Source organism: Budorcas taxicolor, chromosome X, assembly GCF_023091745.1.
Source record: "Budorcas taxicolor isolate Tak-1 chromosome X, Takin1.1, whole genome shotgun sequence".
In the NCBI taxonomy this organism is placed as follows: domain Eukaryota; kingdom Metazoa; phylum Chordata; class Mammalia; order Artiodactyla; family Bovidae; genus Budorcas; species Budorcas taxicolor.
Window position 1 is genome coordinate 139,258,420 of NC_068935.1, and position 70,277 is coordinate 139,328,696.

The 70,277-nt window shown below is 55.8% G+C and overlaps 1 protein-coding gene across 1 annotated transcript; it reads left to right on the forward strand.

The window, feature by feature from the left end:
* The first annotated feature begins 22,937 nt into the window (after positions 1-22,937).
* On the forward strand, positions 22,938-35,565 carry SHOX (short stature homeobox). The gene is made up of 5 exons (XM_052663623.1): positions 22,938-23,223; positions 27,041-27,249; positions 31,298-31,355; positions 31,583-31,671; positions 35,320-35,565. The coding sequence occupies exons 1-5, from the start codon at positions 22,938-22,940 to the stop codon at positions 35,563-35,565; spliced, it is 888 nt and encodes a 295-aa protein (XP_052519583.1).
* The last annotated feature ends 34,712 nt before the right edge of the window (positions 35,566-70,277 follow it).

Here is a 70,277-nt window from a genome sequence, read left to right on the forward strand (position 1 = left end):
AGGTGTGTGGAATGACTTAAACTCCCTCAGCCGCCCAAAGGCACACTCTCAGCAGATGTATCCAGAATCTGAAAGGTCCAAAGTATACACGCACCTTTTTCCTCTCCTGTTTTCCGGGAAAAAAAAAAAAAAGCAGCTGGTGGCTCAAACGATAAAGAATCCGCCTGCAATACAGGAAACCTGGGTTCGATCCCTGGGTCAGCAAGATCCCCTGGAGAAGGAAACAGCAACCCACTCCAGTATTCTTGCGTGGAGAATCCCATGGACTGAGGAGCCTGGCAGGGCTACAGTCCATGGGGTTGCAAGAGTCAGACATGACTGTTGTTGTTTTAACTCTTGCTTTTTTCAGATAAAATGAAAAGGGAAATTTTTGATTGAGTGGGGAAATCCGTGGAGTCTAAGAAAAGAGTAGCTTTTCCTGACATGAGTGCCCTTTGGCATGTGTGAATTTTTTTTTGATGTATTTATTATTTTGGTTGAGCGGTGTGGGGTGCGGGGTCCTAGTTCCCTGACCAGGGATTGAACCTGTGTCCTGTTGCCCTGGAAACAGAGTCCCAACCACTGGACCGTGAGGGAAGGCCTCCCTCTGATACTTGTAATGATTTTGTGGCTTATGGGCAAAACTGGGCACACACAGTCCACATGGGAAGTTGTCAGAGGCTGCATACGGATGTCATCAACAGGTTCTGTATTATCCGGGCTTTTTAAAAAATGCGGTTTTGCGTGTCAAGACTCTTGAGAGTCCCTTGCACAGGCGGAGCTGCAACCAGCCCATCCTAAAGGAAATCAGTCCTGAATATTCGCTGGAAGGACCGATGCTGAAGCTCCAATGCTTTGGCCACCTGATGTGAAGACCTGACTCATCGGAAAAGACCCTGATGCTGGGAAAGAGTGAGGGTGGGAGGAGAAGGGGACGACAGAGGATGAGATGGCTGGATGGCATCACCGACTCAATGGACATGGGTTTGAGTGAGCTCTGGGAGATGGTGATGGACAGGGAGGCCTGGCGTGCTGCAGTCCACGGGGTCATGAAGAGTCGGACAGGACTGAGTGCCTGAACAACAACAACAGGCTTCATCAAGCCATTGATGTAAAGACACACCCTCCTCCAGAGCAGAGACAGTCTTTCTGCAACCTCCTGTCTGGGCGTTTGCCCAGAACTTGTCCTCCGGACCCCACTGCTCCGTCTCTCCGGGTGGCAGGAAGCCCTTGACCGCCAGGGTCCTTCAAAGCTCTCTCAGAATGGTCAGCCTGGCGGCATCGTCTTGTTGACAACCAGGCAACAGAGAAGCTCGTCGGAAGCGGGGTTCCTGGGTTTGCCCGGTGGTCCAGGGGTGAGGAATCCGCCTGCCAGTGCAGAGGACACGGGTTCGATCCCTGGTCGGGGGGAGATTCCAGCACCACGGGGCGACCAAGCCTGTGGGCCACAATGGAGCCCGAGGGATACACCCGCGGAAGCTGGGGCACCTGGAGCCCATGGTCCCAAACAGAAGCCACCGTGGTGAGAAGCCCGCTGGTTGCAAGGGGGCAAGCCCGCATGCAGTTAGGAAGACCCAGCCCAGCCAAAAATAAGTCAAAAATAAATAAATAAAAGAGAGACGACTTACTTGTTAGCACAGGAGGCTCCCCATCCTTTTGTCTTGCTGAGTCCTCGCGAGAAATTCACAGGACACTTCAGGACCGGAGGGGCTGGGGGTGTCAGCCCAACAGGCCCCCGCACCCAGCCCATGAGACACCCACCGTTCAGAGGACCGCCCCCCTCCACCCTGCCCTGCCTTGGTTCAAACTGTGTCCTCCCAGCTGAGACTGCAGCCGGCTTTCCAGCCTTGGTTCATCATCCACAGCCCGCCTGAGTCTGCGTTCCCTTTCATTTGGGTCGATGGTGTTGGCTGAGGGTCAGCACACCTTCTCCCGGTTATTGGAAGAACGTGTTTCGCGCGATCACCCCGTGATCCTTCGTTACACTCTTTGACGGTCAAGGGGAATGGCTTGAACGCCTATGAATGGCAACCAGGTGGAATCAAGACCCTGCCCATACTCTTTCCTTCCCCCACCCGTCACCCCTGAAATGTTTGGAGGTGTCGTGTAGGGTAGCCTGTGAGCTCAGCTTCACACAAATGGATTTTAAATGTTTCAGATGTTCCTGGCGCTGGAAGGAGCCGGGGCCTGGAGCCGAGGGAAAAAAAAAAAAAAAGACAAATTAACAATCTGTTCTATTTTTGTCTCGTTTAGACTACTTTCCCCCAAAAGATTGTAGGCCGGTTAAATTGAAGTCTGTTTGTTTTTGTTTTAAAGCAGCTGTGTCTAGAGGCTTTGCCATAAAACTCCTCTAGGTGTCTTCTTGAGGCCGGGTGTGTGCATGTCTGGGGAGGAGGACTTGGGGTGAACAATGGGCCTGCAATGCAGGAGACCTGGGTTCAGTCCCTGGGTGGGGAAGATCCCCTGGAGGAGGGCATGGCAACCCACTCCAGTGTTCTTGCCTGGAGACTCCCACAGACAGCAAAGCCTGGTGGGCTACAGTTCAGGGGGTCGCAGAGAGTGAGACAGGACTGAGCCACTTAAACTTTCACCTTCCCCTCCACAGGGGGGGAGAGTGCCCCGCAAACAGCTGACCACATGCACCCACCTTCCCCTCCACGGGGGGGGGAGAGTGCCCCGCAAACAGCTGACCACATGCACCCACCTTCCCCTCCACAGGGGGAGTGCTCTACCCCTCCACGGGGGGGAGTGCTCTGCAAACAGCTGACCACGTGCACCCACCTTCCCCTCCACGGGGGCGGGGGCGGGTAGTGCTCTTCCCCTCCACAGGGGGGAGTGCTCTGCAAACAGCTGACCACGTGCACCCACCTTCCCCTCCACAGGGGGGAGTGCTCTGCAAACAGCTGACCACATGCACCCACCTTCCCCTCCACGGGGGCGGGGGCGGGTAGTGCTCTTCCCCTCCACAGGGGGAGTGCTCTACAAACAGCTGACCACGTGCACCCACCTTCCCCTCCACGGGGGCGGGGGCGGGTAGTGCTCTTCCCCTCCACAGGGGGGAGTGCTCTGCAAACAGCTGACCACATGCACCCTCCTTCCCCTCCACAGGGCGGAGTGCTCTGCAAACAGCTGACCACATGCACCCACCTTCCCCTCCACAGGGGGGAGTGCTCTGCAAACAGCTGACCACATGCACCCACCTTCCCCTCCACGGGGGGTGCAGGGGGGGAGTGCTCTTCCCCTCCACAGGGGGGAGTGCTCTGCAAACAGCTGACCACATGCACCCACCTTCCCCTCCACGGGGGGTGCAGGGGGGGAGTGCTCTTCCCCTCCACAGGGGGGAGTGCTCTGCAAACAGCTGACCACATGCACCCACCTTCCCCTCCACGGGGGGTGCAGGGGGGGGATTGCTCTTCCCCTCCACAGGGGGGAGTGCTCTGCAAACAGCTGACCACATGCACCCACCTTCCCCTCCACGGGGGGTGCAGGGGGGGAGTGCTCTTCCCCTCCAGGGGGGAGTGCTCTTCCCCTCCACAGGGGGAGTGCTCTGCAAACAGCTGACCACATGCACCCACCTTCCCCTCCACGGGGGGTGCAGGGGGGGAGTGCTCTTCCCCTCCAGGGGGGAGTGCTCTTCCCCTCCACAGGGGGGAGTGCTCTGCAAACAGCTGACCACATGCACCCACCTTCCCCTCCACGGGGGGTGCAGGGGGGGAGTGCTCTTCCCCTCCACAGGGGGGAGTGCTCTGCAAACAGCTGACCACATGCACCCACCTTCCCCTCCACGGGGGGTGCAGGGGGGGAGTGCTCTTCCCCTCCAGGGGGGAGTGCTCTTCCCCTCCACAGGGGGGAGTGCTCTGCAAACAGCTGACCACATGCACCCACCTTCCCCTCCACGGGGGGTGCAGGGGGGGAGTGCTCTTCCCCTCCATGGGGGGAGAGTGCCCCGCAAACAGCTGATCACATGCACCCACCTTCCCCTCCATGGGGGGGAGTGCTCTGCAAACAGCTGACCACATGCACCCACCTTCCCCTCCACAGGGGCGGGGGCGGGTAGTGCTCTTCCCCTCCACAGGGGGGAGTGCTCTGCAAACAGCTGACCACATGCACCCACCTTCCCCTCCACAGGGGCGGGGGCGGGTAGTGCTCTTCCCCTCCAAGGGGGGGAGTGCTCTGCAAACAGCTGACCACATGCACCCACCTTTCCCTCCACGGGGGGTGCAGGGGGGGAGTGCTCTTCCCCTCCAGGGGGGGAGAGTGCCCCGCAAACAGCTGATCACATGCACCCACCTTCCCCTCCATGGGGGGGAGTGCTCTGGAAACAGCTGACCACATGCACCCACCTGCAGGGGCGGCTAGGGCCAGGTTAGGTTGGCCAGGACGGGGATCCTTCTTAATGCACCAAACAGCCTGTTCCTAGACATGCCCCCTGACACCCAGGACCCAAAAGCACGTTCACAGAAAACCGTGCATCTCACAGACCCTGGTTTGGGTGCTTATCTGCAGGCAGATACAGAAATCCATAAACAGGGTCTGCTTCTGAAATAGTCACACACATTTTTAATCCACCCATGTTTAAAAATCAGGCGAGCAAGCGTGCTTTAAAAGCGAGCGCGTCACATTGAGCAGACGGGCTGCCGGGATGGGAGGGGAGTCGGGAAGAATGGATCCATGTGTGTGGATGGCCGAGCCCCTTCGCTGTCCCTCTGAAACCATCACAACATTGTTAGTCAGTGATAGTCTGGTAGATACTAAAGTTTTTTTTTTTAAAGGATGTAATTGACCCATATACATTATTGATATTATGTGTAAAATAGATAATAAAGAGAACCTGCTGGGCAGCACCGGGAACTCTGCTCAGTCCTCTGTAATAGCCTTATGGTCACCAGGGGGAAGGATGGGGGAAGGGACAGTCAGGGAGTCTGGGATGGACATGGACACACTGCTGTGTTTAACACGGAGAACCAGCAAGGACCTGCTGTCCAGCACTGGGAACTCTGCTCAGTGTCACGTGGCAGCCTGGATGGGAAGGGAGTTTAGGGGAGAATGGATCCATGTACATGTAAGGCTGAGTCCCCTCTCTGTCTATCTGACACTATCCCAACATAGTTAATCAGCTATACCCGAATACAAAATAAAGTTAAAAAAAAATGGGCACACGGGTATAGATATTCCATGCTCACACACCTCACTCTCATGAAAATCTCTCTGCTTTGAGATTGCATCGGCTATGGACAACCCTCAAGATCAGCCCAACATTCATTTTCTGTCTATATCGGTGGTTTTTCCGGGAGACACACAACTGCTGTTGCTCTGTGTGAATGAAGTGTAAACCCCTCGGTGTTTGTAAACTCTGGGGCTGCTACCCGCTTCCCCGGGGAGGCAAGAATATGTCCTTTTGAAAATAACTTTCACGACGATGCGTTATGAGCTCACTTGTTATGAATTCTGCTATTTCTCTCTTAAAGGGAAAGGTGTGGAAGGTTCCAGGGTGTGGCGTGCATAAAATATTCGTGTCATTCCTTGAACCACCAAAGAGAGGGCCAGGACCCCAGCAATGCCCAGGTGAAGTACGTTTAGAGACACGTCTGTGGGCAGGACGCCCTAAGAGCTTTCTCCTCTGGGCTGGAATGTATTAGGCACTGTGCTTGTGATTCTGGAGAAGGGAATGGCAACCCACTCCAGGATTCTTGCTGGAGAACCCCACGGACAGAGGAGCCTGGCGGGCTATAGTCCACGGGGTCACAAAGGGTCAGACACGACTGAGCAACTGAACACTTCACGCTTCTAACATCTCCTGGACAGCTGAGCTGACTGTGCCGCTTTGGGTAAACACCTCAGTAATTTCTTTCGCATCAGGGGGCCAACATATCAGAGCTTCAGCTTCAGCACCGGTCCTTTATAAATATTCAGGACTGACTTCCTTTAGGGTTGACTTGTTGGATGTCCTTGCAGTGTGAAGAGCTGACTCATTGGAAAAGACCCTGATGCTGGGAAAGATCGAAGGCAGGAGGAGAAGGGGACGGCAGAGCATGAGATGGCTGGATGGCATCACCGACTCAAAGGACATGAGTTTGGGTGGACTCCGGGAGTTGGTGATGGACGGGGAGGCCTGGCGGGCTGCAGTCCATGGGGTCCCAAAGGGTCGGACACGACTGAGTGACTGAACTGACTGAGTTTCTTTCAGGCGATTCTTTTTCCAGTGATTTCCACCCCCTTGTCAGGCGTCAGAGGGGCCAAGACGATGCTGGCGATGTCGGTGACTGACTGACAGCCGAGAGTAGCGGTCCCCAGGCCAGGAGGGACCAGGAGTCCGTCACGGACGGAGAGCGGGGAGGCACGGGGCAGGGAACGCTGATGCCGCGTGAAGGCGCCGAGGCTTCCTTCATCCGGAGCTGTCACTGCGGGCGCTGCCGCCGCGCCTGGCACTCAGGTCGGTCGGAAGCACGCCTGCCACAGGGCCCCGAAATGAAGAGGGAGAAATTAGAGCAATTACCCGTCTTAACGAGCCCCGCGTCTCTTGTGTTGTCATTCATGAGGCACAAAATATGCAGCCGGGATTTTCTGCCTGTGGCGTTTCCTTAAACAGGGTTTCACAGGCAAATAAAAATAGGTCCCCACGCAAAGGCTTGTTTGGGGGAAGCTTTCGGTTGTGGGAGGCAGGGCAGAGAAGGCGTTCAGACAGAGTGGGCAGAGACAGGGAGGGTGGGCACGGGTTCGACTCTGAGCCCCCACCCCGGTGTGTTTTCCAGGCACCGGCAGAAGCGGCTTATCTGCGTCCAGTCTCTGCGTTTCGCAGGGGGGCGGCCGGGGCTGCCACGCGTCTTCTCGGCCACGTGTGGTCAGCACACAGCTTCTGCCTGGCTCTTCCTCAGCTGTCTCTTTGTCCAGCCGCCAGTGGGTCACAGAGACAGCTGGCACCACACTTGTCATTTCGTCCAGCTCTGAGATTGTCAACCGTGACTCAGGACATGGTGGGGTTATTGTTGGTGTTGTTGTTAAACTTTTTATTTTGTATTGGGGTGTAGGCAATTAACAACCTTATGACGGCCTCAGGTGGATAACAAAGGGACTCAGTCATCCATACACACATACGCACTCTCCCCCAAACTCCCCTCCCATCCAGGCTGCCACGTGACACTGAGCAGAGTTCCCTGTGCTGGACAGCAGGTCCTTGCTGGTTCTCCATGTTAAATACAGCAGAGTGCCCATGTCCATCCCAAACTCCCTGACTATTCCTTCCCCCGTCCTTCCCCCTGGGAACCATAAGTTTATTACAGAGTATTGAGCAGAGTTCCCTGTGCTGGACAGCAGGTCCTTGCTGGTTCTCTATCTTAAATGCAGCAGTGTGTCCATGTCCGTCCCAGACTCCCTGACTATCCCTTTCCCCATCCTTCCCCCTGGTGACCATCGGTTATTACAGTGTATTGAGCAGAGTTCCCTGTGCTGGACAGCAGGTCCTTGCTGGTTCTCCCTGTTAAATCCAGCAGAGTGCCCATGTCCATCCCAGGCTCCCTGACTGTCCCTTCCCCCCCCTCCCCCCACCTCTGCCACCGTAGGTCCCTTCTCTGGGTCTGCGAGTCTCTTTCTGTTTTGTACCCAAGTTCACTGGTATCGTTTCTTTTCCGACTCCACATGCGAGGGACCTCATGCGATATTTCTTGTCCGTCTTGACTTCACTCAGTAGATCGTGGCAAAACTGGATGAGGGGGAGATGGCTGTGTGGGCAACATGTAGGAAGAGTTTATTACAGCTCAGAAGCTCTCAGATGAACAAGCCTGACAGAAGCGTGTGGGCCCCTCAGCTGCTCCGGCCGCTCTGCTGTTGCTGCTGCTCAGGCGTGCGCGACTCCCTGCGGCCCCGGGGACGGCAGCACGCCTGCGTGACAGGCCTCGCTGTCCATCACCACCTCCCAGAGCTTATTCAAACTCACGTCCATCGAGTCGGCGACGCCATCCAGCCATCGCACCCTCCGTCGTCCCCTTCTCCTCCCGCCCTCAGTCTTTCCCAGCATCAGGGTCTTTCCCAGTGCGTGAGCTCTTCCCATCAGGTGGACAGAGTACGGGAGCTTCAGCTTCAGCCCTTCCACTGCTCACCACAGACTGGTGACCTTCAGGGTGACTTCCTGGTGGGCTTAAAAATAGGAAGGGGCTCAGAATCCATCCCCGGCCTGCAAAGCACCTGTTGCTAGTAGCACGAGCTGCTTTTGACTCGATGATGTCATCAGTCAGGGGCCAAATCGCAGGATGGCTGAGCCAAACGACGATCAGGACCCTTTCGTGAACAAAGAGTTAGGATTCGCAAAGTGCAGTTTTGAGAATTGCTTTAAACTGTCCCAAGAAGGCGCCGATTCTTGCCTCTTGCCTGTCAGCTTGGCCACCCCTGCCCCAAGCCCTGCATTCATCTCCATCTCTTCCTATAACCTCAGATTCTCCTGAGTCACCGAGCTTGCCCCGAGGGGAACACTGACTCTCCGCTCCCCTGTCTGCAGTTGGGGCTTTGTGCTAACCACCAGCCTCCCTCAAGACAGCGCCCCCCCCCCCCCCCCAAGGTCACATCTGGCCTCAGGGCCAGTCTTCCCGTTCTCCAATGAGAAAAACAAAAGAAAAGTCCTTCCTGTCTTTCTTGCCTAAAATGTATGCAATTAGCACACGTTCCACTTGCAGAAATTTGCCATTTCTTTTGCTTGGAGAGAGAATGTTTTTGAGAGGAGGGGTGTCTGCCTGCCTCTGGGGTGGATGAGTTTGCAGCTGGTGCCTGAAGGCTCTGTGCTAAAGACTCTCCCTGGTGGTGCGGTGGTTAGGGTTCTGTGCTCCGCCTGCTGACGGCCCAAGTTCAAACCCTCGTCAGGGAACTAAGATCCCGCAGGCTGCAAGGGCAAAAATAAGTGACATAAAGTTAAATGAAATGAAATAAAATCGTCTTCTTGTTGTAGCCACGCGTTCCGGAAACAGACTCACTCAGAAGTGCGATGCAGATGGTGGAGTGCAGCTGACTGCACCGGCGGGCCCCAGGCAGAGGCTCCTCTCAGCCAAGGACCCCGACCAGCGCTTGTGGAAACCTATACCCTAAGTGTGCGCGCCCAAACCCACCTCCCCAAACTCCCAGAAACCAGTCTGAACCAAGGAAAAAGAAAGACACAAAGGTAACCCGTGATCTTATGCCTTAAGCCTAGGTAGTTAACAGTGGACAATTACCAATAGGCCTGTAGTCATGCCCCAATAAGCATAATACAATGTATGATACTATTCACTTACACAGACAATTAGGGTATTCTTTTAGGCGATGGAGAGCCCTGGGGCTCTTCCATGGGGTGGGGTGGGAGGGCTGGTTTTCCAGTCGGTAGGTCGTTTCCATAGACACTGGGCACAGAACGCAAAGTCCACAGTCTGGCCCAAGACGGAGTTCTGCTTTCAAGACGGAGCGTGTTCTGTCTGTTTCCTCCTTCATTCTGGGACACATCTGGGACACGTGAAAAGATAATACCGAACTGGGAGCAAGAGTTGGACCATAAGGAAAGCTGAGCGCTGAAGAACTGATGCTTTGAACTGTGTGTTGGAGGAGACTCTTGAGAGTCCCTTGGACTGGAAGGAGATCCAAGCAGTCCATCCTAAAGGACATCAGTCCTGAATATTCATTGGAAGGACTGATGCTGAAGCTGAAACTCCAATACTTTGTCCACCTGAGGCAAAGAGCTGACTCATTGGAAAAGACCCTGATGCTGGGGAAGATTGAGGGCTGGAGGAGAAGGGGACGACAGAGGATGAGATGGTTGGATGGCATCACCGACTCGATGGACATGAGTTTGAGCAAGCTCTGGGGGTTGGTCATGGACAGGGAGGCCCGGTGTGCTGCAGTCCACGGGGTCGCAAAGAGTCAGACACAACTGAGCGACTGGACTGGACTGAACCAAGCTGGTAAAAGGTCTTCAAAGTGTTGAGTATGTGAGGGAGAAAAAGAATTGGAAAAATGTGTGGCTAAAACCATCTCTCCCATATTCTTGTATGAGCTTCTCTGAAGCCCGCAAAAGCAGCTCTTGGAATGTGGGAAGGACTGGATCCGTTTTTCCGACATCTGGTTAGAAATTCACAGTCTTCCCTCCTTTTTTTTTTTTTTTTTTCTTCTTCTTCTTCTATTAACATGTGGCATGCCTTGGTTAACTGTCAAATATTAACCCAACCTTGCCTTTCTGGGATAAACCGCTTTTGGCCATGGCGTGTCATCCTTTTAATGCATACACTTTTGAATTAGACTTGCTGGTATATTTTGTTAAGGATTTCTGTATGATTCTGTGTATTGGTCTGTAATTATGGTGTTGTGTTTTTTTTTTGGTAACATCTTTGTCTGATTTTGTATTCAGAGTGATTCAAGCCTCACGGAACAAGTGAGGAATTGTCCCATCTGCGTTATCACTGAGTGTGTGCAGGTCATTTTTCTTCCCTGTGGTAGACTTTGCAAGGCAGTGTGGGCCTGGAGGTTCCTTTATGGCCACGCTATTAATTATGACGCCAATGTCTTCACGATGTCTGTCTATTCATATATAACTATCCACGTTTTCGAGTTTCCCTTCTGTTAGCTTCGGTAACTTACATCTTTCAAGGATGTATTTCACCTCAGTGATTGAGTTCATTAGGAAAAACGTTGATGCTGTTCCCTTGCGGTCCTTTTTTGTAAAAAAGAGTTTTTATTGGCTTATAGTTAATTTAAAATGTTGCGTTAGTTTCTGCTGTACAGCAAATGAATGAGATGTATATACAGACATATATGAACTCTTTTTGAGGTTCTCTTCCCATATAGATCATTACAGAGTAGGGGCTAGAGTTTCCTGTGCTATAGAGCAGGTCCTTACTCAGCTCAGTTCAGTAGCCCAGTCGTGCCCCTCCCTTTCTGAACCCACGGACTGCAGCAAGCAAGGCTTCCCTGTCCATCAGCAACTCCCAAAGCTTGCTCAAACTCATGTCCATTGAGTTGGTGATGCCATCCAATCATCTCACCCTCTGTCATCCCCATCTCCTCCTGCCCCCAATCTTTCCCAAAATCAGAGTTTTCAAATGAGTCAGTTCTTCGCATCAGGTGAGCAGAGTATTGGAGCTTCAATTTCAGCATCAGTCCTTCCAATGAATATTCAGGACTGATCCCCTTCAGTATGGACTGGTTGGATATCCTTGCTGTCCAAGGAACTCTCAAGAGTCTCCTCCAGCACCACAGTCCAAAAGCATTAATTCTTCAGCGCCCAGCTTTCTTTACAGTCCACCTCTCACGTCCATATATGACCACTGGAAAAACCATGGCTTTTGACTAGACGGACCTTTGTCAGCAAAGTAACATCTCTGCTTTTTAATATGCTGTCTAGGTTGGTCATAACTTTCCTTCCAAGGAGCAAGCGTCTTAATTTCATGGCTGCAGTCACCATCTGCAGTGATTTTGGAGCCCCCCAAAAATAAAGTCTGACACTGTTTCCACTGTTTCCCCATCTATTTGCCATGACGTGATAGGACCGGATGCCATGATCTTCGTTTTCTGAACATTGAGCTTTAAGCCAGCTTGTTCACTCTCCTCCTTCACTTCCATCAAGTGGGCCTTAGAGCCGTCTCTTTTATACCCAGCAGTGTGCATGTCAATCCCAACCTAAAGAGTGTATCGCTCCCCGTCTCTCATGCCTGGTGACTGCAGCTTTTTTTCCTGCGTCTGTGACTCTGCTCCTGTTGTGTAACCAAGTTCACTGGTGCCACTTTTTAGGTTCGACATGGAAGTGACATCATGTGACATGTGTCTCTGTCTGTCTGACTTACTTCACTTCGGAGGGCAGTGTCTAGGTCCATCCATGTAATATTTCATTCTTTTTCCTGGCTGCATAGTATTCCATTGTACATGTGTACATCTTTACACAACTCAAAGAATACACACACACGCACACATACAAACACACACATACATACACACATACACACATACATAGACACACACACACATCTGCACACAAACACACACATATACACACACACACACAGACATACACACATACATAGACACACACACACACACCTGCACACACACACATATACACATGCAGACACACACACATGCACACACACACACATACACACAGACACACACACACACCTGCACACACAAACACACACATATACACATACAGACACACAAAAGCACCCACATACACACACACAAATACACACACACCACATATATGCATACGCATACACACACCCCACACACAAACACACATACACACACAGAGACACACAGACACACACACACATGCACACATTTACACACATATATACATATACAGAGACATATACACACAGAGACACATACAAAGACACACACACCACACACACACACAGGCACACACACACACCACAAACAAATACACCCACATTCACAACCACACACACACACATACACATACACACACAAACACACACACACAGACACACACACCACACACACAAGCACACACAGACACACACACCACACACACAAACACACACACAGAGCATCTTCTCATCAAAGTCTGGGTCAAGCGTGCAGCCCTGCACTTTCTCCAGAGGGAGGAGACGACCCTGGCCTCTGAGGCCCCTCCTGTCTTTCACCAGCTGTTCCTGCAGCCTTGAAAGTGAAACCCACTCAGTCTTGTCTGACCCTCTGTCCATGGGATCGTCCAGGCAAGAGTCCTGGAGTGGGTAGCCTTCCCCTCCTCCAGGGGGCCTTCCCGACCCAGGGATGGAACCCGGGTCTTCTGCACTGCCGGCGGGCTCTTCGCCAGCTGAGCGCCTTGGGGGTGCTCTACCTCTCTCGCCCCCGTTCCCTGGCCTGGACGCCGACAGAACAAAGCCCGGTGTCAGAAAGACAGAGTCCAGGCTCTGCTCCCAACAGGACGAGCTGGCAGGATCCTATCCAGCCAGTTGTGCCCTGAAGCCACAGGGACGCAAACTGCCCCCCTTCTGCTCTGCCCCGGGGCATCCCTCTTCACTTGCACCCCCAAAAGCTGCCTTTCTGATCCTCACACAAGCCCCAGGAGTCTGGGAAATAAAGGGCAATTTAGAATTGGAGGGGGTGGTGAAGGTGGGGGGGCGGTGCTCTTCCCTGTCCACATTCCTCTAGCCACGCCCCCGGTCTCCTTCCCTCTCACGTCAGAGTGACACCGGTGAGGAGGGGGAGCAGACCCAGGGGCCACAAGCCAGCTCCAGGGCCACGCCAGCGGCGCAGGGCTGTGCCTTTCAAGCCAAGACCCCGGCACAGATGGGGTAACGGAGTGTTCACTGCTCAGTCGTGCCCGACTCCTTGTGACCCATGAACTGCAGCCCAGCAGGCGCCTCTGTCCATGGGACTCTCCAGGCAAGGATACTGCAGTGGGCTGCCATGCCCAAGAATGAATGAGTGACTGAGTGAATAAGTGAATGAGTGAGTGCATAAATGAGGGAGTGAATGAATGAATGAGTGAACGGATGAACAAATAAGTGCAGGAATGAATGAGTGAGAGGATGAGTGAATAAGTGAATGAATGAGTGCATAAATGAGCAAATGAATGAATGAGTGAACGGATGAATAAATAAGTGCAGGAATGAATGAGTGAGTGAGTGGGTGAATGAATGCATAAGTGAATGAATGAGTGAGTGAGTGAATGAGTGAATAAATGAATGAGTGAGTGCATAAATGAGTGAGTGAATGAGTGAACAGATGAACAAATAAGGGCAGGGATGAATGAATGAGTGAGTGAGTGAATGAATGAGTGAATGAATGAGGGAACGGATGAACAAAGAAGTGCAGGAATGAGTGAGTGAGTGAAATGAATGAATGAATAAATTAATGAGTGAATAAGTGAATGAATGAGTGAATGAATGAATGAGTGAGTGAATGAATGAGTGAGTGAATGGATGAACAAATAAGTGCAGGAATGAATGAGTGAGTGAGTGGGTGAATGAATGCATAAGTGAATGAATGAGTGAGTGAGTGAATGAATACATAGGTGAATGAATGCATAAGTGAATGAATGAGTGAATAAATGAATGAGTGAGTGCATAAATGAGTGAGTGAATGAGTGAACGGATGAACAAATAAGGGCAGGGATGAATGAATGAATGAGTGAGTGAATGAATGAGTGAATAAGTGAATGAATGAATGAATGAATGAGTGAGTGAATGAATGAATGAGGGAACGGATGAAGAAATAAGGGCAGGGATGAATGAGTGAGTGAGTGAATGAATGAATGAGTGAGTGAATGAATGAGTGAGTGAATGAATGAGGGAACGGATGAACAAAGAAGTGCAGGAATGAGTGAGTGAGTGAAATGAATGAATGAATAAATGAATGAGTAAATAAGTGAATGAATGAGTGAGTGAATGAATGAGTGAGTGAGTGAGTGAATGAATGAGGGAACGGATGAACAAGTAAGTGCAGGAATGAGTGAGTGAGTGAAATGAATGAATGAATAAATGAATGAGTGAATGAATGAGTGAGTGAATGAACGAATGAGGGAACGGATGAACAAATAAGGGCAGGGATGAATGAATGAGTGAGTGAATGAATCAGTGAGTGAATGAATGAGTGAGTGAATGAATGAATGAGGGAACGGATGAACAAATAAGTGCAGGAATGAGTGAGTGAGTGAAATGAATGAATGAAGAAATGAATGAGTGAATAAGTGAATGAATGAGTGAGTGAATGAATGAATGAGTGAACGGATGAACAAATAAGTGCAGGAATGAATGAGTGAGTGAGTGGGTGAATGAATGCATAAGTGAATGAATGAGTGAGTGAGTGAATGAGTGAATAAATGAATGAGTGAGTGCATAAATGAGTGAGTGAATGAGTGAATGGATGAACTAGTAAGGGCAGGGATGAATGAATGAGTGAGTGAATGAATGAGTGAGTGCATAAATGAGTGAGGGAACGGATGAACAAGTAAGGGCAGGGATGAATGAATGAGTGAGTGGATGAATGAATGAGTGAGTGAGTGAATGAATGAGTGAATGAATGAGGGAACGGATGAACAAAGTGCAGGAATGAGTGAGTGAGTGAAATGAATGAATGAATAAATGAATGAGTGAATAAGTGAATGAATGAGTGAGTGAATGAATGAGTGAGTGAGTGAATGAATGAGTGAATGAATGAGTGAATGAATGAGTGAGTGAGTGAATGAATGAGTGAGTGAATGAATGAATGAGGGAACAGATGAACAAATAAGGGCAGGGATGAATGAATGAGTGAGTGAATGAATGAATGAGTGAATGAATGAGGGAACGGATGAACAAGTAAGTGCAGGAATGAGTGAGTGAGTGAACGAAAGAAATGAATGAGTGAACGAGGGAGGAACGAGGCAGCCCAGGGCAGGCCTTTGCCTGCAACAGGGGGAAAGCCCAGCTCCACATACACCCTTCCGGGCTGGGAAGCGCCGGTGGTGGGGAGGGGGCGGTTAGGGACCCGGGTGCAGGCCCACCCAGGACCCCCAGCTGACCGGCTGGTGCCCTGGCCTGCAACGTGGCGTTTTCAGCCCAGTGGGCCAGCCTGCGGGTACTCTGATCGCGGACACAATGGCCACCCTCCCTCTCTAGACCCCTCCTTCCCCCTGACTGCGTCTCCACCCGGCCAGCCCGCGGCCCCGGCACCTCCCCAACCCCTTGGCCCCTCCCCCGCGGCCAGCGCCGGAGTGGAGGGGGCCCCTGCCCAGGTGGGCTCCGGGCTGGCGTCCAGCGGGCGCTCAGGCCTCTAGCCCCGGGCTTCGCCGCAGGCCAGGAGGCTGAGCTGCGCTGGAGACGCGCGCGGCCCACGGGCAGTCTCTCTTCCCTCCCGTCCGGGGGCCGCCCGCCGCCCCTCCGTGTCTGCCCCGGCCTGTGACTCTGCTCCGCAATTAGCAAGGCCCCCCCCCCCCCAAAATCTCCGACCCTGCCGCTCCTGGCTTGTCCCTTCCCCGCTGGCCCCCAACCTGCTCCCCCCACCCCCGCGATGGCCGACAGGTTCCCTGGACCCTGCACAGGAAACTCTGGGCGCTCAGCACAAGCTTCTCATTAGTGGGGTGTGGGGGTCGCCTGCACAGGCCGCCCAAAGCCAGTCCTCACTAAGGCCCTGGTGAGGGATGAGACGCACTCCCACAGGGCGGGCGAACCTGGGGCTGGGAGAAGCCAGTCCAGATCCTGTCCAGACTCAGTCCTGTCCCACTCTCTGCGACCCCATGGACTGTAGCCCGCCGGGCTCCTCTGTGCATGGGGTTCTCCAGGCCAGAATACTGCAGTGGGTAGCCTTTCCCTCCTCCGGGGTATCTTCCCTACCCAGGAATCGAACCCAGGTCTCCAGCGCTGCAGGCGGGTTCTTCCCGTCTGAGCCGCCAGGGTGAGCTGGATCATTTTTCTAGAGACAGAATCGTCTGTGAGTCGATGGCCGCCAGGAAGAAGTCTGTTAGGGCACAGCCGCCGCCCACCCCACCCCCGCCACGGCCTCCCCGGGTTTGGGCCACTGCAGGGCCACTCTTGGTTTTCCTCCTGGGCGCGTGTGAATCGCACTTTGCTGATCCCCTTTGCAAACTTTGTGGAGGTTGTCTGGAAGTCCGGGGAGCGCTCCAAGGCCTTTTCTGCCGGCACTGACAGTACCGACCGGTGTGTCACGTTCGCGGGCACCTTGGGGACGCCGCCGGCCGCGGAGCCGGGCTCCGGGCAGGCAGGGCCCGCGGGGACATCGCCCGCTGCACACTCCGCCTGCGCCCCGGGAAGGGCTGGACCGGCCATCGCCGCCTCACCCGGCGGTTGCGAGACTTTTTTTTCCTTCCAGCCTTCGGGCCGAAGCGGAGATCTCGCAGGCGGTGGGTGTGGGACTGCGGTCCTTCTGCATTTTGAGGATGGAGAGAAAAGACCGGAGTTTTCTGAGCCGGTGTTTGGAGCGAGATGTTTGCAAAGCCCTCGGCGACCCGGAGAAGCCAGCCCGGGTGAGGGCGTGCCGGCAGGAAGGAGGCAGGGGCTTGCGTGGCCCGCGCCGAGGCCCTGGGCCACAATTCAGAACGAAACCCGAAATCCAGCACCCCGCCCGGAGGTGGCTTCTTGCAACATTAATTACCGCAGAAACGCTTGCCTGGGACCGCCTAATGTATTCATCGCGACGGAGAGCCGCTCATTGTTTGTTTAGCGGTGGTCTCTTGGAAGGAAAAAAAAAAAAAGGCCCTCTTTAGACGCCCTCCCTAGTACACTGCTTTGCTCCCCGAAAAAATAATGTTTTTCTTCAATAAAACGTAGAGGACCGGGCCTGTGATTAAATCTGAAAGGAAAGAGTTTTAATGTCCACCATATGCTTGCAAAGTACAAGGCGAGGAAAAGAGAGAGAATTCCACTGAAAAGCAAACAGCATTTCCTTCTACAAAATGTTGTTAAAATTGCCTTTTTTTTTTTTTTTTTGCACTGAGGGTTATTTTAAAACATGTCCTGGCCCCAAGGTGGGATTTATAGCAAACATGAGATGGAAAAAAAATATATGTGTATACATACATTTTGGGGGATGTGTATCTTTGGCAGCTTAGAGACAGCCCACACTCCAAATAGGAGCTGGAAACCCACCCTGCTCCCTCTTGCCCTTTATTAATATTATAGATGTCGAATTTGTCGACAGGATCAATCTTATCCATTCAGGAGCTGGATTAACAGAGCCCCGTTGTAATGAAAATCTATTAGCCTCCTGTTTGAAACACGGATGTTTGCGTCAATCAATAAACAGCCTACTGGAGAATACAAAACCAGGTTTCTAAATTTGAAAGGGGTGGGGGGAGGAAGGAGAGGCAGCTAAGAAAAGTGTGAAGACCTCTGTAAAATCAAGCCTCTCTGATCGATACTTATAAATAGTTAATGTGTAGGGAGGGGTCGCCTGTTGTTAAAAAAAGGAAAAAAGAAAAAAAACCTCACTCTTAGGTGAAAACCATCAACACCTCCACTCTTATTATTTTTGATAGAAATTGTCTTTTGAATTAGGGGCTGAGAAATTGGGCCAAACGGAAGGGGCATTCCTTGAAAATTCCTGTTTTGTGAGCAGCGAAGATGACCCCCGGGGTGGCCGATGAGTCTGAAAGTTGCTGGGCCTTGGGGAGACCAAACTGAGTGGGTGACTCCCACCGCCCCTCCCCGGGGGGCGTCGAAGCCACCCACCCCCAGACGGCGGCTCCTTGTACTCCGCTCTTAAGCTCACAGCATGAAATTTCATTTCAAGTCAACCGGTTTGGGTCACAGGAGCTTTGTGTCCCTGGGCTGAACGTGAACACTCGGAGCTCTGCCCTGGAAGCCTCAGATAAAGCAAATATGAAACGTCTGAATATTCATCACCTTCCCCCGCCCCGTTGGCCTCCCAAATACAGGGAAACCAGCAGCTGTAGTTCAGTAAGATCCACCTAATTCACATCGGGAAAGTCAGATTATTTTCCAAGATCGAACATGGCCAATGTCCAGCTCCTGCTGTCCGCAGTCTGTCCCTGGGTCCCTCGGACCACAGTGGTTGTGGGGGTGTTGGGGGGCGGTCAGCTGCGTCTACGGGCTCTTTCCCCAGATATCCCGGGGACTTGGGGCTGGGTGGAGGAGCCTGGACGTTCACGTTGAAGTTCAGATGAAGGCAGGGAAGTGCAGCTAAGAAGTCTGGGGGTCATTTCTTTTCTGCGGGTGATGGGAGAACAGAGAGGGGGCAGAAACCCCCCACCCCGGGCCACCCCCTGCCCGCCCGCACCTTGCCCGCTCTGCTCCAAGGGTTCCAGGACGCACACGGGAGGCTGAATCTAGCCGTTTCTGCCCCTGGGGACCAGGGTGTCTGAGCTTTGTAGCTCAGCCTGGGTTCAGAGGGGAAGCCTGGGCGGGCTGGCTAACTGGGGTAACTGGGGGTGAGTGATGGGGTACAGAGTCCCAGCTCCGCACCATGCCACTGTGGTCCCTGGCCTGCGCTGGGGGAAGGGTCCTCAAGAATTCAGGAAATCGGACCTGGAAGAACAGGGCCCACATATAATGGTTCAGGTTGGGGACGAGGAGGGTTCGTCCCAGCCAGCCCCCCATCCCCCCTTAGCTCCTACCAACTGTGGGGGGGGGGGACCCCGTGGCAGGCTGGCTGTGAACCTTTCTTGGGATGTTCACTTCCCCTGTCTACCCAGCAGGGGCCTGGGTCTGTGGGCACGCCTGGACCGACACAGACCTGGGGGCATCTCCAGGCTGCAGAAAGACCGGGGCCCTCTGACTAAAGGCAGAGGGGGCCCTGCCCCCCTCCGTGGCACAAGGTACCCCTGGCGTTGTTATTTCGTTCAATTGCATCTGTGTCTGCGTCTCTTCCCAGGGGGACGGAAGGCAGGGGTCGGGCCCTGGGACCTGTGTTTGTGCTGTGTGTACACAGCGGAGGAGGTGGGGGGATGGTTTCTGAGCAGCGGGTCTCGGATCCAGAACCCAGGAGAGCCCCGGGGTGTGCTCCCAGCTTCTGGTGGAATCCACGTTGGAACTTCCGTCTTCTCCCAGAAACCAGATCCCCGACCTCTCCCCAGCCCAACCCAACCCATGGCGTCTTTTTCTTTTCTTTTTCTTTTTTTTTTTTTTAAAGAAAGCAGCTATGGTTTCGTTTCTATCCACAAACTTTTCTGAAGCCTCTTTCAAAGCTGGCAGAATGCACTGGACACCTGGAAGCATCCCACAGCTTCCCAAGACAAGTTGAGATTTTTAAAAAGCTCTCTCTTTTCGGGCGCCTTCTTCTCTGGGGGAAGGTGGTGGGGGGGTGGAGAGTCTGCAGAAACTGGAAACAAGAGCCCCTTATGCCCGAGAGGGTCTGAGCTCCGGGCAAACCGCCCCCCTCCGCTCCCCGAACCTTGCCCCGGCGGAAATGTAAATGTAACATTTCATAAACCATACCCACCCTGCGGCCTTGGGCACCGACTTGAATTAGCAAAAATATGTGTTCGAAAAAGTCCTTGCCCAGGCTGAAATATGAAAAATAACTCTTGAGGGTGGGTTTGGCCACCTCTGGTTGCAAGGTGACAGGGTTAAGGAGCCATGTGTGTGTGTGTGTACACACGTGTGTGTAGACACATGTGTGTGTGCGTGCCCTTGGCTAGGGACAGATGGGGAGGGGGTTCAGGGGACATCTGGCTCCTCACTCCTGAAAATTGAGAGGGTTTGCTCATCAAGCGAAACTGATTTTGTGAAAATCTTATCACAGGCACAGCCTTGGGACTGACGGAAGAAGCCGGTTGGATGGCTTCCTTCCTCCCAGGACGGGTTATTTCAGAACCAGGTGTTGACTGGGAATCAAATATGGGAATCAAAATTGGGAAGGGGGTGACTTTAACTCTCTCTTGGGCTCGAGGTTTTGGATACCCAGGGTCGCCAGCTGGAGGAGACCCCTGGGAGCCGCCTGACCCTAACTCCCAGCGAGTTTCCTCTTGGGTGGGGTTCAAGGTCCCAGGGATGCGGGGGGCGGCCCTGTTTGGGGGCTTGGGACTTCTCACCCTCTGTTCCCTGCAAGTGAAACTCAGGCCCTGTAAGACCCAGCTCCTGTGTGCCCCCCAGGGGAGGCTGGGTCCCCGGGGGCCCGGAGGGTCAAGGAGGAGAGGCGCAGGCAGCAGGCCGGGTGCCCCTGGGGAACCTGCCTCCTCCCCTGAGGCCTGGAAGAGCCACTCTCCCCTCCGAAGCCTCCAGAAAGTGGCTCAAGCTTGGGGCACCGGCCGCTTTTACCCCGCTTTCGCCGCTGTCAGTCCACTGTTCTTGCAAATACCGAGTTCCCCGGTGGGCGGGCCGGGCCCCCTGACCGGGCAGACCTGGAAGACGCCCGCAGTGGACCAAGTGACCGCGGGGGGAGACCTGGGGCGCGCGACGTGCCTGTGGCCAGGATACGGAGCTCCTGGGGCCGCCCCGCACCCCCACCCCGCGCGCCCCCTCCAGCTCGGGCCGCGTTCGGCGTCTCCCCCAACCCAGCGCAGACCCGCGAGGCGGCTGCATGTTTAATACATGACGGGCTATTTGTACTTCTGTGTGATAGGCGCGCGCCTCCGCTTTGATTAGAGCTGCGGCGGTGACAAAGCCCTGTTTGTCAACTTGCGAGCGCCTCTTTGCCTTTTCGCTTTTGAAGTCCGCGGGGGAGCAGGCCACGGGGCCCCCGCCCGCCCAGACTCCCCGCAAGTCTTCCCCACCGCCCAGCTCCGTCCGCCGCACGCGGGGCCGAGCCCACCCGGGGCCGCGCGCAGCGACCCTGCAGGGTGGACCGAGGGCGCAGGGGACCGGACGGAAACCCGGGGGAGAGACTGAGGGCGCGAGGCAGGGCGGCGGGGAGGAAGGGCCTCGAAAGGACGGGACGAAAGAGAGAAGGAAGCTCTGCGTGTCTGCATCCCCCTCTTCCCTGCCTTCCTGGCGTCCCCCCCCCTCCCCCCCGCCTCGAACTCGACCTTGGCCCTGGGGCTTCACTTTCCCACCGAAGGAAACGCTGGGCCCCCAGGGCGCCCCGGATCCTGGGTTCTGGCTCACCGGCGCTTCGCAGGATGAGGAACTGACTCAGAAAAATTGCAAAGCGAGCTCCTCCAAAACCCGTACCACTCCCCCAACCCGCCTTCCACCCCCCGTAACCCCTCGTCCCAACTCCCTGGCGGAGGGGAAGGGCAGGTGGAAGGGGCCGCCAGGAGAGATGACAGAAAGCAAATAAAAATAATAATTTTTAAGCGGGTAGGGAGCAGAAAAGTCACTTTATTTGCGGACGGAATTTTGCATTTTGCAGAACGGATAGCTCCTGTCGCTGCCGTGGTTGCCAAGTGCATTTCGAATTGCAGCTGAGAAAAGGGGGATCCTTTTAAAGCACGTTACAGCGTTCCGAGAGAGGCGGGAGAGGTCAGCAGAACCAAGGCACAAGCAAAAAAAAAAAAAGAAAGAAAATAGATGTCTCCCCCCGCCCCCAATAAATCTCTCAGACACCAGGCTGACCGCACGGCTCGAACAAGAAGGCTGCGTCGGTCCGGCGCCCCCAAGGACCGCTGTGTACGAACCGTTACGAACCGGTTCTCCCAGAGAGGGAGCCGCCGGCTTCTCCGCGCCTAGACTCGCGCGTCCCAGGCAGCCGAGGGCCGCAGGGTCCGTGTCTCCGGCCCCTCCGAGGTCTCCGAGCCGCTCTGCCCAGCCGCTGCCGCCGCCGCGGAGACTCGGACACCCACGTTCGCCCTTCCTCGCGCTTTCGGGGTTCTCCAACTGTTCCCCCGATCAGGCCGCGCGCGCGCGCGCACACCCTCTCCGGGGGGTGCTCCGGCGGGTCCAGCCACGCCGTGCCCAACCGCATCGCCAAGTTGGGAGTCAATTCTGCCCCGTGGGATGGCGCATCAGCGCCGCCGCCCCGGGATCCCCTCGGTGGCGGCTCGGCGCGGCCACGCCCGGAAGCCGCATCCCGCGGCGAACAGATTCGAGGCGCGAGGCTGCGGCGCTCCTCCTGGTGCTGGGCCGCCGAGGACGTTCCTCACCACCCCAAAACTCCTCGAGTTTCCTTTCCGCCGGCCATTGAGAGAAGACGGATACCTGTTCGCGGCGCTGGCTCTTTGCGCCCCTGCGCGCGCGCGCTCTCTCTCTCCATATCCGTCTCTCTCTCTCTCTCCCCCTTCAAAAACTTGATCTTTACCGCTCCAGACCAAGGTGCCACAGACGCCAAACAGTGATGAAATCAAAAGAAAACCAATTGCCGGACTGGAGGTGGGGGAGAGATAGCGCCTCCGCGTGCGCCCGCCGCCGCGCCGCGAGGTGTAATTGCTGCAGTCAGAGAGCGTGGGGGGCTGGGCGCAGAGGTAGCCGCGTATAAATAGTGAGATCTCAAATTGAAAGGCATAAATAACAGCAGGAGGGACCTGCCTTCACACGGACGGTCCTCTCCGCGCGCGGGAGGCGTGCGGACCACAGCCCGGCTCCTCGCCAGCCCCGCGGACCCCCGCGGCCCCCCCCCCGTTCCCACCCCCACACCCCCGGGCAGCTATGGAAGAACTCACGGCTTTTGTATCCAAATCTTTTGACCAGAAAAGCAAAGACGGCAGCGGCGGCGGCGGCGGCGGCGGCGGCGGCGGCGGCAAGAAAGAGTCCATCACGTACAGGGAAGTTTTGGAGAGCGGACTGGCGCGTTCGCGGGAGCTGGGGGTTTCGGAGTCCAGCCTCCACGACATAACAGAGGCCGGCGGCCACTGCCCGGTGCATCTCTTTAAGGACCACGTGGACACCGACAAGGACAAACTGAAAGAGTTCGGTTCGGGGAGGGCGGCGGAAGGTAAGCCGGGCCGGACGCAGGCTCCGGGCCCCTCCGGGGCGCGGCGCTTCTCGTGGCCACCGAGCCCGGCCGCCCGGCGTCTCGCTCGGCGCTACGCGGAGGCCCCGGGGAGGGGGCGCCGCGGTGGGCGCTTCGTTTCACCCCCCAAAAGCTGAACGCGACAGCCACGGATCGGACGCAGAAGGGCCCGGCCGCCACCCGTCGCCAGGCTTTTCGTAAGAAAGAAACCGGCCGGAGAACCGAGGAGGCAGGGGCGGATGGAGGCCCTGGATCCGAGGGCGGGCAGCGGCGCGGGGCCCGCGCGCATCGCGTCCCCGGGGGGCGCTGGCATTGGGCGCCAGCGGCGGGCCCCCTCCCCGGATGGAGCGCGAGCCGGGTGTTTGGGCTTGCCAAGGCCGGTCGAGGGTAAGGCTGGCGGCTGCGCGCCCGTATGCCTGCTGGGCTGTCTGTGTGCCCCGGGACGAGCCCCGGAGCTCTCTCCAGGCCCCCCTTCGCCTGCCCGCTTCCCCCGCTAGAAATGGGCCGCGTTGGGGACCGCGCCGGCCAGGAGGCGTCGGCCCCTTCCCTCGCCTCTCAGCCCCGGGCCCTCTTAGGCAGAACTTTCCCTTGATGTTGGCTGCCGCGGGGCCCGTGAAACTAAAACCAGCCCTGTGCCCGCAGGTGGCCAGGGTTTGCGCGGGGCAGAAGGGCCCGGGGAGGCTCGGGAACCTCTCTGGCGCGCGCGGCGGCCCAAACCCCGGCCGGCAGGGCACAGCGGGCCCTCCTGCAGGACCTTCATCCTGCGGCTTTTCCTGAAATCTCCGAGGCGTTCGGCGCTGTCCTTGACTGCAGAGGCGGCCGGGAGGGGAGGCTTGTTTACAAGGGCTTTCTCAGCGGGGCGAGATGGTCCCCACCGGGGGCGGATTTCCATGCAAGCAGGGCAGCCGGCAGCTATAAATCACAGGAATAAAACTGGCTGGATTTCTCAGCAGGGAGCGTTTGAAAGCGTCCGAAGGTATATATGTCTCATGACAAAGCGAGGGGAAACAGAAGCTTGCCATATGGGGCCTGGGTCCCCGTGTCTTCCTCTTGCAGTGTTGAGAGGGGTGGGCACTGGCGACCCCTGGAAGCCCCTGGGTCCCACACTTCGCTGGGGGAGTCCCCGCACGCGGGGCTTCAAGGCTGGCCCAGACTGCCTTTGGAAAGCTTGACCTTAGGGGAGGCAGAAGGCTGGCGGAGGCTTAGTCCGGATAAGCCCGCGACCCCGTGAGAGTCCGCGCAGCCTGAGTTCGGATCGTCTTACCTCTGAAGCTCAGCCCTTGGCGAGGCCTCACGCACCTGGCCTTGTAATTCCTACAAAGACGGTGTGCTTTGATGGAGACGCGGCCGTCTGCCGGCCAGAGTCCCGGTCAGGGCCTACTTTTAATTTACAGCGCCTGGCGACTGACCTCCCGGGCCCCTTCAGGGCTTCCCCCATCCTCCTTAAAGGCTGAGTTCCCCCTCTGCCTACCTCGGCTCACCCCTGGACAATGAGGGCAGCAGAACCCTGGCAATCAGCAGCTGGAAAGAGGGCAGAGCACAATCGAAACCTTTTTATTTTCTATCTTAAATAGGAAGAGAAAGACAGGGCTGTAACAAGTAGAAGCAAGAAAAATCCCAGTTGCTCCTTTCTTGTCTGGCTCTGCAGACCACCCCCCGGCCCCTCAGAAGGGCCGAGCCCCCCTGGCCGAATTGGCAGAATGGAGGGGTGGGAGACGCCTGGGGTGTGGAGAGACACGGAGGTGTTGAGCGCCCGATCGAGTGGAACCGCTGAGCCTGGGGTTTCTGCAGAGCCTGCCCTGGGTTCTGCAGAACTTCAAGGCCAGCTTCTCATTCTGGGGTCAAGTCCCTGGGGTTCAGGCTTAAGACACCTGCACTACGGAGTCCAGGCGGGGCTACCTCTGGGAAAGGATATTTTTCCCCGTGGCGGAGAAGTAGGGCATCCTTGGGAAGGCATTCGTCTCAGGAGGTGAGAGGGCATTGTGTGCCCAGTACCCCGGAGCCTTGAGGAGAGATGTTTCAGGACTTCAGTGCTAGAGAGCATCTTAGGAACCCCCGCTGGGGGACAGGCTGGTTTCACTGATTTTCCCCTGGACCCACGGAGAATTGGAGTCTTTCCCCCTTGGCGAGTCTTCGGGCTCACGGCTGAGGGCTTCTGCAGTGCTCCCGGACTCTTTTCAGAAGTTGTGGAAGCCCAGACTCTTTGGAGAGAGTTTACGGAAAGCCAACTGTCTTCTCCTTGACCCAGAGGGGACATCTAATGAGGGCGTTGGGAGCCCTTTCTGCCTGCACCCCTGTAGCCCCTATGATCCGAGAAAAAAAAACACACACACACACAAGGGCTGCTAAAATGTTGTCACTCTTTGCGACCCCATGGACTGCAGCACGCCAGGCCTCCCTGTCCATCACCATCTCCCCGAGTTTGCTCAAACTCATGTCCATCGAGTCGGTGATGCCATCCAACCATCCCATCCTCTGTCGTCCCCTTCTCCTCCCACCTTCAATCTTTCAGCATCAGGGTCTTTTGGCTTCCACCAACTCTGCGACTGGGGAGCCAACTTGTATTTTCAGTCCCTGAGTTTGGTGTGGGCCTGCATTTCCTGGAGGTGGAAAGGAGAGGCGTCTGGGTTAGAATCTGGTTGATCCTGACCTTACTGCCCCCACCCCCAGCAAATACAGATGCTCCTGTAATTTTTGGACCAAAGAGAGTTTGCACTCCTGGCTTCCTGTTGGGGCGTCCAAGACGGAGGGGCAAAACAGGAAGTCAGGAACCTGTGCTCTTGGGGGCACCCCTAGACACCTTCCTGTGTGCCTTAAGATATGGTTTTGGCTTTGGGGGGGGGGGCGGTTCCCTGGTGGCTCAGACAGTAAAGAATCCACCTGCAATGCAGGAGACCCGGATTTGATCCTTGGGTGGGGAAGATCCCCTGGAGGAGGGCATGGCACCCCACTCCAGTATTCTTGCCTGGAGAATCCCATGGACAGAGGAGCCTGGCGGGCTACAGTCCACGGGCTCGCAAAGTCAGACACGACTGAGTTGCTGACAGTATTCTTTTCTTCTTTGCTTTGTTGATCAGAGGGAGACGAGGTTCCCCCCCCCCCCCCCTCCGCAACCCCGCATCGCTCAGCTCTGTGGCGACCTGGAGGAGGCTCTGGCCTGGCTGGAGCTGCCCCTGTCCTGCTGGGGTTGGTGGAGGGACAGGGGTTCTCCCTGGCCTGGACCCCTAGCCAGGCCTGGCCTCTCCCAGAGTCCTCTCCTGGCGGGAGCTCCCGCCAGGGACCCCGCCATACTTGGGTGTCTCTGCCTACGCGTGTTTGACTTAATATTTAACACCCCATTCCCTTTCAAAAAAAAAAAAGGAGAGAGAGACAGAGGAGGGGGTGTGTGTTAGTTTCTGTCAGTATGTCAACAGAGGCGAAGTGGATAATTGAGGAAACTATTCGGAGATTAGGCCAAGATACACCAGCCGGGCCGGGAATCGGAGTCGTTACGAAAGAGCTCGCCTTGCCTGCGAGTTTGCTTTATCGGCTCCACGCAGCTTTGCGTCAGGGCGCGTTGTCCGCCGAGGCCCCGCGCCCCGTGGGCGCACCCAGCGTTCGGCCACGTGGAGCCAAAGCTTCCCGGCGCACGGCCTGTTCGCAGCGCGCGGGGCCGGTGTTTCCAGCACGCAGGCCTGGCGGGCCGGCCCCGGGGAGGCGGGGGCCGGCGGAGGGGCTTTGCGCGGCCCGCGGGGGCCTCGGGCCCGGGCGCGTGGGCGGGGGGGGGTACCTCAGCGCTGTGCCCTCGGCCCGCCCGTAGGTGTCTACGACTGCAAGGACAAGCGCGACGACGTGAAGTCGGAGGACGAGGACGGGCAGACCAAGCTGAAGCAGCGGCGCAGCCGCACCAACTTCACGCTGGAGCAGCTCAACGAGCTGGAGCGGCTCTTCGACGAGACGCACTACCCCGACGCCTTCATGCGCGAGGAGCTCAGCCAGCGCCTCGGGCTCTCGGAGGCGCGCGTGCAGGTGAGGCGCGCGTGCAGGTGAGGCGCGCGGCCCCCGGAGCGCGCCGCCTCGGCCTTCGGGGCGCTTTCCAGGAGCGCGCGGAACCCCGGGGCTGGGGTGGGCGTTCGGGGGCCTCCCCGGGCCTCGCGCGCTCCGTGTCTGGCACGCTCGCCCTCCACGTCGAGCGCACAGGGTGGGTGGCTGGGGCCGGTGGCTGGAGCTGGGCGTTCGGGGGCCTCCCCGGGGCCTCGCGCGCGCCCTGCCTGGCAGGCTCGCCCTCCGCGTCTCGGTGACTGAGGCTCCTGCCCGCGCGGAGCCGGATTAGCCGGGGCGCCGGGCGGGGACCGGGGAGGGGGCGCGCAGGGGCGGCGGCGCGGGCGCATGGAATTGGTGATGTCCCCATCTGGCGAGCCACCGGCTGCTGGGGGGTGGGGTGCGCCCGCACGTGCGCGGGGGAGGGGGCGCTCCCGGGTGGTTTTGTTGTCTTTTTTTTTAAATCTCGGGTTGTTGTAAACGTGGAAGTGAAACGGACGACTTTATTGATGGGGGAGGGTGGTAGAGACCCCCTTCCAGACGCGCCCCGCCCCCCCCCCCCCCCCCGCCTCCCCGCAGGCGCTGCCGACAGTCGGCCCTGCCAGTCGTACTGGGCTTTTCCGTCGGCGTTGACGGTTCGGGGCAGGACAGCAGAGCCCGAGAGAAGGAAAAGAGGGTCACGGTCCCTGGGCTCCGGGGACTGGTTATTTAAATAAATGGAATTAATGCAGCCAACGGGGGGGAGGGGACCGCGTGCAGCCGGGGCTTTGAAAGAACGGCTTTCTTGTAGCTGTAGGATCGGCGTCTTTAAACACGACTGGGCTAAGATTGTACGCACGAACGAAAACACGGAAAGGGTTTTAGAGACAGTGTTTTACAAAAGCTTTCATTTGGGGAGCGCGGGGGAAGGGGTCTGCATTCTGCGTCCTTCCCGTTCCCTCCCTGCCGCCGCGGTAACTGGGATTTCTTAGGCGGGCATGCCGCAGTCCCCCAGCGTGTCCGGGATCCTCCGTGGCCTGACGCGGTGATGCGGCCCGCATCCCTGGGACCGCGGGCCTGCTGGCTCTGGGGACCGCGTCCCCGAGCCCATTTGTCCCGGCGTCTGTGGCCGAGGCGAGGAGGGGCGCGAGGCGGTGGGGTGGGGGGGGACTCCTGGCCACTTTTCTCCGTCAAGATGGATGGGGCTGCCCTAGATGAATTAATGAAAAGATTAAACTTTTGCTGAAGGGGACATCAACTTTCATGTCATTTCACAGCCTTTCTGCCCGGGATCTGTAATATCTCCCAGGCCTTGATGTACTGTTTCTATAAAAATAAATTACTTGTAATTTAATTCCGCACTATTTCTTTCAGAAGTCTATTACTGAATAGCACCTTCGCAGGAGAGACCGAGTTGGCAGAAAATTGCTTCTTGGGTGGCTACAGATCTTGAGAAAAGCCCTAAAAAAAAAAAAAAAAAAAAAAGGTTGGGACGGGTGGGAGGTGGGAAAATGGGAAAAGTGAGGCACAGGCCTATTGATCCAGAGTTGGATTAAAATTTAACGGCTGTAAATAATAATAAAAATAAACATGGGAATATAAGAAATGAAATAATTTCCGATTGGCCACGGGGAAAAAGCATCGTGTAATAAAGAGAAGGCAGAAAGTAGTCATAAAAACCAATTAGTTAAAACTCGGACCCTGCTGTGCCGAAGCCAGGAAAGGGGGCGGGGGAGAGGGCTCAGAAAGGAAGAGACGAAGATGCGCTATATTTTAATCCTGAGTCTGAACTGTTGGGTAATCCTTTTCCGCACAGGCTGTCCTGTGCTGTTAGAGGATAGTGTTTCAATTTAGAGTGGAAATTTGCTGTAAATAAATTGGAGACCCTTTGGAAGCTGGTCCTTATTAACCTTTTATTTTTAGTGTTGTACTGGAAAACTCATATCACCCAGCTGTCAGGGTTATAATGGAAAGTTATGAGATCACGGTGAGGCGCGGGCGGTAATTTAATTACGACAAATATCTTTGGGTTTATGGCGCAGAGCTAAATTAAATGTCATTATTCACTGTCTGTAATGGAAATCAAAAGGAAATCAGATTACAGCATTTGTGAGAGAAATCAGCGAGTGATCCTTAATGAAGAAATAACTGTCTAAAGCACTGTCGTGCGCTTTACTTAGCATATTCAGGACTAATTGGAATTGATCGTGAATCACCCCAAGACTGATTTATTATCGCCGAACGCAGCGGCTAATTCATCACTTTTATTCTCCGTAATCTTATTTTTTTTTTCTTCTTTCCCCGTGCTGAAGGGAAAGTGAGTTTTCTTTCTTAGATTTAAATAGGATTCTGTTTTCAGAAAAAAATGCCCTTGGTGGTGGGGGGTGGGGTGGGGTGGTGGTGCAGAATTTCCGCATCTGGCTCCGAATTTTCACATCCCCTGCTGAGGCTGGCCGGGTACCGGACCCCAGGAAGGGTCGGAAACGGAGAGCGGTCCCAGTCCCAAGCTGAGTGCAAGGCAGCGGCGATTTGGGGCGGTTCACCTGTAGGGATGGAATCGGAGTGCAGGCTTTGGAAATGCAATCGGGATTTGTGAACCTCCACACATCTTAAGAGGGGGCACGGTTTTGGGAAATTCTTTTTAGAGCAACGGGGCATCCAAATTTGCTAGGCTCCCTGCAGCCTGGCGTGTTGAGCTTTCCCCCGCTTGGGGTGGGGGTCAGTTCTGTTAGAACAGGCGGGTCCTAAAGGTCAGCCTTGGATGGAAAACGGGCCCTTTAAAGAGGCTTCGAGGGAAAAGTCCTGAAGTCCAGGCTGTTTGCAGCCTCTGTGGGAGCTGGGGTTTCCTGGGCAGGCTGGGAGGCGGGAGCGGCCCCAGGCCCTGGGCTTGGAGCATCGCAGGGTCCCCGAGTTCCCCCCAGAGGTGGGGCATGGCCCGAGTTATCCTGGAGCACCATGGAGGGGACAGGGTGAGAGAGGCTCGAGGGTGAGAGGGGCATTTCAGAGAAGGTCAGGAAGGAAACATCGAGTGCTGAGGAACCCAGATGGCGGGGGAGCCCTGGATTCCATCTTCATGGGGCTGTTTGGTGGAAAGGGGACCGTGAGTGTGGGGGAGGACTGGACGGGGCACTGGTGGGCGGCGTGGGGCCTTACACCCCAATCTTGTCGTCAGGCCTCTGATGCTCGTTGGCTTGGGGCTCAACACCCTTTCAGGAGATTCTGAGCCCCTCCAGTTACACTTCCTGTACCTGAAGTCCAGCGTCTGCATTTTGCGTGTGTGTGTGGCAGGGCCGTGGGGTGGGGGGGGCGGTGTGTGCACCAGTCCTTGGGAATCAAGAACGGTCCTGACTCTGGGATGTGTAGCTGGGACCCTCCAGGCTTCCAAGGAGTTGGGGGGATGCCTTGGAGGACTTGCAAGTTCCTGGACCCCAGAGCTTGATTAGGGAGGAGGCTGGTCAGGAGGTGGAAGGTCGGGGTGGAAGGTCAAGTTGGACCAGTGGCCTGATGGGGCTGGAGTGGGGACTGCCGGTACAAAACGATGGAAGGTTCTCCACGGCCGGCCACCCGAGGACCCTCTTGGGCTTCCCTGGGGGCTCAGATGGTAGAGAACCTGCCTGCCGATGCAGGAGACCTGGGTTCGATGCCTGGGTGGGGAAGACCCCCTGGAGGAGGGCATGGCAACCCACTCCAGTATCCTTGCCCAGAGAATGCTACGGACAGAGGAGGGTGGTGGGCTCATCTACGGGGTCACAGAGTCAGGCAGGACTGAGCGACTAAGTGCAGCAGAGAGGACCCCCTGCTCGCATGCAGTCCGTGGGTGCTAAGGCTCTAGTCCCTCTTGGCTGAGGACACTTGCCAGCAGCTCCAGGTGCCCAGTTGCGCTGGGGCTGGGGAGACAGGGGCAGGGGAGGGAGGCCTTGAGGGGGCCCACAGGCAGCTTTTATTTTGTGGGGGGGCCCTGGAACCCGAAGCGCCTTGCACAGCCTCTGGCGTCGTCTGGAAAGCAGGCTTTGCCTGCGCTCACGATGGGGGTGCACGTGTGTCCTCTTCACCCCAGGTCTGGTTCCAGAACCGGAGAGCCAAATGCCGCAAACAGGAGAACCAGATGCACAAAGGTGGGTGCGCGGTGGGGGAAGGGGGAGGGCCGAGGATGGGGGTTGGGGCGGCGGGGAGGCCGCCGGGACGCTGGGGCGGGAGGGCAGGGCCGAGGATGGGGGTGGGGGCGGGGCCGAGGATGGGGTGGGGGCGGGGCCGAGGATGGGGTGGGGGCGGGGCCGAGGTAGGGGTGGGGGCGGGGGAGGCCGCAGGGAGGAAGGTTGACTTCTCCTGTGCTCGCTCGCAGGCGTAATCCTGGGCACAGCCAGCCACTTGGACGCCTGCAGGGTGGCCCCCTACGTGAACATGGGTGCACTGAGGATGCCTTTCCAACAGGTAGCTCGGTTTTGTATTTTTATTTCTACCCCCGAGGGGAGCCGCCGCCTCCTCTAACCCGCCTGCGAGGAAGAAAGGGGAATCACTTTTCACAAGGGCGAGATTTATAAACCCATTGTGCTGTGTGCGTAGTTACACAATCCTCTCCGACTCTTTGCAACCCATGGACTGCAGCACGCCAGGCTCCGCTGTCCGTGGAACTTTTCCCAGGCAAGAACACTGGAGTGGGTTGCCATGCCCTCTTCCAGGGGATCTTCCCCCGCCAGGAATCGAACCCGGGTCTCCTGCATTGCAGGCGGGTTCTTTACCACTGAGCCACGAGGGAAGCCTTGTTAACCCGCTGGTGCATATTAACATCACGCTATTAAAAAAAAAAAAAACAAACCCGGAGAGTTCTGTTTGAGGGACGGCTAGGACAGAAAGCCAGACACAGTTTTTTTTTTTACCAAAGTCAGAGGGAAAAATTTAAAATGCTACCCACCCAGGAAGCGCCCACTCGCTCGGTGCCTGCTCGGGGACGGAGGGGGTATGTCTCCCACTCGTGAGTGAGGACCTTTCCCTGCAGCCAGCCCGGCCTCTCTGCATCTCAGGGGGCGGAGGGGCGAGTGATCCTTGCCCCTGACCCTCAGAGTTGGGGGCGGGGCGCCGAAGGGGGAGTGGGGCCCAGCTCGCAGCAGCGCAGGCAGTCCTGTGCAAGGAGGGGGGCGGCCGGGCTGTCGGAGGACAGACAGAGGCCCTCGGAGTCCCAAGTATCCCAGGGGCCGCCCCACCGCCCCTGGTCTGGAGCAGCCTCGGGTGGGTGCCGGGGGCAACGTGGCCGGACCTGCGGGCGCAGCTGGGCTAGAGGGGGCGGGGCCCATCGTGAGGTGGGGGCGTGCACGCTGGTGGGACGGGCGTGGCGGGGGGGCGTGGGCCCAGCACGGGGGTGGGGGCGTGCATGCCGGTGGGCGGGGCGGGCGCCCAGCACGGGGGTGGGGGCGTGCACGCTGGGGGGCGGGCGTCGGGGTGGTCCGGCCGTAGGAGCAAGCAGGACATGCCTAGGGGTTGTCTCTGCGCCCGTGGGTGCTGAGGGCCGCGAGGTCTGAGGGTCTGACCTGGCCTGCAGCGTTGTCTAGGCGTGACAGCGTGGGGGGCCGTCTCACAGTGGAGGGTCGTCTAGCGGTGACACCGTGGGGGGCCGTCTCGCCATGGAGGGTCGTTTAGGGGTGATACTGTGGTTTGGCTGGGAACTCCCTCGGGGCTGAAGGCAGGGAGGGAGTCCGGGGCTGTGGGCAGGGGAGGGGTCGGCACCCTGCTCGCTCGGACTCCTCCCCCAACCTCCAGGGCGGGGCCCCTCGCCCCCCCAGCATCTCTGGGCCAATCCTGTAAGGGCCCCTGGCTACTACAGGGGCCGCTGCCCAGGCGTGGGGTCAGCGTTGGGCCCTCTGAAATGAGACCATTGGGAGCTCAAAGACTTGGCTGTGCTCTTTCTGGAAGTGGGTGGTCATTTCCTCCTCCTGACCCAGGGATCGAACCCTGGTCTCCTGAGTTGCAGGCAGGTTCTTTACCATCTGAGGCACCAGGGACGCCCATATAAGTTGAAACTTTGGTCTGCATTTTTTACAAAATGCTGCGGCTCAGACGGTAAACGGTCTTTTGGAAGATTCCCAGACTCTGGCCCGTGGGAAGGGGCTGTGTGTGGGGGGGCGGGAGGGGGACCGGGGTGGGGGGGGGACGGTGGGGGGGGGCCCGAGGCCTGAGCTATAGGCAGGACGCTGAGTCCAGGGGCACGTCAGACCATCAGCTGAGGGTGGGGTGATGAGGGGACACCAGCTGGAGACGCCTTGATGCTGCGGTGGGCCCGGGGATCTATGCAGATCCCCCAGCTCCTTGGCGGTGGGAAAGCCTCCCTCTCCAAAACAGCCAGTGACACCCATCCAGACATCAGGTGTCCAGAGAACAGTGGGTGGTGGTGCCTGGTGTGTGTGGGGGTGGTCCTCCTGGCGGGAAAGCCCCCCAACCAGAACAGGCAACGACCCCCATCTGGACAGCGGGTGTCTAGAGGGGAGTGGGTAGTGGCCCGCTGGTGGTGGTGGGGGGGGGGTGATCCCCAGGTGGGGCAGTGGCTCTCTGGTCTGGGGCGGTTTCCTCGGGTCAGGAAAGCACCCCTTAGAACAGGCAGTGACCTCCATCCAGACACCGGGTGTCCACAGGACAGTTGGGTGGTGGTCCCCTGGTGGGTGGTTCCCTGGTTAGGGGTGGTCCCTTTGTCTGGGGGGTGTTCTCAAGGCAGGAAAGCACCCCTTAGAACAGGCAGTGACCTCCATCCAGACACCGGCTGTCCACAGGACAGCGGGTGGTGGTCCCCTGGTCTGGGGGGTGGTCCCCTGGTTAGGGGTGGTTCCCTGGTCTGGGGAGGGGTCCTCGAGGCAGGAAAGCGGCCCCCCCACCCCCAGAACACGCAGTGACTCGCATCTGGACACCGGGTGTCCGGAGGACAGTGGGAGGTGGTCCCCTGGTCTGGGGGGTGGTCCCCTGGTCTGGGGTGGTCCCCTGGTCTGGGTTGGTCCCCTGGTCTGGGGGGCGGTCCCCTGGTCTGGGGGGCGGTCCCCTGGTTAGGGGTGGTTCCCTGGTCTGGGGAGGGGTCCTCGAGGCAGGAAAGCGGCCCCCCCACCCCCAGAACACGCAGTGACTCGCATCCGGACACCGGGTGTCCGGAGGACAGTGGGAGGTGGTCCCCTGGTCTGGGGGGTGGTCCCCTGGTCTGGGGTGGTCCCCTGGTCTGGGGGGCGGTCCCCTGGTCTGGGGGGCGGTCCCCTGGTCTGGGGTGGTCCCCTGGTCTGGGAGGTGGTCCCCTGGTTTGGGGTGGTCCCCTGGTCTGGGGGGTGGTCCCCTGGTCTGGGGGGTGGTCCCCTGGTTAGGGGTGGTCCCCTGGTCTGGGAGGTGGTCCTCTGGTCTGGGGGGTGGTCCCCTGGTTAGGGGTGGTCCCCTGATCTGGGGGGGGGTCCCCTGGTTAGGGGTGGTCCCCTGGTCTGGGGGGGTCCCCTGGTTAGGGGTGGTCCCCTGGTCTGGGGTGTGGTCCCCTGGTCTGGGGTCGTCCCCTGGTCTGGGGGGCGGTCCCCTGGTCTGGGGTGGTCCCCTGGTCTGGGGTGGTCCCCTGGTCTGGGGGGTGGTCCCCTGGTTAGGGGTGGTCCCCTGGCTAGGGGTGGTCCCCTGGTCTGGGGGGTGGTCCCCTGGTTAGGGGTGGTCCCCTGGCTAGGGGTGGTCCCCTGGTCTGGGGGGTGGTCCCCTGGTCTGGGGTGGTCCCCTGGTCAGGGGTGGTCCCCTGGTCTGGGGGGCGGTCCCCTGGTTAGGGGTGGTCCCCTGGTTAGGGGTGGTCCCCTGGTCTGGGGGGGGGTCCCCTGGTTAGGGGGGTCCCCTGGTCAGGCGTGGTCCCCTGGTCTGGGGGGCGGTCCCCTGGTCTGGGGTGGTCCCCTGGTCTGGGGGGTGGTCCCCTGGTCTGGGGGGTGGTCCCCTGGTTTGGGGTGGTCCCCTGGTCTGGGCGGTGGTCCCCTGGTCTGGGGGGGGTCCCCTGGTCTGGGGCGGTCCCCTGGTCTGGGGGGGGCCCTCGGTGCAGGAGAGCCCGCCCCCAGCCCCCAGGCCCTGGCTGAGCGCGGTCTCCCGCCCCAGGTTCAGGCGCAGCTGCAGCTGGAAGGCGTGGCGCACGCGCACCCGCACCTGCACCCGCACCTGGCCGCGCACGCGCCCTACCTGATGTTCCCGCCGCCGCCCTTCGGGCTGCCGCTCGCCTCCCTGGCCGAGTCGGCCTCGGCCGCCGCCGTCGTGGCCGCCGCGGCGAAGAGCAACAGCAAGAACTCCAGCATCGCCGACCTCAGGCTGAAGGCGCGCAAGCACGCGGAGGCCCTGGGGCTCTGACCCGCCGGCCCGCCGCCCCGCGCGCGCCCCGGGCGCCGCCAGCCCGTGCGTCCCTCCGTCCGTCCGTCCGTCCGTCCGCGGCGTCCTGCACGCCACCCCTCCGCTCCCCGCACCGCCCCCCACCCTCCGCCTCGACGGGCCGCACGGACACCCTGGAGCCAGGGGGCAGCGAGCTCCCCGCCCCGGGGCCGCCCTGGGAGATCCCTCTCCACCCCCCGCAGGCCTCGGGAGGGGGACATCGGGGAGCGCACGGCACCTCCAGGGCCTCGCGGAGACCGTCGCGGGGCGGGAAGGGCGAGCAGGGGGCGGTTGGACCACCCCAACTCGGCCCCCTCTTCGGGCGGTCCGTGCGTCCTGGGACGACCCTCGGCCACGTGGAGCTGCCCTGCGACCTCGCCTGCGGCTGCCGCTTCCCACCCTGTGCATGCGGCCTGCGCCAGGCGCCTTCCCACGATCTCACAGGCTAGGAAACAAACAAACAAAGATCTGGGGCTGGTCTCTGAAGATGCCAGCGTTTGGGTGCGCGCGGTTTTCTTCACTGCCGCGGACGGAAAAGGTTCATCGGAGGAGCTACGTGACGCCCCCGCCCCAGTCCCAGTGTGGATTTCAGCGTGGACGCGGGCATCCGGAAGCTGGGACTCCCTCCCGGGCCGGCCCGCGCACCCACTGTCCCCCTACCCTTCGCCTGAAAGGTAGCAATAACGAAGCGCGTTTGACACGGCCTGGCCAAGGTGATGCTGCTCACCGGGGACCTCAGGGTGTCACGTTGAGACCGTCCCGGGGAGGGCCGGCGGCCTGCCCGCCCCCTGTCGTCCTGCCCGCTTCTGGCCCCGGCGCACCAGATTCAGGATTCCTTGGGCCGCACAACAGGCGACTTGATAACTTTCCCCCTAGTCTTTTCGATTCCCCCTCGAATGGACACTCTTTGGCTGTTCTGCAGAACTCAGATGCGGAAAGGACTTGCAATCGGGACAGAGGGGCACGGTGGTTGAAGGTATAATAGTAATAACTGATGAAGCATCCCCGCTAGTGACATGCAATGACGTGCAGGAAAGTGCAATATTGTAAATATTATAGATTTAAAAAAAAAAAAAGCTGCACTCTTGACCCTGTCACCTCCGGACTTTGAAGGGCGTTACCTCCTCGCCCCCCACCACCACTCTGCATGCTGCGGGCCCAGTGCCAGGATGACGGGGTAGGAGGGGAGTGCTCCCGGTGGTGGAAGTGAGTTGGGTGTGGCTTGAGATGAGAACCTGGATGGGGTGGGGGGTGGGGGCGCCAGGAAGTGAGGGCGGGGAAGGGGCTGAGCTGTTTCTGGGATGCCTCCTGCAGGCAGGCAGTTTTAAGGGATTTTTTTTTCTTTTTTTTCTTTTTTAAGGTGTGGGGCTTTCCTAGCGGCTCAGTTGGTAAAGAACCTGTCTGCCAGTGCAGGAGACCCAGGTTCGATCCCTGGGTGGGGAAGATCCCCTGGAGGAGGGCAAGGCAAACCCACTCCAGTATTCTTGCCTGGAGAATCCCATGGAGAGAGGAGCCTGGCGGGGCTGCAGTCCATGGGGTCGCTCAGAGTCCAAGATGACAGTGTGACTTTCACTTTCTTTCACTTTTCTAGGGGTAGCCAGGTCTAGCCTTTCTTTTTTTCCTTTTTATCCCCCTCTTGTCCACGGGTTTCCCCTCCCCACCTGTTGTGTGAGCATCAGACAGCTCTCTGTCTTAGCAACAGGTCAGGGGCGGTGGGGCATAGTTGCTTGACACCGTGTATGCCAAGTGTTGAGGTTCCCAGGTTGAGTTGGGGCGGTGGGCTTTGCTCCTGCTGTGTGAGGTTGGGTTCAGGGGAGTGTGGTGGTGGCTGTGCACCCTTGCTGGGCTTGTCTACCTCGAAAATGTGCGTTTCTTTTTTTTCTTCTTTTTTTTTTTGTCTGTTTGTTTGCCTTAGTCAACCCAGGCGTGCCCAGAGAGAACGTGCTACCTAGTTCCCCAGAGCCCAGCCGGTCCACTTTCTAAGCCAGCTTAACAGCTTTTCGATCTTGCTGACTGTTTTCCCTTACTCCTTCATTTGGGTACGTTTCTGTAAGAAAAAAAAAAAATTTCCCTTCCGTGTAAGGGAAGACATTCTGCCTTTGCGTTGACCTGAAATGTAGATTCATTTACAACATCTGAAACTCTTTTAATCAAAAGGCCCCCTCAACATAGATTTTTTTTTTCCTAATTTTGAAATTTCAGCTAAAGCTCTGAGATGATGAAGAGAGAGACGGGGTTAAAAAAAATTGCATATATCTAAATCACTTGCAAGCGTCGTTCCCAGCATTCATGGCATTATGGAATTTGCCTTGTATGTATGTGCAGATCTCCTGAAAGGTTGTGAATTCTTTTTTTTTTTTTTTTTAAGTCCTCTCCATGGGATTTTTCCAGCAAGAATAGTGGAGTGGCTTGCCATGTCCTTTTCCAGGAGATCTTCCCGACCCAGGGATGGAACCTGGGTCTCCTGCATGGCAGGTGATTTCTTTAACAATTGAGCCAAGAAAAACCCTGTAAGTTGCAACTTTGCTTTACGTTGTTTACAAAATGCTGTGGCTCAGATGGTAAAGAATCTGCCTGCAATACAGGAGGCCCAGGTTCAGTTCCTGGGTCGGGAAGACCCCCTGGAGGAGGGCATGGCAGCCCACTCCAGTATTCCTGCCTGGAGAGTCCCATGGACAGAGGAGCCTGGTGGGCTAGGGTCCACGGGGTCACCAAGAGTGGGACACGCCTAAGCGACGGACACTTTCAAATGAGCCTCGTCCGTCCTAGAATCGAAGGCAAAGTTTGGAGGTGAAATGTGTTCTTGCGATTTTTTTTTCTTTTTGAAGGTTTATCATGCATCCATTGTAGTTAAACACTGACTCCCCACACATGAGGGCTGGTCTGGCAGAAGGTGAAGTTTTAAAATAGAGCTGCCCGCTGGGAGGCTGGGAGGCCTGCCGGATGGGGGTGTCATCTCGTCCTTGTCTCTGGCTTAAACGGAGTGAGCTGAGTGCGCCCCTCCTGGATGGGGGGCCCGCGTAACTGAACAGAGCCTGAGCTGTTTGAGGGGGCGGGGGGCTGTGAGAGGAGCTGGCATGGCTTCTTTCTGGGCAGAAAGAAAGTCTGGGGGGTGGTGGATGACTGTTCAGGGCGCCCAGGGTGTACGGCGGCTCCTGGCCTCCTGTGTCTCCCAGAAATTCCAGGACAGAAGCGAGCTAGGAGCCCCAGTTGTGGTCAGTTCTGCGCAGCCCAGATCATGTCTGCTTTCTCCCTGTCCGGCAGTCGGCAGGGTGTGCTGGGGTGGGCAGATGCTCTGTGTAGGTCCTGGTCTCCCCGGGACCGTTTTTGGACCGTCCTGGTCTCTTCCCAGAGGCCGTGGGGCAGAAAATGTACCGAGGTGGACGTAGTTTGGTTGTTCTCCGTGTTTTCTGAGTAAACACAGGACCCCCTTCTCAAAGTCCTTCACGGCCACTTCCAGAGGGAGCACGCCAAGTGAGGAATATCGCTTAGAAAGCAAAGTGGACGGGTTTCCTCCTAACAGCACCGGACGTGGCGTTTTTGGTTGTGAAAGCCACGTGCAAGCGGGCCCGTGTGTGCAAACCTGCTACCAGATCTCTGCGGTGTTGAGCCCACGGGCTGCAGGGCTGTGTTCTGCAGGACGGGCCCTGGTCCACGGAACCGGTTTCGTTTCCTGAGACTCTGGTCGGAGAGGTCTTTCTTGATGGAGACTCCCGGTTTAGCAAAAACTCTTGTTCTTCTCAGCTGGGTTGTTGTGGTCCCATGTCTTTCTTACAGAGTCGCTCTTTGTTTTTCTTTTCCTTCTGTTGTGAGGCTGGGAAACTTGCAATTTTATCTCAGTGGGGGAGGGGTGCATTGATGCGTCTTAGCATCAGACGGGACCCAGCATTGTCGGGCTTCCCTGGTGGGGTCTTAGCATCAGACGGGACTCAGCATTGTCGGGCTTCCCTGGTGGGGTCTTAGCATCAGACGGGACTCAGCATTGTTGGGCTTCCCTGGTGGGTCAGATGATAAAGGATCTGTTGCAATGCAGGAGACCCAGGTTTGATGTCTGGGTCGGGAAGATCCCGTGGAGAAGGACATGGCGACCCACTCCAGTGTTCTTGCCTGGAGAATTTCCATGGACAGAGGAGCCTGGCGGGGCTGCAGTCACGGGCCGGAAAGAGTCGGACGCGTGGGAAGCGCTGACAGTTTCACTTTCACCGCGCGTAGCTGAGGTGGTGAAGTGTGTGACTTGGAGAAGTTTTGCTTGCTCAGCAGAGAGGTGCAGAGATCCCACCGGTGGCACGTTTCCAGAGGGATCACGGAGGTCATTTTGCTGTCGTGTTTTATAGGGTGGCTGTTCCCCGTGACCGAGGCCGAGTGCAGGCTGGCCGAGGTTGCGGTACAGGCTAGCTGCAGACAGAAGTAACCCGCCATGCTTGTGTTTCCAACCTTTGCAGAGTCGTGCGTGGGGTAGCATCCCTCCCCACCCCCCCCCCCCCGGGAAGTGGATCTTCAGAAGAGCCTCACACGTCCCCGGGGGGTGCAGGGACCCCCTGCCCACCTTGCTCCCATCAGAGTTGGGACCCCTGACCAGCTGGCCCTGACGGCAGGTACTTGCGCGCTCGGCCATGAAGTCCGTTCCCAGTGGGGCCATCTGGACTCTGAAACGGGAAGGGGTTGGTGTCTAAGCTCGCGGCCACCCTCGCCCTGCTGGTAACTGCCCCAGCCCACTGTTCCCACCGGCGGGTCTCACTGCTAATGATCCCCCAAGTCAACGGGGGACCCCAAGCCCTGAGTCCCAGCGTCGCTTACAGATAAGCCGACTTCCGTGACAAACATACGTTTGAGGCACTTTGCTCTTTTTTTTTTTCTCCCCCCACCCCAAGTTTGGGAGGTTGGGTTGGTGGAGGGGTTATCCGTGGACAAGCTCGGCATTAGAAAAAGAAAAAAAAAAACTGGTGCCTAATTTATTAAAAATTAGCTTAGGAATATGCTGACTTTTCACTACAGGTGAACATCATGCAGTTTATAAATGTTTTATTGAAATTTGATATTTAACGAGAAGCCGGTCGAGGAATGTAGAAGAAAATGTTCAAGTTGGAAAGCTATTAAAGCGCGCTATTTATTGAGAGGCGATGGTTTCCCCAAGCCAGCCCCGCAGCACGTAGAGCTCCCGGGTCCGAGAGGGGCTCGCCCCTGTGCTCCTTGGGAGTAGGTATATGTGGATGTCTTATTTATTTCTCCCCCACCCCCTTTGGTTGAAAGTTCCTGAATATGTGCTATCTTAATTATGTTGAGTGTAAATTTGACGTTGCCTTGCCTTTATTTTTATATATTTTTTGAGCCTGTTGCTTTTTCCCCCCGGCCCTCCCTCCTTTCTTCCCTGAATTTACGAGCAGCAACCGTAACTTAGGACACAGCGCCCGCGTTTGGGTTATGCATACAAGGTGTGTCTGGACCTACGCAGGTTTTCAGGGATCGCTCAAATGAAATCACACAGCACCCCCCACCAACCCCGCACCCCCACTGTTGTGGGGTGAAAAGAAAAACATGCCAAAGGTTTTCTTGGCTGTGCTCACCGGCAACCCACCCCCCGACCCCGACCCCCCACACAAAATGCCCTTCACTTTAGTTCCACTTACAAAGTGTATTTTGTCAAACCGTATAGGATGAATGTACAGCTTGTAAAAGGGAGATATAAATAAACTTATAAATATTTGTATTCAAGTGTTAAAAAAAAGTACACACCTCTCCCCAGAGGAGACTGGTGTGAGTGGGCAGTGGGGTGGGGGGGCGGTGAATTTCCGAGCCGGAGGAGGCTGAGAGTTTTGTTTTCGAGGGGACAGCAGTGTGTGTGTGTGTGTGTTTATGGTGGCCGTGTGGCTTTCCCTTCACGACTTCTCCCATAACCCTGACCTCGAGGAAAGGTACGCTCCACCCGCCTCCACCCCTCAGAAAAGTGGGGAAAGAAAAGAGAGAAGAAAAAACAAATCCCCACTTGCATTCAGGTCCAGATTGGAGGCTGGGGAACTTGAGCAAAGTCCACCTGCTTTGGTTTCCAGTTTAAAATGACCCTTTTGTGCTATTTCTTTGGGGACTGCGTGCGGGTTCTCCGCCGTGGCTTTGCACTGATGGTGGAGTCCTTTTGGAAAAAAAAAAAAGAATGGAAAAAAAAGCAATACTTAAAAAAAAAAAACGAGAGACCTTTCTTTTTTCGGCCTGTGCTTTTTATCTTGTTCTGGAGCGGAAGGTTAACAAGGTGATGTCGTCCTCTGTGTCGATTAAAAACCACACGTGGGGAGGAAAGGGCAGGCAGACATGGGGTCGGTGGAGCCGCCTGGAGGTCCAGGGAGGCTGTGTGAGCTGGAGCTGAGGGGCTGGGGCCTGCGCGTTTGGGGGGCCAGGGTGGGGGTAACCCTCCCAAGGGCGTATCCATCACCGCCCAGGTGTGCCCAGAGCAGCTCGGATCCTCTCCTCTCGTTCTTGGTCTCAGAAACCTTCTCAGCCAAGGATGGGAGTTCTAAAGGACCTTCTTGTTGGATGCTGCTGCCAAGTCTCTTCAGTCGTGTCCGACTCTCTGCGACCCCATAGACGGCAGCCCACCAGGCTCCCCCGTCCCTGGGATTCTCCAGGCAAGAACACTGGAGTGGGTTGCCGTGCCCTCCTCCAGGGGGACAGGCTGGTCTCCACGAGATGTAATCGGCACCGTTATTTGATCATTCAGAGAGCCGTGAACGTCCAGCTGTGTTCAGCAAACGCCTTCGTGCTGTTTAACATGAAGAGACCGGTTTCTCTTCCACACAGAGTCACTTTGCTGCCAGATGTAAGCAATCTGAGATGGAGCTGACTCTGTCCTCGGGACGTTCCTGGCAGAGCTGAGCCTGAAATGTCAGTTTGTCTGTCCTCGGGACGTTCCTGGCAGAGCTGAGCCTGAAATGTCAGTTTGTCGGCCCTGAATTTCTTTCTTTTTTTTCCTTCTCCCCATTGTGGACTGTGCTGAGCCTGTTCCTTGGATTCAAACTGAGTTTTGTTTTTCTTTCTAAATGATTTTGAGTCCCCCACACGGACACACCCTGCAGAAAGACAGGGCTGGGGGTTTCTGGACGGCTGGACAGCTGTTTCTTCCGACCCGGTTCTCAGATCCGTAAATTGAACACGAAGGCGCGTTTGCCCTGCGTCCTGTGTTTTCTGAATCCAGGTTTCCGAGGCTTCTGCTGAGGGGTTGCAGGGGCGGGGGCGGTGCCCTGCCTCCCGTAGTCAGTTATAGGAAGCAAAAACCGCGGCCTGGCCGGCAGACACACCCGGGTGCTTGCCAAAGCGCTCTCGGAGCAGTTGTTGGGGGGGAAAAAAAAAAGTCGTTTTCGATTTCACCAGCGTGTCTGTCTCTTCACATGGAGTCAGAGCGCAGATGAGAAATGGTGGTTCTCTGCCTCCAATCCCGTGGCCCTTTTCTGATTTTATGGTTTTTTTTTTAATGACTCCATTCTTTTTTGTTGAAATGCTGACATTCTTTGAATAAACGTAGATACAGAGTGCTTGTTGCCGAATCTTGTTTGCAAGTCAGCATTTTGGATTTTTTTTTTTTTCAATCAACATGATGGATTTTTTTTTTTTTTTTTTTAGCCATTGATTGAAGTGATGAGGTTTTTCTTCTTAGGGTATATTTGCTTCTGTTGTTTACCTGAAATCACAGAGAATGAGCTTAAAGTCCTGAAAAGGTCTAGCTTTAGTTGGTCCGTGGGTGTGTTGGGGCAGAAATAACTGTGGTCAGGGGGAGTGGAGACCCCATGGGCGTCTGTCGTGACCTTCCCTCCTGGACTGCCTCTCTTGGCCTCTGTCCTCGGAGATGTGAGGTGACCCTGAGCCTCACAGAGACGCAGCGAAGTCGGGCGGAACCACCGTGCGAGGTTGTCCCAGTTAGAGGAGGCAGGTCACCGCCCCAAGCTGTCCGTGTCTGAAGAGACGCAGGCAGGGTGTTGGCAGTGTTTAATAAAAGCACCCTACCGCAGCAGGCTGTGTTGAGAGTGGGCTGGAGGGGGTAGGGGTAGTGCGGTTCAGACACGCAGAAGCAGTTGAGACAGAGAGTCCTTCCAGAGGCTCTGTCTGAGTGGCCCACCTCAGACAGGGAACACGTGCAAGGGTGTTTCCCACTCACACCGAGGGCAGCTGGTCCCGGCTCAGCTCGGGTCTCCAGACCCAGCACGCGGTCCACCCTTAGTTTTATTCCGTTTTCTTGAGATGACGACTCCACTGTCGGCAGCAGAACGTGGGCGCTCACAGGGACCCTCTGCTGTGACGGGCAGGTCGCCCTCCATCCTACGGACTTTGGTGACACACAAGCCGGGTTCCTTCCAGAAGGACGGTGAGCTTTCCACAAGGGTAGCTTGAAATGATGTTTTATCGTCGGAACTATTTATGCAACATCTGGAGAAGGGAATGGCAGCCCACTCCAGTATTCTTGCCTGGCCAGTCCCATGGACAGAGGAGCCTGGTGGGCTACAGTCCAGGGGGTCGTAAAGAGTCAGACAGGACTTAGCGGCTGAGCGACAGCAACGAGCTTTTAACAACTGTTGGAAAAATGCCTTATCATGCATGTACGCACGCATCCACAGACACACACACAGAGCAGAGAAATGAATCCGAGTAGAATTACGTTGTGTGTTCAGCAAGTTCAGTGAAGCCCGACCGCACGCAGACGGGTGGGTTGATTTGACGCGTATGTTGGCGGACGGAGGTGACTTTGGGAAACGAGCCGTGCAGGGACCCACATCAGCTACTCAGAAAGTTTCTGCGACTCTGGGGGTGACCGAGTATCAGAGCGGAGACGTGGATGCTGAACTGAGACTCGAGGGCAGGACTCGGTGACACCGGGAGAGCTGCGGGCAGACCCAAGGCTGCAGCCGGCTGGACAGATGTGTGTCGTCTTCTCAACGTGTCTTGGAGAGTTCTGGTTTGGGTCATTTTCTGGGGAAACTAGAAAGTGTGTTTCTGCACCTTGGCTGAGGGTGAAGGGAGAATTCTACAGAGGAGCGCAAGAGAGGGAAACCGCTGTCTGGGAGGAGCCACGTGCCTCCTGCCCTTCCTCGGTCGCCGAGGGATCTTGTGCGGTGACCGAGGTCAGGTGGTCAGCAGCGTGTCCAGCCGTGCAGGACCACAGGGCGTGTGCTTCGTTTTCTCCAATTCAAGGGAAGCTTTCTACGTCTGCAGGCAAGGCTCCGGAAGACACAGTCAATGCCGATATGCTGTAGATGCCCCGAGCCTCTCTCTGAGGTTCCTGACAAAGCTTATCCAAGGTGAAATGCTACATAAGAAACTGCTGGATATTTACACTGAAGTCTCAGGGGACCATTAGACACAAGACTCTGAGCGCACTCACTGTACTGGCCACATCTGTGCAAACGACGTCAACGGACGCCTCTTCTCCCAGCAGCTCAGCTCGAGATTCCTTCTTGGCCCCTGACAGAGATGCCGGCAACGCTCACCTGAGTTGAAGGTGAGACTGTGCCCCGTTGCTGACTTGCATCAGATTCAGGCTTGCTTTCCGCTGGGACAGTGCCTGCGGTCCCCGGGACCAAGGATCAGAGACCAGGGACTTCAAACCAGAAGCATCCGTCCTCCCCCAGCCCTGGGGACCAGACATCTGAGGTCAGGGTGTCCCAGGGCTGAGCTCTGTCCGGAGGCTCCAGGGGAGGGTCCTCCCCACCTCTTCCAGCTTCCGGGGGCTCCGGGCGTCCGTCCCTGGGCTGGTGGCCGCCTCCCTCCCATCTCCGCCTCCATCTCCACATGGCTTCTCCGCTGCGTCCATGTCTCCTCTTCTGTGTCCTGTGAGGACCCTGTCCCTGGGTTTAAGGCCACCCCCATCCAGGAGGACCTCATCTCAGACGGTTCACTCCGTCACGTCTGCAGACCCTGATTCCACATGAGGTCCCATTTGCAGGCTCCAGCCCTCTCATTTCATGGGGTTCCTGTGTTGGGCGTGTGTAGGTAATCCCGGCTCCCCAAGATGGTGATCGTACCTCTGGGCCTCTGCTTCTCTGACCTGGGTGAACCTTCACAGAGGTTGAAGGAGGAGGTGACAAGTCACTTATTTCTGAGACTTTCAAACACCCGGATTTCTGGACCAAACACACGGCGGGGCTGAGGCTGAGAGACGGGGCTCAGTGGAAAGGTTCTGAGCCGCAGGGAAGTGGGGTCTCGGACCTTATTGCCTGGGAACTTTGCTGGGACTCTGAGCTCCTTACTGAAAGGAAAGAACAGACAGAATCAGCACGCGGTCTCCACGGAGAGTTCCTGCATCTTGGCTTAGAACAGAAGGGCTCGTTTCTGCTTAATGTGTAATATATGTCTGTGTATATAATGGCTCACCCATTCCTGCTTAATGTGCACTTCGGAGAAAGGCATAGAGACAAGAGGAACCAGGTCGTGTGTGTGTCTATGTGTCTGTGTGTGTGTGTCTGTCTGTTGTTGTTCAGTTGCTGAGTCATGTCCGATTCCGTGAGACCCCACGGACTGGAGCCCAGCTGGCTCCTCTGTCCATGGGATTCTCCAGACAAGAATATGGGAGTGGATTGCCATTCCCTTCTCCAGGGGATCTTCCTGACCCAGGGATCAAACCCCAGTCTCCTGCATTGCAGGTGGATTCTTTACCGCTAAGCCATTGTATACGGGAGATGTAGGGTCAATCCCTGAGTTGGGAAGATGCCCTTGGAGGAAGAATAGCAAACCCACTCCAGTGTTCCTGCCTGGAGAATCCCATGGACAGAGGAGCCTGTTGGGCGCCAGTCCGTGGGGTCGCAAAGAGTCGGACACGACTGAAGCAACTTTGCAGCTTATATGTGTATGTATGTGTGTCTGTGTGTGTATGTATATATATACATATGAATTTTCAAAAATCAAAATTAAAATGCTGTCGGGGGCACAACACTTTCGTATCTGGGAGTTTAAATACAGCTCTGTCCATGCGATGCTCTAGGCAAGAACACTGGAGTGGGTTGACATTCCCTCCTTCTAGGGGGTCTTCCTGACCCAGGGCTGGAACCTGGGTTGCCCGTGTTGAAGGCAGACTCTTTACCATCTGAGCCACCAGAGAACCCATCATATATGGACGTGAATCTTCCAAAGGCCAAGTGGAAACGCTCACGGTGAGCATAGCTCTTTCTGTGTCCCGCGCTTCACGGGTACAGACGTTTACACTCTAAATATAGCTCTTGCAAAGGCACGGCCACAGGTGGAAGTGTGTGTTCTGGGTGTTTATTTTCGATACCCAGGCAGTGAGCCCCCGAGAGGGGGCGCACAGCTGCTTCCGGGCCGGGGCGGACCCCAGGACACGGGGGCCCTTGTGTTGACATCTTCCTGGTGCCTGGTGCTGACACGGGGGTCTGTCTGGGTGGGCGTCGGGAGCGCATCTGTTCAGGAACCTCACAGCGCTGCGTTTGCCTTGTAGGGTGTCCCGTTTCTGGATACAGCCTGAGGAGCGAGACAGGTGTCTTCTCAGTTCCTCGAGGCGTCATGGCGCTGATGTGCGCTAATGACCGAATTAGTCATGCCCTCTAGCAGACAGACCTGCACAATCCTTTAAATCTTGATTTTTTTCCCTTCGAAGTTTACTTTTTATTGGAACACGATTCCCTAAGATTCACCCAAGTGTGCGATCCAGTATTTTTTTTAGCACATTCACAATGCATTCTAGTCATCACCACTATCAGATTTCCGGAGATTTTTGTCATCTGCACAAAGAAAAGTTTGCACCTGCTACGCACTCATTCTCCAGCCCCCTCCCGCATCCTCTTCACTGCTGCTGCTGCTAAGTCGCTTCAGTCGTGTCCGACTCTGTGCGACCCCAGAGACGGCAGCCCACCAGGCTCCCCCGTCCCTGGGATTCTCCAGGCAAGAACACTGGAGCGGGTTGCCATTTCCTGCTCCAATGCATGAAAGTGAAAGTGAAAGGGAAGTCACTCAGTCGTGTCTAACTCTTTGCGACCCCACGGACTGCAGCCCACCAGACGCCTCCGTCCATGGGAGTTTCCAGGGGAGAGCACTGGAGTGGGGCGGCATCGCCTTCTCCACTGCTAGGCGACCACAAATCTCCCTCCCGTCTCTGCCTCTTCTGCACGTTCCCTCTGAGCAGAACCACACACTGGGCGTCCTCCTGTGTCTGCTTGTCCCACCGAGCAGTGTGTCTTCAGGGTGCATCCACCCTGCAGCGTGTGTCAGAGCTTCACTCCTTTTCCTGGCTGCGTAATATTCCACCGTGTGCCGGACCCGTACTGTCTGTCCATGCACCCATCCACCCACCCACTGATCCATCCATCCACCCACCCACTGACCCATCCATCCATCCACCCACTGACCCATCCATCCATCCACCCACTGATCCATCCGTCCACCCACCCACTGATCCATCCATCCACCCACCCATCATTCTATCTGTCCACCCGCTGATCTGTCCATCCATCCATCCATCATCCATCCATCATCCATCCATCCATCCACCCACCCAGTGATCCATCCATCCACCCACCCACCCACTGACCCATCCATCCATCCACCCACTGATCCATCTACCCACCCACCCACCCACTGATCCATCTACCCACCCACCCACCCACCCACCCACTGATCCATCCACCCACTGATCCATCCACCCACCCACCCACTGACCCATCCACCCACCCACCCACTGACCCATCCATCCATCATCCATCATCCACCCACCCACCCACTGACCCATCCATCCACCCACCCACTGACCCATCCATCCACCATCCATCATCCATCCACCCGCTCCTCACCCATCCATCAACATTTCTGCTGTCTCCACTTTTTGGCTGTTTTGAAAACACTTCCACATCCCAGTTATTGCATGGATGTATCATTTCTGCTATTTTTCTTCTGAGTTCCATAGAATTTGTTACAATATAGCTTCCATTTTATGGGGGCTTTTTTGTTTGTTTTTCTTTCTTTGGCCGAGAGGCATGTGGGATCTCAGCTCCCAGATCAGGGAGCAAGCCCGCACCGCTTGCACTGGAAGGCTGAGTCTTCACCCTGAACCACCGGGGAAGTCCCGGTAGCTGTTTTTAAACCCCATGCTATTGCACATTTACTTACAGTCTCATGTAAACATAAGCTGTAGAAGCCCTGGGAAGCCAAAAACCTCGAGTGACTCCCTTTATCACGATATTCGCTTGACTGAGGTGATTTGGAACTGAACTGGAGGTATTTCGGAGGTCTCCCTGTATTAACGATGGTGGAAAAATAACGCCCCCACCACTGCGTCTTACCCTTCTAGTGAACCATCTGTTTCAATATTCCTATGTTTTTTTCCAGGCTTTGAGCATAATTTTTACATAGTTATAATAATACTTCATGCAATTTTGGGCTTTTCCCACCCAGCACATATGCGTGAGGTCAGGCGCGTTAATTTATATGAAGAAATACGACTGCCACATGGAGCCAGGGCTGTGCACCAGCCAACACAAACATTCACTCTTTCACAGGGAACATCTACTAGGCAAAAGAAAAAAAAAGTCAATTTAGAAAAACACCACTTAATGTGAGTGGAAAATTGAGTTAAGTTGCATGATACCACCCAGGCTGAAATCCTCAAAGAAATCGACCCTGAGTATTCACTGGAAGGACTGATGGTCCTTCACGCTGAAGCTCCAATCCTTTGGCCACCTGATGCGAAGAGCTGACTCATTGGAAAAGACCCTGATGCTGGGAAAGATTGAGGGCAGGAGGAGAAGGGGACGAAAGAGGGTGAGATGGCTGGATGGCGTCACCGACTCGATGGACGTGAGTCTGAGCAAATTCCAGGAGATGGTGAAGGACAGGGAGGCCTGGCGTGGGGTCACACCGTGGGGTCACAAAGAGTCAGACACGACTGAGCGACTTCGTACACACAGCACGTGGCGTTTTCCAGGTTTCAGGTGGGATCTGGCTTTTCCACATAACCAAGTCCATCTTGGCCCATTCATTCCAGGTTGAAGATATATAGATGTTTTCAGGTTTCCAGAACTATGTATTTCGTTTTCGACTGCCGCTGAGCTGGTCATCACACAGGAGGGAAAAATGAGGCGTTTATGCAGCAGTCGAAAGTTATGCTTATTTGTTTGGTTCTTGAGAGTGTCTCCCTAGTTGAATGGTCCCTGTCACACAGGCCAGTGACAAAATGCTTGCCTGTTGCTCTTGTCACGATTGAACAGAACGCTGCCACGCTTCCCCTCTGGGTTTTATTTCCATCCACCGTCACTGGCCGTTTTCAGGGGATGTTTTGCTGACGGACGCTGCGGTGCATACACGTGAAAACTGATGGTGGGTTCTGGGACTGGCCGTCTCGCTCTCCACGGGGAGTGCTTGAAAGTGTCAGTTGCTCAGTTGAGTCTGACTGCTTGCGACCCCATGGACTATAGCCCGCCAGGCTCCTCTGTCCATGGGATTGTCCAGGCAGGAATCCCGCAGTGGGTTGCCATGCCCTCCTCCAGGGGGTCTTCCTGACCCAGGGATGAAACCGAGGTCTCCTGCGTTGCAGGCAGATTGCTGGCCACTGAGGCACCAGGGAAGCCCCGAGCAGCAGTGATTCTGCGTTGAAATGAACAGGAGTGTGAGATTCTGCCACACTGAGCGTTATGGGGTGGTATTTAAGGACAGATGCTGTGGTTCACAAAGGACGCCTGGACTGTCTGTTCAAGGCTCCTCTGAGCATGTTTGTCCTTCCGAGGAAGACACAGCAAAGCTGCGTCTGGATGTAGGCGTGGTGAGCACCAGGAATGTGCCTCCCGCCTCTTCCTCGGGTCCATTTATAAGTATTTGTGGAGCCAGCACTCTGGGTCAGTGATGGCGGGCACACAGCACCTGGCCCCCAGGTGGGCACAGACATGCAAGTGCCTGGACTTACAGGTGGGGACGTGTCGGGCTCAAAGACAGCCTGAGCGAATGAGGTGATGCCCAGAATCCGGCACGGTCCAGGGTCTAGAGGAGACGGTGCACCACGGGATGGAAGGGTCTGTGCTGGGGGTGCACGTAAGAGGGGCTGCTCTACCCGTCGACTCACAAATGTGCGCATCGTGAGAGTTGTGAGTCAGGTTTTATTTGGGGCTAAGTGAGGACTGCAGCCCAGGAGACAGCACCTCAGACAGCTCCGAGAGGCTGCTCCAAAGAGTCAGGAGGGAAGGTCAGTGTGTATGGGATTTTGGTGAAGGCGGGATGCATGCAATCACGCACATATCTTTGCAGAAGGTTTCTATCAGTCGTGAGGAAACCGTCGTCACCGTGAAGGATTTCAGTGCTTGTCCAGGGACAGAGGAGCCTGGTGGGCCGCCGTCTAGGGGGTCGCACAGTCGGACACGACTGAAGCGACTTAGCAGCAGCAGCAGCAGCTACATACGAGGCTTCCAAGATGGCACTAGTGGTAAAGAACCTGCCTACCAGTGCACGTAGACGTGAGAGACCCGGGTTCGACCCCTGGGTCGGAAAGATCCCCTGGAGGAGGGCACGGCAACTGCAGTCTTCTTGCCTGGAAAATCCCAGGGGCAGCGGAGCCTGGTGGGCTGTAGTCCCCGGGGTCACACAGAGTTCGACATGACCGAAGTGATTTAACATGCACGCACACACTATACTTGGAGAGATACAAGAATTGGCCTCATGTACTTGCCGCTTGAAAAAATCCAAGTATCTGAAGACCTGTCCTGCCAGTTCTTCCCAGAGCAGAGGAAGTGTGACGGCTGCTGTCCACCCTGAGCCCCTTTCGGGGGGGCTGTTGAAGGTCAGCAGCTGCAAGAGCTCTTGATCTCGCCCTGGATGGCAGGTGCCCGTGGCAATGGATAGTTGGCACTTTACCCCAGAGACTTGTCCTCAAGGGGCCAAGGCACGTGCAGATAAGGGACCTTCTTGGGGACAGGGGGCTAGAACCCTCCTCGGACCGATCTGCCCTCCTTGGAGGGAAGAGCTCGGAGTGTGCAAAGGGGAGTCCTGTTTCGCTCACCTGGGACGAGCCCCGGGGAAGCATCTAGAAACCCACTCTGGGTTTGCCCTGAGTTTACGTCCTGGGAGCTTACCCAGCTCTGAGGCACCTCACTGTTAGCCACGCCTCGTGTAACCTAGGGCCAGTGGCCAAGAACCCATCTGTCGATGCAGGCTATGTAAGAGACGTGGGTTCGATCCCTGGGTTGGGAAGATCCCCGGAGGAGGAGATGGCAACCCACTCCGTATCCTTGCCTGGAGAATCCTGTGGACAGAGGAGACGGGTGGGCTGCAGTCCATGGGGTTGCAAAGAGTCAGATACAAGGGCAGTGAGTTCGCAGGCATGTAGCATGCAGCATCTTAGTTTCCTTCCAGGGATTGAACTCACACCCCCCTGAGGCAGGAGCGCGCAGCCTTAACCACAGGGCCCCCAGGGAACTCCCCATCTCTGGGTCTTTTGACATTTCCTGCAGGGAAACTCACATACACACACAGAGTAGAAGTAATTTCAGAAGCAAGGAAGCCAGGTGCTGTTGACCGCCTCAGGTTCCCGCGCCCACCTTCCCTGGACGCCGGAGGGGACAGGGGACAGGGGTCAGAAATGCAGATGACGGGGTGGGTGTGGGGCCTTGGAAAGCAAGAGCTGATTTCCTGCGCTCACTTCAAAGGGCGCTGCTCTCCGCCCACATCATCTTCCCAAATTCCTCTCCCCCTTCAAGAGTCTCTCTGTTGCCTTTTGATTCCTGCGTGAACTCTCGGGTGCACACCCAGTATTAAAAAGCAGAGACGCCACAGCCGGGGAAAACACACGCGTGCACACGTCTGCCCCCTCCCTCCTGGTTTCAGAGGACAAAAAAAAAAAAAAATTCATAAGCAGAGCCATGCTTTTCTAATAAAAATTCATTAAATAATGGTTATAAAGGATGAAACTCGGGCGGAAACAAAAGCAGACGATGGAGGGGCTCGCTTTGAACTGTTTTCCTGTAAAGACAAAGCAAACACGGGCTCTGCCTGGAGCTGCCCCCAACCCCCAGGAGAACCAGCCCCCAGCTCCCCGACGCCCGGTTTCTGCGGGTGGAGAGGAGGCTTGGCTAGAAGCTGACCAAAAACTGGTTTTCTCTTACGTTCCCTCCTTCGATGCCCACAGGTGAGACTCACAGCACAGACACCCAGTTACGGTTGTCTGTTTTTAAAAAGATTTCTTGTTTTAATTAGAGGATGATTACAATGTTGTGCTAGTTTCTGCTGCACAGCAACGTAAATCAAACTTGTGCTCAGCCGCTCAGGCGTGTCCCGCTCTCTGCAGCCCCAGGGACTGCAGCACACCAGGCCTCCCTGTCCATCACCAACTCCCGGAGCGTGCTCAAAGTCAGGTCCATCAAGTCGGTGATGCCATCCAACCGTCTCATCCTCTGTCATCCCCTTCTCCTCCCGCCTTCGATAATTCCCAGCATCAGGGTCTTTTCCAGTGAGTCAATTCTTTGCATGAGGTGGCCAAAGTGTTGGAGTTTCAGCATCCATCAGCCCTTCCAATGAGTATTCAGAGTTGATTTCCTTTAGGATGGACTGGTTGGATCTCTTTGCAGTCCAAGGGACTCTCAAGAGTCTTCAACACCACAGTTCAAAAGCATCAATTCTTCTGCGCTCAGCTTTCTTTATGGTCCAACTCTCATATCCATAGATGATTGCTGGAAAAACCATAGCTTTGACTAGACAGACCTTGGTCGGCAAAGTGATGTCTCCGGTTTTTAATTAGCCGTGTAGGTTGGTCACATCTCTTTTTGACGAGATGGATCCCAAACACGAGATGAGACCCAAAGGGGCTTGCTGCAGTCTGGCCTCACTGGTCCCCTGCAAGGTGACGCCTGTGGTTATACCAAAGCCTGTGTGCATTTCCGGCCACACAGCTGTTCTCACGTCTGACTCAACAGCAGGGCCAGGCTCGGGGACCCCGGCTCGGGGACTCCGGTGGCTCACCTCCCCTCCGTGGACCCAGGGGCTCAGCTCATGGGCTGAACGGTGTCTTCTCCTCTCCCCTCACCGCCCACACGCCACCAGCTCTGGGAGGGGCAGGGGTCGCGGAAAATCCATAGAAAATTCCAGGTCCAGTTACTGGCTCCTTTTTCTTCCCCTCTCTTGATTGCCAAGTATGAGCGGCTGACTCAAGTTGACGACTCTTGGCTAAATGGATCCTGTTAACGGCATCTTCGAGAGGACCCATCCGTCTTGAGGATTCTCTCTCGGAACCGAGGTCCGAGCTCAAGGAGCATAATGGAGGATCGTCACTCATCCAGGGACGGGGGTGAACGTTAGAGTGTGAGCCTGCTCAGTCGCTCAGTCATGTCCAACTCGTCTGTGACCCCGAGGACTGCAGCCGGCTAGACTCCTCTGTCCATGGGATTCTCCAGGCAAGAATACTGGAGTGGGTTGCCATTTCCTCCTCCAGGGGATCTTCCCGACCCAGGGATCGAACCCGGGTCTCCTGCATTGCAGGCGGATTCTTTACCATCTGAGCCAGCAGGCAGGGGAAACACGAGTGATCACTTGGTGAAGTTCACAGAGGCGGACAGGTGGCTTGTCCCCCAGGGCAGCGAACCCAGGACTCTTACTGAACGGCTGGACCTTGATCTTGACTTCCGTTCCTGTTTAGTGACCCTTTTCTTTTTAAATCTGTGTAGCTGTGTAGTTGCTTGACAATGTCACCTTCGTTTCTGCTGTTTACAGCAAAGGGAATCAGTTACACATACACGTCCATGCACTCTTTCGAGATTCTTTTCCCATGTAGGTCATTACAGAGTATTGAGCAGCGTTCTCTGTGCCATGCGGTAGGTTGCCGCTAGTGATGTGTTTCATACGTAGTATCAGGGAGAGAGTGAAGGGCACGGAAGCCTGGCGTGCTGCAGTCCGTGGGGCCACAAAGAGTCAGACTTGACTTAGCGAATGAACAACATCAGCAAAGGAATAGTGCGGGCTTCCCTGGTGCCTCAGTGGGAAAGAATCCGCCTGCCGATGCAAGAAACGCAGGTTCGATCCCAGGGTTGGGAAGATCCCCTGGAAGAGGGCATGGCAACCCACGCCAGTATTCTTACCCTAGGAAATCCCAGGGACAGAGGAGCCTGGTGGGCTACAGTCCACGGGGTTGCAAAGAGTGGGACATGGCTGAGCAGTGAACAACAACCATTATCTACTTGGGACACCCATGAACAGTCCCGCCTCACCCCTGGGGAGCTGGCCTCGACCCCCATCTGGGAGGAAGGGGGGAGACTGGCATTGCTCCTGAAAAGACCTGGAGTCAAGTGTTAGCAGCTGGTCCTAACCTTACTGAGGCCAAGTCTTGGGAAGACTTGGTGGGATGTCTCTGGACGCCAAGGGTAGATGAAATTGGTGCTGGGCGTGCTGTCCCCAACGGACTTTCCAGGTGGCTCTACTGGTAAAGAACCTGCCTGTCAGTGCAGGAGACCCGGGTTCGATCCCTGGGTCGGGAAGATCTCCTAGAGGAGGAGGGCATGGCAACCCACTCCAGTATCCTTGTCTGGAGAATCCCACGGACAGAGGAGCCTAGCAGGCTGCAGTCCATGGGGTCACACAGAGTTGGACACGACTGAAGCGACTTAGCGTGCAAGATAGGGTCCCCAGGAAGGGCTGGACTGTGGGGGACACTCCAGGTAGGCACAGAGGGGGGTCCATGCTGGTGTCCTGATGAGACCAAGGTCAGCCCCGAAAGAAGACAGATGGAGTGAGATAGCCCAAGATCGGGATGCTGACACGGGGGCAACCTCCAGCCCCAGGGAGAGCAGAGACCCCGACTAGGGCTGGAATTCCTCCCGGTGCTGTTCCTGCACCGAGGGGCCCTGGGAATCACATGCATGTCTGGAGCGAAACGCTGCACCTTCACTCACCACCACTCCTGGGTCTCCTCCGAGAGAAACCCATGCCATTTCTACGGGGGGCGTTCAGCCAACGCTCACGAGGGGACTCTCCGAGACTATCAGATTCACGCCCGCCAGCCGAGGGGAACGGGCTGAAATCGAGGAGCCTCCTGAGTCCCGTTTGCAGAGCTGGAAGGCCAGCGCATCAGCCCGCAGAGCCGTCGACCAGGTGTCCCCCCCAGGACACGCCGTGGAGCGTGATGAACGCCGAGCGCTTTAAGCAGCTGCTTCTCCCCTGTCCTCTGGTGGAAGGTTAGGGAAGGCGCTGGGGGGCCGGGGGGTCCGCGCCGCAGTCAGGCTGAGTCTCGGGACAGAGGGGCTCCCCGCAGCGCGTCTTTGCTCGGCGATTTCCATGTCACAGGTACGGCATGTCTCCAGTCAGGGGTTCCTGCTTCCTGCTTCAAGCACTCACACGTGTATGTGCACATGTATGGGGGGGGTGTGTGTGTGTGTGAGTGTGAGTGTGTGTGTGTGTATGAGTGTATGTGCGTGTTTGTGAGTGTGTCTGTGACTGTCAGTGTATGAGTGTGTGTGTGTGTGAGTGTGTGTGACTGTGCGCGTGTGTGCGTGTGTGTGTATGTGTGTGTATGAGCATGTGTGTGACTGAATGTGTGTGCATGTGTGTGTGCATGTGTGTGTGCGTGTGTATGAGTGTGTGTGTATGAGTGTGTGTGACTGTGACTGTGACTGACTGTGAGTGTGTGTGTGTGTGTGCGTGAGTGCGTGTGTGTGACTGTGTCAGTGTGTGTGCGTTTGTGAGTGTGTATGTCTGTGACTGTCAATGTATGTGTGTGTGTATGAGTGTGTGACTATGTGTGTGTGCGTGTGTGCATGTGTGTGCGTGTGTGCGCGTGTGTGAGTGTGTGACTGAGTGTGAATGTGTGACTGCGTGTGTTCGTGTGTGTGTGCGTGAGTGCGTGTGTGTGTGCGTGTGAGTGTGAGTGTATGAGTGTGTGACTGTGAATGTAACTGTGTGTGCGTGTGTGTATGTGTGTGTGTGACTGAGTGTGTGCGTGTGTTTGAGTGTGTGTGCGTGTGTGTATGAGTGTGTGAGTGTGTGACTGCGTGTGTGTGTGTGTGCATGTGTGTGCGTGTGAGTGTGTGACTGAGTGTGTATGAGTATGTGTGACTGTCTGAATGTGTGTGACTATGTGCGTGTGTGTGCGTGTGTGAGTTCGTGTGTGTGTGTATGTGTGAGTGTGAGTGTATGAGTGTGTGTGACTGTGTGTGTGAATGTGTGTAACTAAGTGTGAGTGTGCGTGTGTGCGAGTGTGTGCGTGTGTGTGACTGAATGTGCGTGTGTGTGTGCGTGTGTGTGCGTGTGTTTGAGTGTGTGCATGTGCGTGTGTGTGAGTGTGACTGTGTGACTGTGTGCGTGTGAGTGCGTGTGTGTGCGCGTGTGTTTGTGTGTATGAGTGTGTGTGCACGTGTGAATGTGTGTGCATGTATGTTTGAGTGTGTGTGTGCGTGTGTTTGAATGTGTGTGCGTGTGTGTGAGTGTGTGTGCTCAGGTGTCTAGATTCAGCATCCCTGCAGCACTAAGGTGATCGCTCCTGGCGAGGTGGGGAGTCACCAGCCATCCCTGGAAGCCCCTCCCGAGACCCGAACCTTGACTGGGATTCAGCGGTGAACAGGGGCTCTCCCTGGGGAAGTCAAAGTGTCAGTCGCTCAGTCGTGTCCGACGCTTTGCAACCCCATGGACTGTGGTCCGCCAGGCTCCTCTGTCCATGGGATTCTCCAGGGAAGAATACTGGAGCGGGTCCCATTCCCTTCTCCAGGGATCTTCCCCACCCAGGGATGGAACTCACCTCTCCTGCATTGCAGGCGGATTCTTTAGTGAGGTGCTTGCAAAGGCAGCTGACCTGGGATGTGTCTGTCAGGGACACTGGTCCTGAGCTTTCAAAGTGTCCCGATGGAGATTTGAGAGGGAACAGTGCAAACGCCCAGTGGTCACACGCAAACATGAGAGTTGGTCTGTAAAGACTGAGCGCCGAGAGACTGATGCTTTTGGAGAAGACTCTTGAGAGTCCCCGGGACTGCAAGGAGATCCAACCAGGCCATCCTAAGGGAGATCAGTCTGGAATATTCACTGGACAAACCCACGTGGAATTCAGAGCAGGTAGAATTGTTTAAAGCCAGCGTCACTCCACGATCTTGGCAGGGGCTGGAGCAAAAGGCAAAGGCCTTCCTGCCATCCTTCTGTGAAGCCCAGTCTCTACGGAGCTTTCTGGCAAAGCCCACACGCAACTCACGATGGTCGCAGAGAGGGGGCACTGGGTCTGGGGGTAAACCCTCCAGTGTTTCCACAGCCCCCAGCCCCGCCCTGCTGTGGCTCAGAACCCGTATCGGGGGCGTGACTCGTGGTATTACCAGTCGCCAGGCAGACTCACTAAGATCCCACCAGGCCTGGACACCAAGAGACCCTCGGACTCTTTTTTTTTTTTTTTTTTTGAGGTTGTAAATTTTTTTTCTTCGTCTGGTTCTGTTCCACCCTCGATTTGATTAATTACCGAGGCATTCGGGAAAGCGGGGGACTGGGGGCGGCCGGCAATTGATTTACAGAGTGTGTACACGTGATTTCCTTCAAGGACTGTAAATTCACACCCAAGGAGTCGTTGGAACAAGAGCCGCGGGTCCTTCAGGCTTTGAGGTGGATTCTGAGCAAAGCCCTGGCGTTTGGGGCTTCATGTCGCTGTATCTCCCTGGCCGCTGAACCCCGGGTAGGCAAGGGCGCGAGCTGAGGGCCTGGAAGCAGACTCGAGGAGCCGGGGGAACTGCAGACGCGTTTGTTTGTTGTGTTTCTCTCCTGGTTATCACCGCAGCCACAGAAGCAGGCCCGGCTCAGCCTAAGACAGCACAGTCTCCTGCCGCCCGGCGCAGCGTCCACGACAGGCTCGTCTCCTGGCTGGCGCAGCATCCGTAGCAGCAGAGCAGCGGTATTCCCACCTCTCGTGGCTGCCCCAGCGCACCCAGCCGGGGCGCAGCAGTCACACACCCCGCCTCCTTTCAGCGGGGCTCACACGGGCGTCCAACACAAAGAGGCCATCTCCCAGCGAGGCCCTCCTGAGGCCAGTGTGCGCCGCTGCGAACGATCTCAGCTGTCACGTAGGTGCTGTTTGCAGACGTGCGGCAGGGAGCCTGACCTGCCTTCCGGGCTCACTGGCCCCCTCCCCACCCTCCACCCCATCAGGGTCTCGGGCCTCGCGTTTGGGCACACTCCCTCTTCTGTGATGCTGCCTGGCCGGGGAACGCTGACCCGTGGGCTGACATCTGCCATCAGAGGCGGAAGCTATAGCAAACAGCGGCCGCTTCAACGCACAGCCGAACCCAGGGCCACGTATCATTGGAAGTCACGTTGCACCCTTGCCTGCTGGGGCTGGAAGAACCACCCACCACACCTGCAGTGCCCTTACCTTCCAGGGCAGCGTCCAGTTCACCGTCTGTCCTTGTGAGGTTGCAGGGAACCCTCCACAGGGGCGACTCCACCCCTGCGGGGTTTCTTATTAAGGACCCACGAAACCCTCACAGGCACCGGGCCCGCCCTTTCAAGGAGGGGATTTTTTGCAGTGTTCATAGTCCACCCACATGATTACATTTTTCTGTATCTGAGGGCACAGCCTTTACAATCCTGAATCTATATCACAGGACGCAGTCTGCACAGTAAAATCTATCACAGGACACAGCCTTTGTAGTACACGGTCCTAAGTCCACGTCACAGGACACAGCCTTTACGTTACAAGCTCCATCACAGGATACGGTCTTACAGTACACGGTCCCACTAAACCTACATCACAGGACGCAACCTTTACCAGTACCCTTTGCACAAATCAGCCCACATTTCCCTCTGCGTATCCCTGGTGGACACTGCGGGGTCTTCACCCCCCAGAATGGCATCTCACGTGCCTTCCCTGTGTTCCCCTCCGAAAGGACCCTCAGAGCCCCCCAACTGGCGTCGGGCCCACCCCTGTGCCCCAGAGTCACAAAAGCCAAGCTCTCAAGGGCTCTCCTAGCGTTGCTGGAGGTGCTTGCCCAAGTCAACCCATTCCCCCCGAGTCCAGACGTCAGGACGCCAGTCACGCTGGGGGCCCCTTGAGGGTCCCCCCACCACGGTGGGCCATCGAGTGCTCGTGCATCCTCTCTGCCAAGCAGGCACCCCCTCGTAACCTTCCTCATCACCGCCTCGCCGTCAGAGATGCTGGGTTCTCCAGGGCCACGGGGTTCTTGCTCTAAGGCCAGTACCTGTGGCTCTGGTTTTCCCAAGCATCTCTGCACCTGGTGTGTCAGCCGGGCATCACGGAGCGCTCTGTCCATACTGGCCTTCAGGCCAGTCCGGAAAATCCACCCCACGGGGCCAGCGGCGGTCCACGCCGCTTTGTCCGGCAGACAGGAACTCGCCCGCCCGTAAAGCCTTTTCAGTGCTGTCTGGGAACCGCCCACCCCAGTCTCCCACCGAGAGAACCTTGGCCACTGGGTACCACGCGCTCTGTGCTGGCCGCTGGCTTCCTCCATCCAGGGGAGCCTGGGGCTCCCTTGCCTGCTGCGTATCCTGCCGACAGCTCCAGCTGTACGCTGTATCTCCCCGTTCGCTGAGCCCAGGGTAGGCAAGGTGCACGCTAAGGAAGAAAGCTGCAGACACCCTGGAAGGAAGCTCGAGGAGCTGCAGACAACAGTTCTTCTCTCCTGGCTGGCACAGCATCCGTAGCAGCAGACAGGCTACAGTCTCTCCTGTCGTGGCTGACCCAGCGCATGCAGCTGGGCCCCAGCACCAGTGCCCCTGCTTGCTTCTCGTGGAGCTCACACAGGCGTGTCACACAGAGTACTCCATCACCGAGCGAGGACCTCGAGACGCCTGTGCGCGGTGCTACACACGATCTCAGCTGTTGAGTTCAGTTCAGTTCAGTCGCTCAGTCATGTCCAGCTCTCTGCGACCCCATGGACTGCAGCACACCAGGCCTCCCTGTCCATCACCAACTCCCAGAGCTTACCCAGACTCATGCCCGTCGAGTCGGTGATGCCATCGAACCATCTCATCCTCTGTCCCCCACTTCTCCTCCTGTCTTCAGTCTTTCCCAGCATCAGGGTCTTTTCCAATGAGTCAGTTCTTCGCCTCAAGTGGGCAAAATATTGGAGTTTCAGCTTCCACATCAGTCCGTCCAATGAACACCCAGGACTGATCTCCTTTAGGATGGACTGGTTGGATCGCCTTGCAGTCCAAGGGACTCTCAAGAGTCTTCTCCAACACCACAGTTCAAAAGCATCCATTTTTCAGTGCTCAGCCCTCTTTACAGTCCAACTGTCAGCTGGTACATAGCCACTATTTACAAAACGTGGGGCCAGGGAGCCTGACCGTGCCATCTTGGCTAATTTGCCCTCTCCGCACAGGCTTGAAGACCTGTCTTCAACGTGGGGGGTGTGGGTGCGCGTTGGGCTCTGCACCGAGGCATTGGGGCTGAAATCCTGCCCCTTGTTTTAATGCATGTTTCCTTTTTTTCTTTTTTTTTTTTATCCTGTTCTTTGACACTGCGGCCTCTTGGTTCAGGTTGGGAGCAGGGATAAAAATCAGCTCCGTTGTGGAGATTTGGTGATAAACTGGTGCAAATGAGGTTGAAACTGGGAAGTCTTCCCTCTCAACTCACCTACAGGCAGTGCTGTGTCCGGCTTCTCTGGGTCTTCCCTAGCGTGTTCCTTTAGGCCAGGGGTCCCCAACCCTGGGGCTTCCTGGTGGCGCTAGTCGTAAAGAGCTTACCTGCCAGTGCAAGAGACGTAAGAGACAGTTTCCATCCCTCGGTCGGGAAGATCTCCTGGAGGAGGGCACGGCAACCCACTCCAGTGTTCTTGCCTGGAGAATCCCATGGACACAGGAGCCTGGGGGGCTACGGTCCATGGGATTGGACGGGATTCAGCACGCATGCACACATGCCCTTGACTTTGGGATCTAAGGAAGCATTTTATACCCAGGGCGTGTCGTGACTTTGCACGTGAAGCTGGGTGTACACAAAGAATTCGAGGGTGTCCCCAGACTCATAGCTCACTAGGGGTGATGTGTAAGGGTCAGTTGACTCCTTCCTGGGTTCCTGGCCCCCGCCTCAGGAGCACTGAGGGGACGAAATATTAGAGTAACAGAGAGGTCTCAGCAATGCCCCCGGGGGATGAATGCAGAAATGCCAGGTGGAAACATACAGGGCCTCTGCTCAAGGTGTGCGCTCGGCCAGTGCGCAGGACTCAGAGCCCGCCCAGAGCACGTGAGCCGAGAGCTTCTCAATCAGGGCTTCAGGAAGATTGTCAGGCAGCTTCCCAGCCTCGCGGTTCTTGCGGGAGTGCTGGGTGCGACAGACACAGGCAAGGACCTTGCTTGCATTGATTAAAAACGACTGGTAATAATGGCGAGAGGGTGCTCACAGCCCCGGACCGTGTGTCTCTGATTTCCAGGGGGTCAAGATCTCATTAATCTTCCCCACGTACTTGCAGCTCCGTGCCAGTTTACCTTTAAAAGGACACGGTTTGATGAAGGCTGGAGGTAAATTCCCTCCACTGTAGGGCAACCTCTCTCTGTCTCTCTTGCCCTAAGACATTCGACGGATGGGGGTGGCGTGCCACGCGTGTCCCTTGGTGAAGATAAAGTGGGATTCAGTATTTACTGACATTTTGCAAACAGAGTCAGCATGAAACAGGTGATGCATTTTTTTCTTTTCAAAGCGGTCTCTTTGTGATCTGATTATTTAGCCATTTTTGCAGAAGGTTGTCCTGCCCAAATCCATCCCTTCTTCTTTTCTTCTTCTGAGCACAAGATTATGCCGTGTTTTGCGGCCCCTTCTGTGTTGGGTATTGTCCTGTGGCCGAGTTCTTGGTGGTGAAACAGGAGTGGAAGTGGTCACAGCCCCACCTGCACCTGGACTCTTCAGACAGGGTCTTCTGTGCACGCTGTTCTCTGCTCACAAGATGGAAGGGCTGGAGACAAATCTCCAGCCACCAAGACCACCGTGGAGAAGTGTGAAGGGCTGGGCGGACGGAGCAGGCAACCCGAGTCCCTCAGCGGCTGTGCGGAGCAGACGCCCGTCCCCACGGACGGCTCCCTCAGAGCTGTGGAGAGAGACAGAGAAAGACGCTCTGGGTCATTCCTGCATCCGTGTAGGACACAGACTAAGACTCCAAGCCCTATTCTTGTGTTTGAAGTGAATGCAGGCTGGCTGTTCCACCAGCCTCCTCTGCCCGTGGGAGTCTCTAGGCAAGAATGCTGGAGTGGGTTGCCATTTCCTCCTCCACGGGATCTTCCTAACCCAGGGAACGAACCTCGGTCTGCCTACGTTGGAGGCAGAATCTTTATCATCTGAGCCACCAGGAAAGCCCCCGAGGACAGAATTAATTTCAGCCAAACAGTGTGCAGGTTTTGAGGGCAAGGGTGGATATCTAAGGCAGCTTTTATATCTCTTTTGTCTCAAAGGTTCTGCTCATTTTATCGGAAAATCATTGCTAATTTTATTTTCTGTTTTGTATAATACTTTATTTTAAAAAAGACTGTTTGCCACTCAGGGGTTGGGCACAATCCAGGGCTATATTTGTCTTCAATGTAACTAGCTTGCTGCCGCAACTCTGCCTGCTGAAGGCCTGCTAGAGTAGGGAGACCACCATCCTGGTGGTCATGTGTGTGCCCCTCGGAGACACCCTCCAGAGACCAGGAAGTCAGCCTGGCATGCGCAGCCTGAGTGTCTCACTCCCGGGCATCACGGCTAACCTGAAACTACAGTAAGACAGGCCACTTCAGCTTCAAGCCCCTCCCCCAAGTTCCAGGACCCCGGGAGACGGTGATGGGTGAATGACTCTTCCCAGACACGGCGCTGCACGGGCCGTCTGCACAGAAAAGAAACTGTCTCACTCTCATACGCCATGTGTGTGTCAGCTTCAGTCCATATTTGGAAGCCCCGATTCTCCACGGGATGGTGTTAGCAGGTGGCTCTTTGGGAGGGGTCTAGGGATCGTTGAGGTCACAAGGGTGGGGTCCCCATGATGAGATTAGTGTCCTTGTAAGAAAAGACCTTGTAAGGAGATCCAACCAGTCCATCCGAAAGGAAATCAGTCCTGAATGTTCATTGGAAGGACTGATGTTGAAGCTGAAACTCCAGTCCTTTGGCCACTGGATGTGAAGAGCTGACTCACTTAAAAAGACCCTGGTGCTGGGAAAGATTGAAGGTGGGAGGAGAAGGGGATGACAGAGGATGAGATGGTTGGATGGCATCACCGACTCGATGGACATGAGTTTGAGCAAGCTCCCAGAGATGGTGAAGGACAGGGAAGCCTGGTGTGTTGCAGTCCATGGGGTCACAGAGAGTCGGACACGACCGAGCGACTGAAGAACAAGTGAATAATGGCTCCGTGTCCTCTCTTCTCTTTGTGTGTGGGTGCTGAGTGCTGAGTTCTCAGCCCAGGACATCTCGGAGAAGATGTCCAGAAACTTGCAAAGAAAGTGTCCCCTCCCCCCACCCCAGCCCCTGCTGTTTTCTCCAGCGACCCGACAGCCCCTTTGAAAGCCCATCCAAACTGAGGCTTCCCTTTCCTCCCCCAGCACCCTCTCACACCAGGCACACAGCTTCCTTGCTTCTCGAGATCTAAGTCCCATCCGATCCAAGAGCCCGGCCATCAGCCTTCCTTTGTAGCGGGCCTTCCGCTTTGACTAGCGCCGTTCCACAGCAGCCTGGAGAGTCTGCAGAACGCGTGTTCCGCGTCGAGCGGCAATGGCAGGGTTTTGTTTCCCTCATAAGGAATGAATTCTCCCCCTAGATTCCGAGGAGCGGAGGTCTTAACGGAGACGGTGGCGCAGCACGCGTGCTGGGCCGTCGCGCTGAAGGTGGCCGGGCGGAGGCGCTGGCCCCGGCGAAGGCTGCGGGGGACGGGAAGGGGGGCGGGCGCCTGTGTGCGGAGGGGAGCGCGCTGGGTCGCCTCCGCTAATGGCAACACAAGCGGCATTTATGGGCCTAATTTACAGAGCACTCCTAGGAGTGGGGTCGGGGTAAATCATCTCGATGTCAAGATTTATGTCTCGCGGGCCAAGGACTAATTTCCATAAGGCATTTACCAAGTCCATCTTGTCCCCGGGGGCTGTGATAAGCGGGCGCCCCAGCGGCCCCTGACCCCGGCGGCGGCCCCTCCCCGACTGGCTGAGTCCCCTTTCGGTGCCTTCTTTCTTCTCCCCTGCCTCCCCCCCTTCCTTCTCTCTCACTGTCTCCCCCCGGCCGCTCCCTTCTCTCTCTCCACGGTCCTCCGTGTCTGTCTATTCTGCAGTCGGCGTCTCCAGCCGTCCGTTACGTGTACAGGCTAAGTGGCTTCCGTCCTGCCGACTCTGTGCACCCCGTGGGCTGCAGCCCCGCCGGGCTCCTCTGTCCGTGGGATTCTCCGGGCAAGAAGACTGGAGTGGGCGGCCACGCCCGCCTCCAGGGGACCTAGGGACCGAAGCGGCGTCTCGTACGTCTGCTGCCTCGTCAGGCGGGCTCTTGGCCACTAGCGCTACCTGGGAGGCCCCCCGCAGAGATGTCCACCCTCTGCCCAGCTGTGCGCACGTTTACTCTCCACCTCTCCGGCTCTGCCTTCCGTCATGTGTCTCCGGAGCTGCCTCTTGAGCCGTCCTCTGTCTGGCCCCCCTGCCCCTCCCTCTCGCCTCTCTCTGTAACTCTCTGTCCACCCGCCTGTGCCCATGTTTCCTCTAGTCGGCCTACCATCCAGCTATCGATCCACCCATTCATTCCCTACCTCCTCTCCTTCCCCCCCTGCATTCTCTCCCTGTATCTGTGTCCATCTGTTCTATCGTCTGTCTCGCATCCAGTGAATCTGCCACCTGTCTGTCCACCCACTAATCTCTACCTCCTGTCCTTGCGTCCGTCTGTTCTCTCTCTGTATCTGTCTATCTGCCTATGTCCATCCATTCTATAGCCTGTCTATCACCCAGTATATCTGGCTCCTGTCTGTCCATCCACTAGTCTCTCTCCTCTCTTTCCCTCCCTCTCTGCCTCTTCCTTCCTCCCCTCCCTCCTTGAAGCCAATCGCAGAAGCCGACGAGCATCCCAGGGCTCACGGGCGGGACACACACACGTGCCTCTTTCTCTTCGGGCTCGTGGGCACCGGCTTCCTCCGGGCCCTGCAGGACTCCCGAGGAATCTGATGCCCACGTGGAGCAGCAGGGACACCCAAGGGAAGGGCAGAGGCTGCCCTGGGCTGGGTCCCAACCATCTGATCTCACCAGCCCAAGGGCGCCTCAAGAAACGGGGGGGCGGGGGGAGTCCTCACTGACGTTCACAGCGACATCAGAGGGACTAGAAGGGGAGGATGTGTGGGAATAGCGCATGTTTCTGAAACGGGCTGTACTCACCATGCTGAGACCTCAGGCATGACCGGCCGGGACACTGCCCCACCTGGAATTGAATTTTATCTGGCGGAGAAACACAGTTCTGTCTGTGAGAGCTGGACCAGAAAGGAGGCTGAGCGCTGAAGAATTTATGCTTTCAAAGAGTCACGCTGGAGGAGATTCTTGAGAATCCCTGGGACAGCAAGGAGATCAAACCAGTCAATCCTAAAGGAAATCAGTGCTGAATATTCATTGCAAGGACTGATGCTGAAGCTGAAGCTCCAATCCTTTGGCCACCTGATCGGAAGAACTGACTCACTGGAAAAACCCTGATGCTGGTAAAGATTGAAGGCAGGAGGAGAAGGGGATGACAGAGGATGAGATGGTTGGATGGCATCACTGACTCAATGGACATGAGTTTGAGTAAACTCCGGGAGTTGGTGACGGACAGGGAGGCCTGGCGTGCTGCCTCCCTGCCTCCCACAGCTGAGCGACTGAACAGCCACCTGTCGGATGGAGGACGAGGACCCAGGAGGATGGATGGAGACGGAGCAGGCAGGAGCTGCACTATTTCCAGTGGGATTTTTCTTTGGCCGGCCTCCTCCACCCCATTCAGCGCCTCTAGTGGTTTTATCCAGCTTTTGTTTCGTAAGATCTTGGTTCCCACTCCTTACTGAAGACCAAAGTGGAGTATTTTAAGGACACACCAAGCTGAGGAGCTGTTCTAAATGCCGGGTGAGGAGGAGATTGGGTTGGCAGCGCCGAGCTCCAAGTGGTTAAGTATTAATTCCCAGGGAAACTCAAAATGAGAAACAGAGATGGTGGTGGAGAGAACACCGCCCAGACTGGAAGCTCGTCTTATGCGAGCCGGCACGTAAAGCCTCAGCGGAAACCTCTAACTTCGAACTCTGCAGGGGAATCGGAAATCTCCTACGAAGAAAGGCCTTGCTTACCTATGGCTGAGGAAAACAGGGCGGTTGGTGCGTTCACCCGTGTGCTTTAAAACTATATATGGACTCATGGAAAAATGCACTTTTAAGAAGCTTTCTGGTGGTCCTCAGACTGCTTGTCCTGAAACGAGCAATTATATTAATAATCCAACCTTACCGAAATTGCTCATCTACCTTCCAGCTCCTCTCTCTGGCAAGTGTAGAGGGACTGTGATTCATCCGATGCGATGGTGTGTGCGAGGCATAGTCATTTATGCCCTGTCTTTACCCCCTTCTTTTAATGTTTTTCCCCACCTTGGCTAAGGCAAGTGGAAAATCAAAGTAAAGCGTCTTCTGCTGTGTGCTTTCCGAGTGGACCCCGAGAACTTGATGAAGTTTGTCATACACCAAAGATTTCTAATCTGACTTCCCGCATCAACTTGCTCTCTCCCTAAAAAGCCAAATCATGCTGTCAGCGCTCTAGGAAATTTCAGGGAAAAGATTAGGCTGAATTGGCTTTGAGTATCGGCGATATGGGCTTGCCGCATGGCGCTAGTGGTAAAGGACCCGCCTGTCAATGCAGACGTGGGTTCGATCCCTGGGTTGGGAAGATCCCCTGGAGGAGGGCATGGCAACCCACTCCAGTATTCTTGCCTGGAGACTCCCCTGGACAGAGGAGCCTGGTGGGCTACAGTCCATGGGGTCGCAAAGAGTTGGACATGACTGAAGCGACTGAGATTGCACACGTGGAAACTCTCTTCATGGTTCATAGATGGTGTCTTCTCGCTCCGTCCTTACCTGGTGGAAAGGTCAAGGTAGCTCCCTGGGGTCTCTCTCATAAGGGCACTAATCCCCTTCATGGGGGCTCCACCCACATGACTTCATGACCTCCCAAAGCCCCCACCTGCTAACATCATCACCTTGGAGGCTGAAGCATCAACATAACATTTTGGGGAGGACATAGATATTCAATCCATAACAGTGAAGAAATTTTTCAAAATATTCACCTTCATTGCTTGGAACACACACCATATTTTCTCAATCTAATGATAACATGGCTGTAAAATAGACTAGTGACTTGAAAAGAAAGGGCTTTTTTTGTCAAAAAACAAAAACAAAAAACCATCCGCCATGCATTACATGCCCATTTGTTTTCTAAAAGACATTTTGATTTCAGAAATGTTAAGATACAGAGAGTGCTTGAGAGTTAAGGACACAGCATGGTGTGAGTGCGTGCATGTGTGTGTGTGTGTGAGTCGTTCAGTAGTATCCCACTCTTTGTGACCCCATGGACTGTGGCCTGCCAGGCTTCTGTCCATGGGATTCTTCAGGCAAGAATACTGGAGTGGGTTGCCATGCCCTCCTCCAGGGGATCTTCCCCACCCAGGGATCGAACCCACGTCTCCTGCATTGCGGCAGATTCTTTACCATCTGATGTCTAAGGTAAAGCCAGCTTAAATCTGTGACACGGTCTGCACCTTCGTAAGACGTGTCCTTTCTATACAGTTGGATAGTGGGACGTGGTTGCGCTAAATAGTATGTAATTTATGTTCCTTCTGCAGGCTGGCATGGGGGAGAGAAGAGTGTGGAGGTGCGGGATTTGGGCTGGAATCTCGTTTGATAAAAGGGTGTCATCTTGCACGATCTCTTCAGCGAGGGGAGGGCAAGAGGCTGGTGAGTCACCGGGCCGAGTGCACGCCGACGTCTTTCCCCATCACAGTCCCATTTATTAAATTACGGTGGCGAGTGAAGCTCACAGGAATAAAGGATCATTTTTTATGCTGTTTACACATTACGGGGTCTCCAGGGACTACTTACGTGGGGTTATAAACGCATCAGGCACGGCGTATAACCTCGCATGATTGCGGTGTTTCTGAGCAGACGGGGATTAATTGATTTCTAATGGAATATGCGCAGGGAGCTTCAGCAGGGAGCCACGCCGGGCACACGTCTCTGAGCGCGGGGAAACCATGTTGCACACATCAGGAAATTAAATCAAACACGCCCTTCCTACAAATCATCCCATTCTTTGTTTTTACAGCAAAGACCGTGGCCAAGGGGGGTGGGTAGGGGATGGGGGGATCCTTGGGACTCAGCTCTTTCATGGGTTAAAACACGTGTCTTTGTGTTTGAAAACGTGCTCAGAAATTTCATCATTTTTCATGCAAAGTTCAAAGCACATTGTCTTTCCTTCCTGACCACTTGCCCAGTCCCTATCTCTTTGAGAGAGACAAGCTTCATCTAAATTATTTCATCTGACTGAGGACTGTCATTGATAACTTTATTGATACTTCTGTCTTGGATATTCCTTTGGAAAAGGTGTATGGATTCATTACATATTCGAATGTATTCTCTCTAGATTATCAGATAAAGTCAAGCATGTACCTGCTGATAATCTTTTAAGTTGACCTGTCTTTATACTTAGAAATGTCTCCTAACGATAGACTTCCCTGGTGGCTCAGATGGTAAAGAATCTGCCCGAAGTGCAGGAGACTTGGGTAAGACATCTAGATTGGTAAGATCCCCTGGAGAAGAGAACAGTGACCCACTCCAGTAATCTTGTCTGGAGAATTCCATGGACAGAGGAACCTGGCTGCAGTCCATGGGGTTGCAAAGAGTCAGATGACTGAGCAGTTAACACTCACTCAGAAATTGCTAGGTAGGTATCCAGTTGCTGGCCCTCCCTGGTGGCTCAGATGGTAAAGAATCTGCCTGAGGTGCAAAAGCCCTGGGTTTGAGCCCTCAGTCAGGATGGTCCCTTGGAGAAGAAGACGGCAGCCCACTCCAGTATTCCGGAGAGTCCCGTGGACAGAGGAGCCTGGTGGGCTGCAGGCCACGGGGTCACACTCAGTGACTGAGACACACATATCCAATGGTTCTTGTCTCACACCAGTAGGTAATTTTACGGTTACAAACTGCTGAAACTTTTCCATAGCTATCACATGGGAAAAGAGGATTCAGGTTATTTATTTTGCTGTCTTGGAGTTTCCTAGTGGCCCAAAGTGGGTGACACGGATGCCCCCCGGTCACAGAGCCAGTGACGTCCATCTGTCCTTCTACCAAGGCTTTCGATGGGTACCAGTCTTGTCAAGACACTGATGTGTACATTCCTGGCTGTGGCCTTCCTGCTCCCCTGCAATGCTGCGGGCACGCGTGCCCGAGTGTTCGGTCGTGTCCGACTCTTCGTGGCCCCATGGACTGTAGCCTGCCAGGCTCCTCTGTCCATGGGATTCTCCAGGCAAGAACACTGGAGTGGGCCGCCATGGCCTCCTCCGGGGGATCTTCCCGACCCAGGGATCGAACCGGAGTCTCCTGCAGTCTCCCTCCTGAGCCAGCAGGGAGGCCCCCACAGTTACCATTCAGCTGGAGTTAATTCTGGAGTTCATTCCAGTTCCCTTGCTGAATTTCCATTTTGAATCTTCTGCTTCTGGGAACGTCATTGAATTCTTTCAATTATGCATACCTTGTGCAACCTCTCAGTTTGGGAAATGACCAATATTCCCTGACGTTTCCGTTTCTAGGCACCAGTGAAAGCGATGGCTAAACAATCGGTAATGA

Coding starts and splice junctions, on each gene's coding strand:
- SHOX (XM_052663623.1), top strand. CDS start 22,938: ATGGAAGAACTCACGGCTTTTGTATCCAAATCTTTTGACCAGAAAAGC. Junction 23,224..27,040: donor TTCGGGGAGGGCGGCGGAAG/GTAAGCCGGGCC, acceptor GCCCGCCCGTAG/GTGTCTACGACTGCAAGGAC. Junction 31,672..35,319: donor TGAGGATGCCTTTCCAACAG/GTAGCTCGGTTT, acceptor CTCCCGCCCCAG/GTTCAGGCGCAGCTGCAGCT.